Source organism: Suncus etruscus, chromosome 2 (genome assembly GCF_024139225.1).
Source record: "Suncus etruscus isolate mSunEtr1 chromosome 2, mSunEtr1.pri.cur, whole genome shotgun sequence".
In the NCBI taxonomy this organism is placed as follows: domain Eukaryota; kingdom Metazoa; phylum Chordata; class Mammalia; order Eulipotyphla; family Soricidae; genus Suncus; species Suncus etruscus.
This window is the reverse complement of record NC_064849.1, coordinates 70476934-70549022: the sequence shown is the minus strand read 5'-3', so window position 1 is coordinate 70549022 and position 72089 is coordinate 70476934. Positions and strand designations below refer to the sequence as shown.

The 72089-nt window shown below is 34.0% G+C and overlaps 4 protein-coding genes and 1 non-coding gene across 5 annotated transcripts; all 5 read left to right on the top strand.

Annotated features, from left to right (window-relative positions):
* Positions 1 to 10725: 10725 nt before the first annotated feature.
* Positions 10726 to 11664, top strand: LOC126001394 (olfactory receptor 4F21-like). The gene has a single exon (XM_049768653.1). It carries the CDS (start codon positions 10726 to 10728, stop codon positions 11662 to 11664), a length of 939 nt encoding a protein of 312 aa, XP_049624610.1.
* A 17057-nt stretch (positions 11665 to 28721) lies between these two features.
* Positions 28722 to 29669, top strand: LOC126001780 (olfactory receptor 4F6-like). Its single transcript, XM_049769013.1, has one exon. It carries the CDS (start codon positions 28725 to 28727, stop codon positions 29667 to 29669), a length of 945 nt encoding a protein of 314 aa, XP_049624970.1. The 5' UTR covers positions 28722 to 28724.
* A 13577-nt stretch (positions 29670 to 43246) lies between these two features.
* LOC126001396 (olfactory receptor 4F3/4F16/4F29-like) lies at positions 43247 to 44185 on the top strand. The gene has a single exon (XM_049768655.1). It carries the CDS (start codon positions 43247 to 43249, stop codon positions 44183 to 44185), a length of 939 nt encoding a protein of 312 aa, XP_049624612.1.
* A 16566-nt stretch (positions 44186 to 60751) lies between these two features.
* On the top strand, positions 60752 to 61696 carry LOC126001448 (olfactory receptor 4F3/4F16/4F29-like). Its single transcript, XM_049768718.1, has one exon. The coding sequence runs from the start codon at positions 60758 to 60760 to the stop codon at positions 61694 to 61696; it is 939 nt and encodes a 312-aa protein (XP_049624675.1). The 5' UTR covers positions 60752 to 60757.
* Positions 61697 to 68228: 6532 nt separating this feature from the next.
* LOC126002280 (U6 spliceosomal RNA) lies at positions 68229 to 68332 on the top strand. Its single transcript, XR_007493034.1, has one exon. It is a non-coding gene; the product is annotated as a U6 spliceosomal RNA (small nuclear RNA).
* Positions 68333 to 72089: the final 3757 nt, after the last annotated feature.

Sequence of the window (72089 nt, the reverse complement as noted above, 5' to 3'; positions counted from 1 at the left end):
TGTCCTCCCTACACCTCCGTTTTTGTCCTACCTCCCATTTCCTCTTCCCTCACCCCCAGGGCGGCTAGAATATGTGGTCCCCTCTGTATCCAACCCACTACCTAAGAGTACACATCTTTTACATGAAAAAAGGTGAACTCAGACCTCTCTTTATTTTCATACACAAAGGTAAAATAAAAATGGATGAATAACTTTGATATAAGAACTGAAACCATAAGATATATAAAGGAAAATGTAGGCAGAACACTCCATGACATTAAAGCTAAAGTCATCTTCAAGGGTGAAACACCACTGGCCCAGCAAGTGGAAACAAAAATAAATAAATGAGATTACATTATTATCTTTATTTATATTATTCTCTACATCTTCATTCACTGCTTATCTACTGAAATTATTCTCTGTGAAGATAGTTAATGGACCTGAAATGCCTGGGCAAGGTCTAGGATTGAATTGGAGAAATTTCTAGCTCCAGCCTTCCAAAGTTCCTCAAGAAACCAAGTAGTGTGAATTACATCTAAGTGAGACAGAATCAATGAATGCCAGGTGCAGTTTGATGGACTGCCTAGTGAGGTTGTTGGTATTTTGTGTATAAGGTCTAAGAGGCTCACTACAGTTATTATAAATATTAGATTTACACAGCTATATTAGGGTGTCATATTTGGGGAAAAAGTGGTAGATTTCTTGAAACTTCTAATTCTTCTTTTCCCACTTCACATCCGTCATCCAGGGGATCCCCCCAATTTGGGCCGTTCTTAACATTCATCATATTCTACTAGGGGCACCATATGGGATGCCAGGTTTATCTGGAGAGGAAAAAGCAAATTTAAGAGTCCTGATATTTTGATGGACTTATTTCATCTTTGGGAACACATATATTACTTATTAAAACATATAAGGATATTGATATCTAATGATACTTCTAGTTCTCAAGGTCTAATTAACATGATGTCATTGGAGTAATGGACCAATGTAATATTACATAAGATAAATTTTCAAGTAAATTTTGGTGAGCTTCTTTGTAATTTGGAGATAACACATACTATATTTTAATGTGTTGCTACAATTTACTTTTTTATAATTTATAAGGCTGACAGTTTGAATTTTTTATATTAATAATTTTTATTTTGACCAAAGTGAATTACAAGTCATTCACAGTAGTATTTCAGATACATAGTGACATTGATTCAGGGGCATTCCCACCACCAATGACTAAAGTAAGGAAAAAAACTCAGCAGACAGTTTGGAAGGCATAAGTAGACTATACAAATTCTTCTGACTATGGCCTCTTCTGAAATTACTTATTTCCTGTGATTCCCAGACCTATTGGCTGTGCCCTTCATGGCCTTCCATTTACACATTTCTACCTTTGGCTTATTTTTGAACATTCTGGGTCATGGCTCAGAAGATAGCATGATATTGAGAAATGTTAGCCTATATGACTAGATGGTTCAGTGGTCTTCTACCACCTCACTATAAATGTTTCTAAGACACTGAAAATTCTCTGTGAACATTTATCTGGAGAGGAGAAAGCAAAACCTGGTTTACAAATTTTTATACACATATAAAAATACTGATAATGGTATTATTTCTTTTTTAGGAATTCAAATGCCACAGTCTTTAAACAGTGAGAGTAGCACCATTACACTCCTTTCCCAAAAGGAACTAAGTTATAAAGGCTGTGTGTTTGTTATATAATATCTGCTCTTACTATATGTTAGTGGTAAGGCCTTTCATTACTTTGGATACAGATAGATTAACTTTTCCTTCTTAGAAATGAATTTTTATTCTTTACATTACTTTGGTTTAAAGAAAATTAAGGAGATTTATTAGCTAGATGAACTAGTGAAGTCCATCAAAGAATTAGGTGATCATGTAACTAACTTGTGAAAGATGTTTTCCTCTGAATCTGGATATGGCAGAGTACCTTTTTGACAAGCACACATTGGGACACAGTGACAATGAGAGCTAAGCCTTATAATGACTTTCCATGGCTACTAGTGACCTCTGGGTCACTTGCATTGCATGAATGTTGGTGTTACCTTTAACTTTTTCTTTAAGTTTTTCTAAAAAATTTACTTCAAACTTTAATTTGCACTACTTCTTTTTTATTAATTTTTATTTTTAATTATGAGAACAAAGATGCAAAGAAAGAAGCCAAGATAAAGTTACAGTGGAAGGACGGACAATCACCCATAAACAGAATTCTCAGTAGTCCCATTGCTGATAACTTAATTTTGAACTTTCAGCCAAAGAACATTAAGAAAAATAAAACAGAACCCATGTACAATTACTTTGTCCCTCAAATCCCCAGACTGTAGTACATAATATTTCTTAGCAGCAGACAAAGAAATCTAAAGACATAAAACTTATGTAACTCCTTAAACATTGAAGGCAAAGTACTTTTTTACATTTCCATGCACATGCATATTAGTTTAAGTTAACCTTAAAAGTTTAAGCGGGTTGTTTTTCTTAAGGATTAGAGTCAAAGGAGCACAGTAAAACAGTGTTAAAGTGGCAATTATTGTTTTCATAGACCCACCAAAATATGAGGGACATGGAAAGGAAAAGCCTTGGCCTAAATACAAGGAGACCCTACCCCTGAAGTTTCCTGGCAAAAGACCAAATCTAGGCTCCAGGCACTAATTCTTTAAATACTTTAGTAGTTCTTATGTCCCCTCAAAGGAAGATTGAATAAAAGCATTGCTTTAGGATAGCAAAATAATATTATTTAAAATTTGAACTTGATTTTCAATAAGCTTATTAAACTTCAAAGATAGAATTTTCACATTTAATTTATCAGAGTTTACAATGCTTCAAATGTTGCATCAACTTTTTAATATTTTTATTAATTAATTTCGGGTTTGCGGAATCACATTCTGATACTTGAGAGCTACTCTTAGGTGTTGCTCAAAGGTCAACTGCTTGCAAGGCAGGAGTCTTAATGTAACATTTCTCTGGTCTGTGTCTTATTCACTCTTAAACTCTTTTTAGTGGAGTTAAATTTTATGATGTTATTCTTTGTGTATATCCATAATTCACAATATGTGGTTGTATAAAAATGAAGTATTATGATGATCTGGAGCCATAGTGCAGTGACTAAGGCATTTGCTACCATGCACAAGGTCAACCTGGGTTTGACTCCAGACATTCTTTATGGTTCTTAAGTCCACTAGATGTGATCTCTGAGCACAGGACCAGGAACTTTTGAGTACTACTGGGGAAGCCTCCCTCTCAAATGAAATATTATGTATATTGTTCTATTTGAACTGTACAAATATTGAGCACACTAAACTTCTTAGAGATGACCCAGAGAATTATATTTATTTTGAGTTGATACTTTTAGAGATATATTTCTAATTGATAATTATAGTATCTGCAAAGTGTCCTATAAAATATCTCAAGATATGAAACAAAATCTTTTCTTGTTTCCTTCTTCCTCTCTAGTGCCTTATTATGGGTTTTCAGTTCTTTGATTTCTCTGGTCAAGCCAAACAGTTCTCTAGGGGAAAAGTCCCATGATCTATGAACTCCTCTAAATTATCATGTTTTTGTTGTGTCACTAGGTCACTATTCTCTTGAACAGCAATTAGCTTTATTTTTTTCCTTATAGAAAGATTTTATATGTCACTTTGTGCTGGAGAACATAGAAAAATCCGATTGTTTGAAGATGCTATTCTCTTTAAACAGGTAAATGGAAAGATAAAAATAAATTTAATAATGCAAAATAACTTTAGTTTCAAACATGAATTTGTTTTTGGCACTGCAATAAAATAACCAGATCCTCAAATGAATGAGTTCTATCTAAAGTAAAGTAGGCCATGTAAAATAGGATAAGGAAGTGAATAATGTGGGAATATGATTGTGAATAATTTTCTTGACACATTGAACAAACTTTGGCTTGAAACTAAAATAATGTAAAAGAAAATAAAAGTCAACAATTTAAATTCAGTACATATTTTAATTAATCATTTTCTAGAACCTGAAAAGCAATTGTCACTCTGGTACTTGATAAACAGGCAAAAAAATGAATAATATGTGAAAAAAATTAAAAGTGCAATTATATTATATTGCCATTAATTTTTATTTTTAAAGGTGGGAATAAACTGATTGATTTATATGAAAAGGCAGCACATTTATTAGGAAACTGCCAGACTTATTTCAAAGTGACAGAGTTTCATATATAACTAAGTAGAAACATAAAAATAATGTAGAGATTGAAACATTCTCTCTCAAAAAAAAAAAAAACGCGAAAAGCAACTCCCAATGTAATGTTATTAAATATATAATACAAAATTAAAAAATGCATGAAACCTCATGGATATGAGAGTAGTTTTCTCAGTCTCCTATCTGGATTAGATTTAGTTTTATTTTTTTAAAAGAGTAAATAAAAGATTCAAGGAAGGTTGACTAAATGACAGAAAGGAGTGAGAACCAGAACTAAGAGTAACTATTGAGTTAAGTCTTGTAAATTGAAATTATTTGGTGCATTATGTATGCAAAGATTATTTAGAGAACACATATGTGTTGTTTATGTTCACAGTTAGACCAAATTAAAACAGAGCATACACTTAAAGAAAGCAGAATTCTACTTGATGTAAAAAGATTTGTGGCAAAATTTGAAAATAAGAATGCAAAGAGTTGAGGAAGAGTTCAAATCCAATGACTTTAGATTAAGAAGGAAATTTATATGGATCAAGGTTCAGATTAGTTATCTATAGTTATCTATCTGTAATATATAGTATATTATATACTTTATAGGGTAGCATAGTATATTATATAATATCATTGTATTGTATTGTATATCATAGTACACTATATACTAACTATATAGTATAGTATAGCATATTTTAGTATGTATCCATATTATACCTAGTATTAATCTAATTTTGGAATATGTTGTGTCCCAAAGGATACACATTGATCAATTTTGTGATACATCTGATCTCAAAGAGATAGATGTTGATCACAATTTTAAATGAGTTACAAGAATCATAAGGTAGTAGAACATAAAAAATAATAAATTACATTTTCAATAAGTACTACAAAAATAGTGATCTTATTTTCATTCATTAATTTTTATTGAAAAATTCAGTTAGTAGAAGGAGTCATCTGCTTTAATTCATTGCTTTAAACATAATACATAAATGACTTTGAAGATTGAAACCTCCTTCATAAAAGAGAAATGTCTATTTTAATATGTTTACAGAGCATACACTAGAACATAAAAGATGAAATTCTCTAGAAGTTTTATGCAAATGTCAAAGAGCACAGACAGCTACTTTTTAATACTTTTCGACTATGATTATGATGGGCTGTATTCCAAATATCCATTTTTACATATGATTTGTCAAATATTTTGTTCAGCGTATGCTCACTGCTCTTTATTTTTGACTTGGAAACTTTCTTTCAAAATTCTTACTAAGCAACAGGAACCTGCATTTATAGAGAATTACCATCGAGTGTAGTTTCTCTAAAATTGCTTGCAAGAACAACTAATTTGAACCATACTCACAAGCCATGCTCAATTAGCTATTAAAGGAAGACTATAATGAGAATTCAGGAAAGTTCTAAGAAGTAGATTTTTTTTGGACAGAAAGCTCTTGATATTACTAAGTTGGGTATGTAATTTTAACCTTCCCACCTTCTAATCCATTAATGGAGATGAATAGATAATATGTATTCTACATTTGACCTATGTATGTACTAATTATTTTTATTTGATAAAATTGACATATTCCATTTTCTCAGGGGAAGGCATGCTATTTTGATATATTTATAGACCATATTTTTGCTGAAGCAATATTTATTTATACTATGACATTATAGTATACTATCATTTAAAATTATATTTTGCATTAGACCTCTATGACTTATTTGTAGCTAACAAGTTTTTACCTTTAAACACTACAATCCTAATCACCCAGTCCCTCTATTTCTTTGTGGTTACTATGTTATTTTTGCTTTTTCCACTTTTAACAGGCTTGGAATTTTTAGATTATACATATAAATTGTATAAAGTATCTGACTTTATCTAATTTAGTTTACTGAGCATAATGTGTCTATAGTCCATTTGTTCTATTACACAGGACAAGGAATATCCTTTCTCATGACTGAATATTACACTATGTGTGTGGGTGTATTTAAAAATACTTTTATTCATTAATGGGTTGTTTCCATATTTTGGCTAGTATAAGCTGCGATAAACATGTGTGTGCATATATAGTGCTGGACTATTTTTTGTGTGTACACCCAAAACTGGAATTGTTGGATCAAACCAATGTCTAGTTTTAATTGTATGAAGAACCACCATCTAGTTTTTTATATAGTTGAGCCAATTTGTATTTCTACAACACATTTTAGATGCCTCTTTATCATAATCACCAGAACCTATTTTATCTATATTCTTAATGATCACTATTGCAGGCAAGGTGATTTTAGTTTGTATTTTCCTGACAGTGATACTGTACTTCTTTTCATGTGCTGGTGTCCATTTTAATGTTTTCTTTGGGAAAATATCTGCTCATTTTAATTTAAATTTCTTTAAAGTTAGGGGCTGGAGCAGTGGCGCAGGACATAGACGACTGCCTTGTGTGCACTAGTCTAGGACAAATCATTGTTTGATCCCCTGGAGTCCCATATGGTCCCTCCAAGCCAGGAACAATTTCTGAGCACCTAGCCAACAGTAACCCCTGAGCATCACGGATGTGGCCCAAAACCTAAAACCAAACCAAAACAAAAACAACAACAAAAAAACTTTAAAAATAAGTCATGTTTATTGTATATTTTCTCTCTATAAATTTTATTAAGACACTGTGACTTACAAAGTTGTTAATAATAGAGTTTCATATAACATTCAAATACTAGTAATACCTCTTCCTATCACCAATGTCCCCAGGTTCTTTCCACCATGAGCCTCACTCTTCCACAGACACATTTTTAAGTTTGACTATGTTGGTGTGGATATATATATATATATATATATATATATATATATATATATATATATATATATATATATATATATGTGTGTGTGTGTGTGTGTGTGTATTTATATATGTATAGATGTGTATCTCTATATGTATAGGTGTGTATCTCTATATGTATATTTATATACATATAGAGATAAACACACCACATCCTAAATACCTACTCTGCTTTCTTGGGGATCCTACCCTCTACCCCTATTACCTCCCAACTCTCTTCTCCTTTCTGTCTTTCTCATTTCTATAAATGACGGTTTGTGTAACTGAGGTAACAACTTGATGCTTTTCAATCCCTTGTCCTGTTATTCTCTATACTATAGATACATGTTATTTTATATATTAAACCCCTTGATACATAGCTTACAAATTTCTCTTTCACTCTGGAGGCTATTTTATTTTTTTAATTTTTTTTAATTTTTGTTTTATTGTGTTTTGCTGTGCTGTTGAGATTTATATTACTCATTAGTTGTTTTTATTTTTGTTTTTATAACTTTGAAATGTCCAAAAAATGTAACTGTCATTGTTGAACTTTCCTGACTTTTCTTTAAGGGGTTTATATGGTCAGATTTTATGTTTATACCTACGAGTAGTATGAAATAAGGATACAGTTGCTTTGTTCTGCAAGAGTTTCTCTAATTTTTCTTACATCATTTTTTTAAATGTTCTGTTGGATATACAGAATATCATACAGAAAAGGTAAGTGTTCTACCACTAAGCCATGCCCTGATTTTTGTTTTGAGCAGCACGACTTGTACTTGTGGGACTATGCAGTTCTGGTACATGTTAAGCATGTCTGCAAGTTCTTGGAGTCATTTTCTCAATTTGATACTAGCACAGTTTATTTAAAAAAAAAAACTATTCTTTTTCTTTGGAATTTGTGCTCCCATGTCAAATATTACTTGACTCTTAAGGCAGTGGCTGTGTGTGTGTGTGTGTGTGTGTGTGTGTGTGTGTGTGTGTGTGTGTGTGTGTGTGTGTTTGCTACATCCAGTGATGCTCAGGAATTACTCCTGGCTCTGCTCTCAGGAATTAACACTTGTACTCAGGGGACCATATGAGATACCATGAATCAAACCCAGGTCAGCCATCTGTAAAGCAATCACTCTCCTCATTGTCCTGTATTAAGACCCCTGTGCATTTTGAGAGCAAATACCTTTTACTTATTCATGTTTTATTTTAATTTGGGGGCCACACCCAGTGACACTCAAGGATTACTCCTAGCTATGCACTCAGAAATCAGCCCTAGCTTTGGGGGACCATATGGGATTCAGGGGATCAAACCTAGGTCTGTCCTAGGTCAGCTGCAGCAAATGCCCTATTGCTGTTAAATTTCCCAGCCACTATTCATGTTTTATTTTTTTTTTCATGTTTTATTTTTATGATTAAAAGTCTAAATTTTAGGTGCCAGAGTTAGGGTGTAGCAGTAGGGTATTTGCTTTGCATACGGCTGACCCAGGACGGAGCGCAGTCTGATTCCCCAGCATCACATATGGTCCCCCAATCCCTGAGCAATGTCTGAGTGCATAGCCAGAAATAACCCCTAAGCGTCACCGGGTGTGACCCCCAAAATAAAAAAGTATGAATTTTATAATCCATCACTATATAAAATTATAATGAATTATCAAATAACTTTTAGGTAAAGCATTTTACCCTGTTTTTTGACTCCACTCAGTATTTTTCAGGTGCGATTTTTGATTCTTAGGGGCTACTCATGTATAGAGCTCATTCCTGATGGTATGAGGGAAACCATATGCATTACCAAGGATCAAATCAAAGTCGATGGCATCCAAACCAATTGATTTAAACCTATACCATCTTTCAATTTCCTAGATAAGGAATTTTGATGCTCCCTGCTGGACACAACTAATTTATTTCCTTCCTTCCTTCCTTCCTTCCTTCCTTCCTTCCTTCCTTCCTTCCTTCCTTCCTTCCTTCCTTCCTTCCTTCCTTCCTTCCTTCCTTCCTTCCTCCCATCTTTCCTTCCTTCCTTCCTTCCTTCCTTCCTTCCTTCCTTCCTTCCTTCCTTCCTTCCTTCCTTCCTCCCATCTTTCCTTCCTTCCTTCCTTCCTTCCTTCCTTCCTTCCTTCCTTCCTTCCTTCCTTCCTTCCTTCCTTCCTTCCTTCCTTCCTTCCTTCCTTCCTCCCTCCCTTCTTTCCTCCCTCCATCCCTCTCTCCCTCCCTTCCTCCCTCCCTCCCTCCCTCTCTCCCTCCCTCCCTCCCTCCCTCCCTCCCTCCCTCCCTCCCTCCCTCCCTCCCTCCCTCCCTCCCTCCCTTCCTTCCTTCCTTCCTTCCTTCCTTCCTTCCTTCCTTCCTTCCTTCCTTCCTTCCTTCCTTCCTTCCTTCCTTCCTGTCCTCACAGATGCAAAGAAAGTGCTGTACTACCTGCAACATTACTAGGTCAATGTCAATGCCATCTTATGCTTCTTATTCATTCATTTTTCTGTGTTAAACACCATTATAGATAAGTTAAAGCAAAGTAAAATTAGCATGAATTGAACAGTAAAATATTGAATACTCTAAGAAATTAGTTTTATTAAAATTTCACAGGTTAAAAAACTAAGTAAAAAATTTAACCCTTGGATATTTCAAGGTACTTGCCTTGCATTTAGTTAATCCTTGTTTGATTCCTTGCATAATGTATGGTACCCAGAGAATTACAAATAATTTCTGAACAAAGAGAAAGTAGTAAGTCTTGAGCACTGCCAAATGTGGCCAAAACTGTTTCCTTTTAAAAGCATTAAATTTGTCTAATCTTATCTTACAGTGGGTGAATAATAATATAGATCTTAGCTTTATGAATCCAAAGTTTATTTTCTTTCCACTACACTATATAGTTGCTTTCTACTACGCCATATATAGAGGTTTGAACAAAATGCTCTTCACTGTTCTGTGATGTCCTTTATAGTTTAAAGTCCTTAGATTTAAAGTCCTAAAGACTCTATATATTGATCCTCAAATTATCATTGGTGAAGGACTAGACTTTCTCCTACTAGTATATGGTTTGATACTTAAAAATGCTAATTCGTTTTTATTTGATGTAAAATTAATAGAAATGTTTCTAATATTGATCAATTTATCTGTGAAAAAACTGATAACGGAGTTCATGGATCCATACCACTATTTCAACTATGTTTTTATTATTCCAGTGAAACAAAATATGTATATCATAGTCATTGCCTTTAAAAGGCTTATAGCTTTAGTAAGTTAGAACTACATTCTATATTTACAATTCAAAGTATAAAAGACAATAAAAGAAATGATGGTAATGGAAAACAAGACTTTAATGATATGGTTAAAATAATATAACTTGATTAAAATATGTTCCAGAAATAGAATTGAAAATTATTTGTTTACCAGAGTAAATCTTGAAGGTTTGGCAGTAGATGGAATATTTGAAAAAATAATGAGTAGTTTGGTGTAACTAATGAAAGGTGATGGAGTAAAAAGAATTTGGAGTTTACTTCTTAATACTCCCAGTTAACAATCATATCTTCTCTGGAATAAAGTAGAGGAGATTAATAAAGATTTAACTTGGTGGTAGAGAAGAACTTTCACATGACAGCTACCAATTTTTATGTGTGATTACATTTCAAAGGCTATGGTATTATTAGGTTAGCTTTAATACTAAAGTAAAATAGGTTGAATCAATTTATTCTATTTTAAGTTATTTCCATTAATATAACTACCATAATTTACGTTTATCTTATTTCTTCATTTAGGTAGCAAAGATTACAAACCAATGATGTATGGAAAAAATTACTCTGTGGTGTCAGAATTTATATTCCTGGGACTCACCAGTTCTTGGGAGATCCAACTTCTTATCTTTGTGTTTACATCTATAATTTATATGGGAAGCATGATGGGAAACTCCTTTATTATAATCACTGTGATTTTTGACTCTCATTTACACTCTCCTATGTACTTCCTGTTGGCTAACCTCTCCTTTATTGACATGGGAGTTTCTTCTGTGTCTTCTCCTAAGTTGATTTATGACCTTTTCAGAAAACGTAAAGTCATCTCTTTTAGTGGCTGTATTACTCAAATATTCTTCATCCATGTCATTGGGGGTGTGGAGATGGTGCTGCTCATAGCCATGGCCTTTGACAGATATGTAGCTATATGTAAACCTCTCCACTATCTGACCATCATGAATCCAAGAATGTGCATTTTCTTTTTAGTGACTGCCTGGATAATAGGCCTTATCCATTCCCTGGTACAACTGGCCTTTGTGATAAACTTGCCCTTCTGTGGTCCTAATGTGATGGACAGCTTTTACTGTGATCTTCCTCGGTTTATCAAGCTTGCCTGTACAGACACATCTCAACTAGAGTTCTTGGTCACAGCCAACAGTGGATTCATCTCTGTGGGCTCCTTCATCATACTAATCATTTCATATATTATCATTATTCTCACTGTTCAAAAGCATTCTGCAACTGGATCATCTAAGGCTTTATCTACGCTATCAGCTCACATCACAGTGGTAGTCTTGTTCTTTGGTCCTCTGATATTTTTCTATACCTGGCCATCTCCTTCCACTCATCTAGATAAGTTTCTGGCCATCTTTGATGCAGTTCTCACTCCTTTACTAAATCCTATCATTTATACACTTAGAAATCAAGAGATGAAGGTGGCAATGAAAAGAGTATGTAGACAAATAATAAATTATAGAAAGATATCTTAGGTGATGCCTGTGTTGTCTGAGTTGCTGCTGATAAAAGATATTTATTGTTGAAGATCAAGTTCAGAGACAAGCCTTTCTTTGTCCTGCCTTAACTTGATTACATACATTGATATTGATTTATTTTGAGGACATCTCTTTTGAAAAGAGAGATTATTATATAAAATTGATTATGATAAAAGATTATAATAATATTGAACTTTCATTCCTAAGGAATAATATGTATATGAATAATAATTAGAGTACACATTATAGAATTACATTTTATATTGATTAAATATAAACTTTGATAGGCAAATTCTATTACTTCCAGAGTAAATATTAAGTAAGCATTTTTACTAGCCTAACTGCTGCTATGCCAAGAATTCTTGAAATTTTGTAATTGAGAATGACTAATCACATTTTTTTTTTGTTTTTTCGGCCATACTCAGTGACACTCAGGGGTTACTCCTGGCTATGTGCTCAGAACTCGCTCTTGGCTTAGAGGACCATATTGGATGCTGGGGGATCAAACCATGGTCCGTCCTAGGCTAGCATGGGCAAGGCAGACACTTCTCTCCTTGTGCCACCACTCCAGCCCCTAATCACATATGATTATCTTAGCAACTAACAAAATTGATGAACTTTTACAATATAATTCTCACAAGCTACATATATCCTACTCACATCTTTTAAAGTCCAATAGAGGAAAGTGAGTATATTCAGTAATTTTCTTTAATGCTATAGATAGTCTAGAAAGTCAATAGAGATTTAGGAAGAAGACACAATACATAATCCATATTCAATGTTTCTATATTCACTATTTTTAAACTAACTAAAGATCCAGTATACTACATGTAAAATAGCCTTCAATAGGCTAAATTGGCTAATAGGCTAATAGGACTAAAATTGGTTAACTATTTATATATATAATTTATTTGTTTATTTTTAAATTTTATTTTCTGTTATTTTTTTTTTGGTTGGTTGGTTTTTTTTGGGGGGGCCACCTGGCGGCACTCAGGAGTTACTTTTGGCTCTGTGCTCAGAAATCATTCCTGGCTTGAGAAAGCATTTGGAATGCTGAGGGATTATCAAACCCACATTTCTCCTGGGTCAGCCTTGTACAAGGCAAATGCCCTACCACTTTGCTACCATTTGACCCTAAATTTTATTTTCTTGAAACTATTGTGATCTATAAAGTTCTTCATAGTTGAATTTCAGATATACAGTGAAGTAGGGCTGTTCTCACCACCAGTGTTGACTCCCTCCATCAATGTTCCCAGAGTGCATCTTATAACACCACACATTGCCCTTTTGTCTACCATATAACAGGCTCTGTTAATTTTAAATTGTTAAAGTTTAGGTCTCTTGATTCTATTGTTGATTTTGGCTTGGATTTTTATTTCTGTCTTTTTTTTCTCTACCAATGCGCCTGAGATCACTTGACCCCAGGCACAAATCCTTTCTTTTTTTCTACCTTCTTAATTTTATAAAAATAAAAATATATGATAAAAGAAAGTTATCTGCATCCAAGCTTCTATGAAAAATGCGGGAGTCCCTATTTAAAAGATAAAAAAGAAAAGAAGAAGAAATAAAAAAGGGAGTGGCACTATTTTGCATAGGTGCTGGCATAAATTGGGGAAAATAGAAATGAAAAATAATTGGTCTAAAAAACAGGAAGTTCCAACCCATGAAGCAGCCTGCTATAAAGCCAACTACAGGCTCTGGCTATACTAACCCCACACTGTTTTTTCAATGTCCCAGTAAAAGTTCTCAATAACAGTTGTCACAGTCAGATCCTATGTATAAGTCAGAAACATCTGCTTTTATCTCACTGTTAGGTGGTAATGCAGGGAAACCTGCCCTGAAAGCAAGTTGTTGCCATTTCCAAGCCATCAGGATATCATAAAAAACCTACTCAGAGCAGCATTAGGGCCTTCCTGGTAGAAGTTTGATTCCTGGTGCTGGTGCAGAAAACTGTGCTGGTTCCAAAACTGGGATTCAAGGTTTGAGGATGAACAGTCAAGGTACGATCAAGTCATTGTGACAAAATCTTTGGGGTGAAAAGCTTTCCTGCAATATCAGATGTAGGAGTTCCTATCACTATTCGTTAAGCACTTATTTCTATATGTAAGATTTCCTCATTTTAATGTGCCTATGCAGAAAGGAGCAATGTCACATGATACTAGTGGTGCATATGAGGCTAAAAATAACAAGCTAAACAATACCTATAACCTTGGTAAGAACCCAAGAGAAACTTAACTACAAGTATTTCTTCCTATACAAATCCAAAAAAGGGATGTGAAAAACTACATCTACATAAGAAAATACACAATAAGAATTATAGCTATTAAGGAAATAAATCTAAAGAAATTATATGAAGGAAATATACATATCCTCTTTAAAAATTTTGAAATAACCTGGGGGGGGGAGGGCAGTTTGTGGTAAAATCTGGAGCAAAGCTTCAGCCTGCGATGTGGCTTGTGGAGTCTGAGAAAAAGGCTCCAGTAGTCATGAATCAGGAAATGTCCTCAAGCTGAAGATCTCCCCAAAGCAAATTGGGTAGTGAACAAAGGCAGATGGGAGTAAAGGGACTGCTGAAAACAAATCAACAGCAGCATTGGCAACTTTTTTTCTGGGGCAAGGCAAAGTGGGCTGGGAAGCTGTCTTTTTGCTTTGGGAGCTGGTTAGCAGCTGGATGGAGTGGGGGAGAACATTCCAGTTCCTGAGTAGTAAGGAACTGAGGGTAAAAGGGGTTAAATAAGGAGAAATAACAGATCAGGTGTGAAAGTGAAAGAATAGAAAAGGATTTGTAAGTGGTAGAAAAGGGAGGGGGTGATAAGGAAGAGTTATATGTAACATAGGGAAGGACTATATACAACATAGACAGTATGTACATTACAGATGAACATTAGATAGACACAGAGGTGGCCAATACATATACTTGTGCACACACATAGACTGACAATGAAGATTGATTCATAGGTTGCAGCTAAAAAACTGACCCAGGTAGATCAGGTCAGAACACCTAAAGAATATAAAACTGCAAGTCAAATGGAAAGGGTTTCCATTTCCTAGGCAAATCACCATTGGTAAGGGTAAATTTTACTGAAGAAAGGATTTTTGGGTTAGATTGTGCATAAAGCATTTCTAAAACAACAATAATTTTTAAGTCTATAGTACTGAGCAACATGGTAATGAGCACTGTAAAAGGAGTCTGCAGCATGAAGTATCATCTAATGGGTCTTGAGCATCCAAGTTCCTTTCCTGGAAGCAAATTGAAATCAAGGGTTGTACTTTTTATGACTTTATTACAAACATGTTTGTAATCATGGTACTTAAATAAAAATATTATAAAAATTGATTTTCTGTTCCTATGTTAGTAAATCACGTTTAAGCTGTCTCAGAGCCCAGATGGAGTCTAATGAATTCTTCAAATCTTTAAAGAGGAACTATACAAATCCTTTTTAGGATCCTTCATAAAATTGGAGAAATAGGAGCACTCCCAAATAGTTATTATAAAGTAACATCGCCCTGATACCAAAACTGGACAGAGATGCTGCAAAAAAGAAGACTACAAATCAATATCCCTGATGAACACAAATTCAAAGATTCTCAACAAAATCCTGGCAAATAGGATCCAATGCCTTATCAAGAAGGTCATACACTACAACCAAGTATGTTTCATCCCAGGCAATGCAAGTATGGTTTAACATATGTAAATAAATCAATATAATACACAATATCAACAAAAACACATGAAAACACAAGAAAAACACATAGATCATATCAATAGATGCAGAGAAAGCATTTGATACTTTCCAACACCCATTCTTGATAAAAAAAAATCATCAAAATGGGAATGGAAACAACTTTTCTCAATATAGTCAAGGCCATCAACCACAAGCAAATATTATTCTCAATCAAGATAAACTAAAAGCCTTTCCTCTAAAATATAGTACAAAACTAGGCTTCTTTCTTTCACCACTCCTAGTAAACATAGTGCTGGAAGCTCTTGCCATAGCAATTAGGCAAGAGAAAGATAACAAGGGCATCCAGAAAGAAAAAGAACATATTAATCTCTCATTGCTTGCAAATGACATACTATGTTTAGAAATCCCTAAAGACTCTAACAACAAGCTTCTAGAAATAATAGATTCATATAGCAAAGTGGCAAGCTACAAAATTAACATGCAAAAATTAATGGCCTTCTTGTACATTATAATGATAGATAAGAAATGAACATTAAAAACAGTCTCATTCACATTAGTGCCACACAAACTCAAATGCAGTGCCTTCTTGTACATCAATAATGATAGATAAGAAATGAACATTAAAAAACAATCTCATTCACATTAGTGCCACACAAACTCAAATGCAGTGGAGTCAACTTAACTAAAGATGTGGAAGACCTATACAAAGAAATCTACAAAATCCTGCTTCAAGAAATAAGAGGACACAAGGAAATGGATACATGTAGCCTGCTCATGAATTGGAAGGATTAATATTATTAAAATGGCAATATTCCCCAAAGCATTGTGCAGATTTAATGCAATTCCTTAGGGATATCCATGACATTTTTCAAAGAAGTGGATTAACACCCCTGAAACTCATTTGGAACAATAAACACCCACAATTAGCTAGATCATCCCTGAGAAAAGGGAAAGAAATCACTTTCCCCATTTTAAATTGTATTACAAAGCAGTAGTCATTAAAACAGCATGGTATTAGAATAAAGACAGATCCTCAGACCAATGGAATAGGCTTGAGTAAAAAGAGAATGTTCCCCAGACATACCAATCAATTAATCTTTGATAAAGGGGCAAGAAATGCAAAATGGAACAAGAAAAGTCTCTTTATAAGTGATGTTGGGACAACTGGTCAGCCACATGCAAAGAAGCAAACTCGTATAACACCACGCACAAAGGTCAAATTCAAATGAATTAAATACCTTGATATCATACCCTTGAGAAGAATGTGTATTCCACTTTTTGAGGATTTAAGTCCCTGTATAGATCCATCAGTCTATTTTTTCTCGTTTCTCCTTTAGGACTCATTTCTTTGCTAGTGCTCTGCCTGGTGGATCTGTCTAGTGGAGATAATAGCATGTTGGAATCTCCCACAACTATCACTTACTTTCCATGTATTTCTGTAAGTCTGTGAGCAGAAAACTTACTTATATTGCTGGCTCTATATATTGTGCACAAATCTTGATAAGAATTTGCACTTCTTGGTCTATATTTCTCCTGATCAACAAGTTTACTTTTCATCTTTGTCTCGAAATACATATATACTCTAGTATAAGCCAACCACCCTAATTTTACCCTAAAAGCTGAGAAAACATAGTGACTCGAATATAAGCTAAGGTGGAAAATGCAGCAGCCACTGGTAAATTTCAAAAACAAAAGTTTCTGTTTGCAATGGGGCTTAGAACAAAACAATAAGGTCTATACAGATAAAACACAATTTAACCAGCAATATAGTGACGGATGAAAATAGGGTCAAGAGATTAGCCTAGGTTGGGAGAAAGTAAGTAAAATTTTTGGAGGTACCATATTTATTCGAGTATGAAGTGTACCCGGTATAACGTGTGCCCCTAATTTTTGATTAAAAATCTATATAAAATTTTGTTTCACACCAAGCATTGAAATTGACAAAGTTGTTGAACGTGTGCAGACATGATAAAAATTATTTATTGACAATGTAAACTGGTATAAACACAATACTGAAATAAAATGACCAGTAACAATATTTATTTAAAATGCTTCAAAGTCAGATTCATCATCAGATACACTAAAGAGTTGTTCCCATTCTTCTCGAGCTAATATTTCATCAGTGTCCCAGTTGGCAGGAACATCTATTTCTCCAGTTTCTTCACTTCTGAGTCCGAATTCCACAGCAGGTCGACTTTTGTGCCTGTCTTCCAAAAACTCTTGATGATCATTTTTTTTGGTATGTCTTCCCATGATGTTTGAACCCAGGCTGTCATGAGAGATAGGCCAGGTTTCTTGAGGTTTTCTTTTTTTTCACCCTCACTTCCAGTGTGCGGCTGCACCCTGCAAAGGCGTAGTGCGAACTCACAATTCGCCTGCCTCTCCTAGGACCGGCCACTGCCACCCCACCCAGCCTCGTTTATAATGCACACCCAAAGTTTGATTTCTTCTTTTGGTAGAAAATTGTGTGCATTATACTCAATAAATACGGTAACACAAAAGGTTGCGAATGTGGGATTCCCCTGCCCCAACTTCTTATTTATCCCACCTGAATGATCAGAACCGCCCATATGTGGAATGGACGAGAAGAGGAGTCTAATTGTGTGGAGAGAGGGGAGAAGATTTACCTGCATTTCTTACTCTGGACTGTACGTGCCTTTTGATGACAGAGTTTAATCCATTGGCATTTAAGGAAACTATTGACATAAAGGGATATTGTGCCATTATATTGTGTACTATTGTTGTTACAATTGAAAATTGTTACAATTAGGAATTTAATTTATGTAATTGATCTTTGAGTAGTTCGTTTAGGATAAGTTGATTAGCACAAATATTGCAAATACTTTTTGGTCCAAGAATGTTTTTAATCCTCCCTCACATGTAAAAACGAGTTTTTCTTGATAGTGGACTCTAGCTTAAAAGTTTATTTCATTCCGTAGTTTGAATATGCCATTCTACTCTTTTCTTGCCTAGATAATTTCAAATGGAAGATCTGATTTAATTCTTATGTTCTGTCCTTAACACTTGAGGTTTTTCTTCTCCCTTACTGCTTTAAAGAGTCTATATTTCTCTCTATTTTTTTCCATTTGTATAACTATATGATTTGGTGTTGTTCTATTAGGGTCTCTTGTTTGACACCCATTTTGTTCCTTTCTTTTTTCCTCCCCTTCTGATATTCCAATAAATTGGAGATTATTTCTTTAGTCTTTGTTCACTAAGTATCTTACACTTTTTCCCAATGTTTTTGTCTCTCCTTTCTTTTTGATTTTTTTTAATCACTGCTGGCTTGTAATTTATGTTCAGGTTCATCTATGTAATTTTCCATCTGTATAATCCTGCTACTATGCCTTGTTAACATGTTTTTTAGTTTTTTCAGTTCTATTGTATGGATTTACTCATCTTCTGAAAGAGTTTTTTTTTTTTTTTTACTTGTTCATCTTTAGATTTCTTAATTTGGCAGACTAGTGATTCCTTGAGTTCTGTTGTTAAAACATTAAGTGTTGGTTTTAGTTAAAAATCTACAAGGTTTAGGCCTTTTGATAGACTTGAAAATTTGCCTGGATTTCTCTCCATATCTGCAACTACAAGTGTCTTTCTTAATTTCCCTATTGTTCTTTGCATTTGGTGGATTCGAATGCTGGATTTTCAGGTTAAGAAAGTAACCTACTGAATTTATACTATAAAGGGTGGCTAGAGGTTTATATTCTATAGAGGTTATTTTCCTAAACAAGCAAAGTTTCTCTTTCTTTCTTTCTTTCTTTCTTTCTTTCTTTCTTTCTTTCTTTCTTTCTTTCTTTCTTTCTTTCTTTCTTTCTTTCTTTCTTTCTTTCTTTCTTTCTTTCTTTCTTTCTTTCTTTCTTTCTTTCTTTCTTTCTTTCTTTCTTTCTTTCTTTCTTTCTTGCTTTCTTGCTTTCTTGCTTTCTTGCTTTCTTGCTTTCTTGCTTTCTTGCTTTCTTGCTTTCTTGCTTTCTTGATTTCTTTCTTGCTTTCTTGCTTTCTTGCTTTCTTGCTTTCTTGCTTTCTTGCTTTTCTTTCACCACACCTGGCAGCGCTCAGGGGTTAGTCCTGTCTCTATGCTCAGAAATCGCTCCTGGCAGGCTCAGGGGACCATATGGAATGTCGGGATTCGAACCACCAACCTTCTGCATGAAAGGCAAACGCCTTACCTCCATACTATCTCTCCAGCCCCTCTTCCTTCCTTCCTTCCTTCCTTCCTTCCTTCCTTCCTTCCTTCCTTCCTTCCTTCCTTCCTTCCTTCCTTCCTTCCTTCCTTCCTTCCTTCCTCTCTCTCTCTTTCTCTTTCTCTCTTTCTTTCTTTCTTTCTTTCTTTCTTTCTTTCTTTCTTTCTTTCTTTCTTTCTTTCTTTCTTTCTTTCTTTCTTTCTTTCTTTCTTTCTTTCTTTCTTTCTTTCTTTCTTTCTTTCTTTCTTTCTTTCTTTCTTTCTTTCTTTCTTTCTTTCTTTCTTTCTTTCTTTCTTTCTTTCTTTCTTGCTTTCTTGCTTTCTTTCTTTCTTTCTTTCTTTCTTTCTTTCTTTCTTTCTTTCTTTCTTTCTTTCTTTCTTTCTTTCTTTCTTTCTTTCTTTCTTTCTTTCTTTCTTTCTTTCTTTCTTTCTTTCTTTCTTTCTTCTTTCTTTCTTTCTTTCTTTCTTTCTTTCTTTCTTTCTTTCTTTCTTTCTTTCTTTCTTTCTTTCTTTCTTCTTTCTTTCTTTCTTTCTTTCTTTCTTTCTTTTCTTTCTTTCTTTCTTTCTTTCTTTCTTTCTTTCTTTCTTTCTTTCTTTCTTTCTTTCTTTCTTTCTTTCTTTCTTTCTTTCTTTCTTTCTTTCTTTCTTTCTTTCTTTCTTTCTTTCTTTCTTTCTTTCTTTCTTTCTTCTTTCTTGCCACACCGGGTGATGCTCAGAGATTACTCCTGGATATGCACTCAGAAATCACTCCTGGCTTTGGGGACCATATGGGACGCCGGGGGATCAAACAGAAGTCTATCCTACTGCTTGCGCAATCATGGCAAACACTCTACTGCTTGCGCTACCACTCCAACCCCACAAGCAAGGTTTTCTAAGTATAATAAAAATAAAAAAACTAGTTAATTTATTTGTTCAAATGTGTTTTGAGCTGTACATTTTATAGAAGAAAGCAGCTCTAAGTCCAATCTGCCTCGAACTATATGATATAAATTAAAATGTCTTCACACAGTTGTGCTAGCATCCACATTATTTGGGAAAAGGATGGTTGATGGGAGGAACCATAGGGTCCCTGTCTCTATCCAGACACAGACCTGAAATGGGGTGTGGGAGGCAGGTGATCAGGACTGGAGGGGAAACTGGGAAGAGGCATTTTCTTTATTTTAAAATGATTTGTAGTCTATATTGTTAATTATATTGGTAATATCAGGGAATACATTTTCTGCTATAGTAAGAAACATTACTTAAAATATTTAATAATTTAAAATGTTGAATCACTGTAAAATACAAAAGTCCAGAGTTGTTTATGATTGAGTCTCAGTCATTAATGTTCCAATATTCATCCCTTCATCAGCATACATTTCTGCCACTAAAATACTCAATTTCATTTCAACCTCCTATCCCCAGCCTCCCTCATGGAGGATTTTCTTTTCTCTCTCTCTTCCACTTTTCCTTTTAGGTAATATTCTTTAAAATACTGTACTGAAAGGGTATCATGCATATTACTCTACATATTTTCAGTCCCTAGTTCTTTTATAATGTGGTCATTTATAACTATATTTGTCATAGTTATCCCTTTTTTGCTTTAATTGCATTTCTCCCTTTATTATGGCAAACTTCCTACCATGATTAGTCTTCCTTGTTCTTGTTTCCATTGTCTTCAATTATTACTGCCATGCTATTTTTATATTAAAATAAATGCCATCATTCTATGCCTGACCCTCTCCTTTGACTAATTTCACTCAGCATAGTATTCTTCATATCCATCCATGTATAAGAAAATTCATGACTTTATTTTTCTTAGCAATTGCATAGTATTTCATTAAATAGATGTAACATAGTTTATTTTTATTCAGTAATTTGTTTTGGGGTTGGAAAAATTCAAATTGTTTCTAGATCCTATCTATTGTGAATAGTGCTGAAATAAACATAGAAGTGCAGATGCCATTTATGCATTGTATTTTTAGACCCTACCCCCTGACTATATTTATAAAAATAGTATTGCTAGGTGGAATGGAAGTTCAATTTTTAGTTTTTTGATATTGTTTTCCAAAAAGCTGAATCAGTCAGCATTCTCAAGAGATATAATATAATCAGTGTGAGGCAGACAACAAATTTTTTTGCCACACACATGATTTCTCATGCCTCTGCATTTCAGAAACCTTTCCAGGTCGTGTTTAGAGATGTTGGAGTGCTTATGGGGCTCGAATTTGGGTTGACTTCTTGTAAGACAAACACCATGTTTCCTGTACTGGAGAGTCTAACTTAATTTTTTGATTTATTTTTTTTTGATTATGTGAATTTAGATTTGGACATATAAAAATGCCTCTGAGCTAATAATTCTATGATCTTTTTCTTAAAAAAGAGTACATTTAAAATAGTATGTTTAAAATAATAGAAATTCAGTTAACATATTTTGGAATGTGAGGTAATGTTCATGAGAGTACTTGTTAATCTCCATAAACAAATTCTTATGGAAAATCCTTATATTTAAAGATTTTATAAAAACACCACTAATTAGCTTTTGGATCACACTTGGTGATGCTCAGGAATTACTACTTGCTCTGCTTAGGGGTCATGCCTTGCAGGTTTGAGGATTGAACCTGCGATACTTATTAAACTATTGCTCTAGCCCTATAAATGAACCATTAATTAAGCTATCCCAAGAAAGAAAAATACTTTGCATATATACAATGAAAGTAAAAGATTTATTAATTACCGAAACACAGTCACATATAAAGCTTTTATGTTTAGTTTTATAACCTTATCTATAAATAAAAACAGTCTGATAGACCAAGGAATCAGAAGTGGAGATGGATACAGACATTGAGTTTTGAATACCTTTTTGTTTTATTTTGTTTGTTTGTATTTTAGTCACACCTAGTGGTTCTAAGGACTTACTTTTGGCTCTGAGCTTAGGGATCTCTACTGGTGGTACTATTTGGGATTTTGGTGATTGAACATGAGTTGGCATGCAAGGCAAGTATTTTACCCTCTGGGCTATTGCTCCATCACATAAAGACCCTTTATACTTACAGTGAATACAAAGGTATTCTTACACAAATAAGTGTAAACACATTCAACAACAAACAATGTAACACACAATCTTATCTTAGAGCATGGGTCTTGTGTAGGGAGCCCCTTAGGATAGGCAAAATACTTAGCTAAAATGAAGGGCCTTGTGACAGGCACAGGACTTTGCTAAAAGCAGGCAACTTAAATGGTAACTATTTAAGATTTTTTTTTTTTTTGGTTTTTGGGCCACACCCGGCGGTGCTCAGGGGTTACTCCTGGCTGTCTGCTCAGAAATAGCTCCTGGCAGGTACGGGGGACCATATGGGACACCGGGATTCGAACCAACCACCTTTGGTCCTGGATCGGCTGCTTGCAAGGCAAACGCCGCTGTGCTATCTCTCCGGGCCCACTATTTAAGATTTAAGGGCAACAAACACAGAGCCATAATAAAAGCAGATAGCCTCGATAATTAAATGTAGACATTTAAGGTCACCTTATTTGTATATTCTACCTGCCAGAGATAGGTTCCATTATCAGTAAATTCTGACCTGATAGAGACATCTCATTATCTGCGCATTCCATCTCACTTGATTAATGGACCCTGTTATTTGAATATCTGGCCTGTCCGATAGATAGGAGCGGAACTATGCCCACAAAAAGTATATAAGCTAGGCCTTGAGTTTCAATAAGTTGGAATTGGAATTCGAATTCCCACCCTTGTCTGTCTCCGTGTCTGTCTTTGTCTGTCTTTGTGATTGCGGGATCTCCCTCCAAGAAAGAATAACCTCATCTTAATTGGTATCCCTGCAGGCAGGGGCACCCACAGTCTTGTCCTAGTTTGAAAGGAGTGGAATGGATGATACAATAAAGTACCACAATATGGATAAGTTAAACTAAGAAAATAATGTTTCATAGTTCTGGAAGCTAGAAGCTCAAAATTAAATTGTGAGCAGGGTTTGTTCCTTTTTAGAATTCTTAGGGAATGGTTAGTTAGAGATTCATTCCTTTCTCTTTCCTTGTCTTGTCTTTTATAAATTTGGGGGTGGTGACACTTGTCTGTGTTGAAGGTTTTACTCCTGGCTGTTCACTCAGAGATTAACCCTGGAGAGGTTCAGGGGACCATATGGGTTTCTTGGGATTGAGTTGGGGTAAGCAACATGCAAGGCAAGCCCTTCTGGCTCTGCTCTCAGGAATTATTCCTGGCAGATCTTGGGTAACCACTTGAGATTCTGGGGATTGAATCTGGGCCAGCCACAGAGAAAGCAAGGTCCCTATTTGCTGTACAATCTCTCTAGTCTTGTCTCCTAAATTTTAATAAAAATTATTTACATAAAATTATTGAGAAGATACTCTGTGCTTAGTATCATTTTATCTTTTACTAAAATAAATTATTAATGGAAATCATTCTTTTATAATGTCAGTATTTTATTGATTGTATTATCCGCACATTTTCTTTGTAGTTTGCTTAGACTTGTACTTGATCAAGCTGAAAAAATATGATGTAATCAAAATGTACTGTAAAAATGGAAGCTTCAGGAAAAAATAGAGCTTTTTAAAAATTTTTATTCAAAGGTGAAAGAGGCATGGCTGCCTCTTGCTAAAGTTCTGTGCAATGTTTCTTCTGCTGAATATTCTCTAGGTTCCCCACTCTTGTTCCTCCTCTTCATTCATCTGAGTTATCTTGTCCACACAACAAGAAAAAAAGCACAGCATATTATTCTCTTCTAAGTCATTTTTTAATGTGAGATTCAAGAATTTTGACCTTACCAAGACAACATTAGATATGTGTAAACTGCTTGAAATTTGCAGTGCAATTTAAATAATTTGACTTATTATATTTATTATCTTTAGGGATTCTGCTATATTTTAAACTGCCAATGGTTAATTTTGAATTAAAAGAAAAATTGTCAAAGGTGATTCTCTTAAAACATCCTGTCCAAGTTTGGTTTCCTCTCTAAAGACTCATTATAAGATATTTCTTTCATTTGTTCTTATCAAACCAATTAGATAGTAGGGACTATTCCCCTGACCACAAAAGCCAGTTAGTATATCCAGGTCTCTGCAATAAAAATACTTAATTACTAAGATCTTCAAGTTTCCTGAAAATGTTGTGGGCTGGGAACAGGTAGGTGTTAAGATGAAAATTTAGAATAACAGGAAAGAAATGGACTTAATCCACTATTTCATAAAAGCAGTGTTAGTAGCAAATTCTCCATTTACAGATATCAAATGCATTATTGGTTGTGGTTAGACAGGCTACTATGCTGGTGAAAAAGAACTTATCATATTTGTAATATAAAAGGAGCAAAAGACTATGGAAAAAAGTCAATTTGAATTTTACATGGTGTTAGCAATGTGTCTAGGTAACACAATTTGATGTCTTTGTCAAAGGAAAAAGACTTGGAGGTTCAAATGATGACTTGGGAAAGGATTTGTTTTTATCGCCATAATCTTTTGTTATAATACATAGCATGTATAGACAAGATAACCTATTATGTTTTATTTCTATATATACAAAAATGTTGAAAAAGGAAGACGTACTAGAAAGTAGCTCCTAACAGAATTTCTTAGGATTAAAACCAAATAATGAGCACAAAATTTTCAAAATGATTGATTTGTAAATTGTCTTCCTGTGAATACTCCTTATCCTATAAGTATGTCTGTATATACCTTTACTATAATTTTTGTCTGTGATGTAGAGAAACAACTTAAATGGTATTAAATTAAGTAAAATTAAATATTATCCTATGGTTTGTTTGCTGGACATACAATTGCTCTCTCTCTCTCTAGTTCTCTCTCTCTCTTTCACTCCCTCCTCAATCTAGTTTGGGCTAGATATAGGTCATATAGATCTAAGTAAGGCTCAGAGAAAATAAATTTAGTAATTTCAATGTATAAAAATCATTATTAAGAGGTCAAATATTAAGTATAGAAAAGAATGTGATGATTCTTGATAATATCTATATTTTACTTTTGAAGATCAAAAGGTAAGTGGACATAGACTTAAAGTAACAAGGTTTGGTTAAAAGCAGAGAATTTTTGAGCTGTTAATTGACTAAATATTGTAATTGCAGAAAAAGATAATTATTTGGGGCCGGCGAGGTGGCGCTAGAGGTAAGGTGTCTGCCTTGCAAGTGCTAGCCAAGGATCAGGACCACGGTTCTATCCCCCTGGGTCCCATATGGTCCCCCCAAGCAAGGGGCAATTTCTGAGCGCTTAGCCAGGAATAACCCCTGAGCATCAAATGGGTGTGGCCCAAAAAACAAAAAACAAACAAAAAATAATTATTTAATACATCTGATGTAGATAGACCACTGATATTTATGTATATAGGGCTAGTAATTTACTTTATGTTCATACTGATTTATTTTTTATGAATTTTAGTAGTAGTAATTATATTTTCTTTAACTATATACTTTTAATTAGATATAAATAACTTATAGAAAGTAAACCAATTTATGTCTATTTACATGTTGGTGTTTAGAGAATAAATGTAACTCTAATGAGCTTTAGTTAGAGAAGTACAAAGAAAAGTTCTGGAGAACAAATGATCCAAAGTTTGTTATTTTGAGGAGGTGTAGTTTATTCAGAAAGAAAAAAAAGATCAATAATCATACTTACAGGCATATTTGGATGCCTTGAAACTTGTGTCTTTGCGAATAAGCCATAATGTCTTTGTAGCAGAGATATAAACCATCCATCAATCCATCCATGTGTGCATTTAGTCTTCCAACAAATACTAAATTTGATGCAGAAGTAATAATTTGATGCACATATGGAAAAACCTGGGAGAATAGAATAAATTAAAATCAGAGTTTTCCCTAGAGAAAATTACAGTTTAATACAGGATTTCTCAATCTTTATACTTTGGACATTTGTGACTAGGTGATTTATTGTTGTGGGGTTATACTGTGAACCTGTGCATTGTTTAAAGTTTAGTATTATTTCTGGTTTCTACTAGCTAAATTTTAGTAAAAAGCTTGTGTTCCTCATGGCACTTCCCTCTGTTTCTCTATTGGTTCCAGTTGTGACTATTTCTGGACTTTGACAAATGTTTTCTGTGGGGAAGTAGGCCATCTCAGGTGATGAACACTGGTTTAATAAAAAAGAATTTTAAAACAAAATTTCCTTGCAAATAAAGGAATATATATATATATATATAAACATATATATGTTGTCAGTATATTTTGGATTTATTCTGTCTGCATCTCACTACTAAAATCATTTCTAAAATACTCTTGCAAGGGAAGAGCAAGACCTCCAGTAGGAGATCTTTTATTCTGTATATTATTCAATATAATTCATGGTAGACATTTTTATTACAGTGATTTTTTGTTATTCTATATAAATTATTTAGGCAGTTAATGAAACTTTACCATTTCTCCAACATGTAGTTTCTGTTTCATAGCTTTCAAGAATATTTAATAAAAACACTATTTATTGAAAAAGTACTTCTTAAGTATTGAGCTTAAAAATTAATATAGTGTATAGTTAGAATGGGAAGAAATAAAATAAATGGAATTTGTAATAAACTCAGTAAAATGATTTGGTTTTGATCTGTGTTTTTATTCTAATGTAAAATATTTATATAACTTTAACTTGACACTTCTACATTAACAAATTTTTAGGTATAGGCATTTAAGAATTTATATAAAAAACTGGTAATAATCAAAATAAATAATATTTCTTTAAATCCAATCAGGTATGAGGCATTTATAGCGATCTGTTTATATAGCAGATAATGTAGTTTCTATATTTTCACATTGTCTTTGCTTACACATTTTATTTATGTACTCTCTGGACATACTCTTTGTAAAGTTCTAGGTAGAAAAAATTCTTTAGGATAATTCATAGAACAGAATTAGTGGAAAAGATAGAATTGGTAAAATTCTTAAATAGAGGTTTAAGAATGATAGTATGTTAATTCAGTAAATGCACACTGACTTCTAACACCCTTTCAAATCTTAACAGGGTCAATGCACATAACAAAGAGAGTGCCTTCCTGTATACATTTTTGTATATTGTCTAAAGCATTCCTTATTAAGAATTATTAATACTGATTTAAATATTATTTTACCTGCTTTTTGTAAAATGTCAATATTGCCAAATATATAAGTGAGACAGTTTTGTCTTTTGGAAACCTGTCGGGCTGATAAAATGGATTTTGGATTTTTCTGGCAAGAAGACAAATTAATCTTCCTGTTGCTCTACCATGCTACTTATTTACATTCTTGATTGGTTGTTCCATTTTATTTCCCAGAGATATAAGACTTCTACATCTTCTATCATATTTCTTCTACATCATCATCTTCATTCTTACCATTTCTGTCCTACAAACCCTGTAAGTCTGACCTGTTACTGAACTTCAGCTTCTCTGACCTGCTGAGGTTTGAATATTCTAAGCAAACTCATACCTCGGAACCTCTATTTAACTCTTGTCTGTGCCTCTATATTTTTTACACCTAATACCATCATTATTTGCTCAAATAATCAATTTTATAATTGTGTTCTTCATTTGCAGTAATCTACTTTTTGCTTAATTTCTCTGCATTGTAAAATCTTCATCTTATATCCTCTACAATCAGGGGTCTCAAACTCAATTTACCTGCGGGCCGCAGGAGGCAAAGTCGGGGTGATACTTTAGTGCAAAGTCAGTAGTAAGCCTTGAACATTGGGGGGTGTGACCCAAACAACTAAAACAAAACAAAACAAAAAAAGATTCCTCTAGGGCAGGGCTACAAAATGTTGTACGAAGGGCCGTTTGCAGCCCGTGGGCCTGGAGTTTGAGACCTCTGCGGGGTTACATCCTTTCAACTCTTTGATTTTTGGCATTTTGTTTTCTGCCAAATGTACAAATGTGATTGGTTATTACTCTTCCATAAAGAGGACACTTGACACTGATTACACTTATATAGAAATTTAACACCAAATGTCCTTCATTTCATCAGGTTTACTCCTTCATGTTGAGAAGACCAAATGACAACTCAGCTATCGTCCTGTGTAACTACAGCATTAGTGTGCAAAAAGATGTTGGTTTTTTGTGAAATACTTAGGTAATATTTGAGTTCTTAAATTAGATACATTCCTATAGAGGGCAGTACAATTATGTTACAGTGCTAATTTGGATGGTTTTGTGTTCTTCCTCTAGGTAACAGGACAGGGATCTACCAAATGAACAAATGAATGGAGCCAACCACTCTGTGGTGTCTGAGTTTGTGTTGCTGGGTCTTTCTAATTCCTGGGAAATCCAACTTATTCTTTTTTTATTTTCTTGTATTTTTTATGTGTCTAGCATGGTGGGAAACTTCCTTATAGTGGTTACTGTGACCTTTGATCCTCACTTACACTCTCCCATGTATTTTCTTTTGGCCAATCTCTCTATCATTGACCTGATATTTTGCTCCATTGCAGCACCCAAGATGATTTGGGATCTTTTCAGAAAGCAAAAAGTAATCTCTTTTGGGGGTTGTATAGCTCAGATTTTTTTCAGTCATGCTGTTGGAGGCAGTGAGATGGTATTGCTTATAGCCATGGCTTTTGACAGATATGTGGCCATATGTAAGCCTCTCCACTATTTGACCATCATGAATCAACGGGTGTGCTCTTTGATTTTAGTAGTTGCCTGGACAATTGGTCTCATTCACTCATTGGCACAATTGGTTTTTGTGATAAACTTGCCTTTCTGTGGCCCTAATGTATTGGACAGCTTTTACTGTGACATACCCAGGCTAATCAAACTTGCTTGCACAGAAACCTATAAAGTAGAGCTTATAGTCACCGCTAATAGTGGGTTTATTTCCTTGGGTGCTTTCTTTCTGCTTATTCTTTCTTATGTCTTTATTTTGGTGACTGTTCAGAAACATTCCTCAAGAAGTTCATCCAAGGCTCTTTCAACTCTGGCAGCTCATATTATTGTGGTAGTTTTATTTTTCGGTCCGCTGATTTTTTTCTATGTATGCCCTTCTCCTTCAACACATCTGGATAAATTTTTAGCTATATTTGATGCAGTTTTAACTCCATTTCTAAATCCACTCATCTATACACTTAGGAACACAGAAATGAAGATGGCAATAAGGAGAGTGTTCAGAAAATTTATAGGTTTGGGGAAAAAAGGGCTTTATTGAAACATGGAGTTTCCAAGTAATGATAAATCAATCCTTGACAGTTTCATGATTCACATGAAGGGGACCATATTTTTGTTCATATTTTTTAGACAAAACTTTTGGTCCTCTGCGTCTTTTTTTTAATGGACTCCGTGTTAGTTTTTATCAATTAGTAAAAACAGTCTGCTCTTTTAATCTTGAAGAAGTGTCCTAAAGTAGAGACAAACTTTTTGATCTGCTTTGTCCCAGCTCTTGGTTCTTTTTCAAAACTTTGCTATTGTCTAGTTTTCATTTTTAATGGCTTTTATCAGTTGAGAGTGTGCCAAAACCTATCAATGTCGCAAAGGGGAATAACTCAGTGAGCACCTACAATCAGGACTGGAACCTGTCATGACTGTCCCCCTCCAGCAGCCTTTAAAGTAAGCAAATTGTACTGTTGAGCCATAGGCATAAACCCTCTGGTTACTAGCCTGGTGCTCTAGTGTCTTAGCTTATTCATCTGTGGGTTTTTACTCAGGGATTTGAAACAATTTTTGAGGGGACAGTTAAAATTTTGTCAAAGTAAATGGGTTCTAAACAAGCAACATCCCCTAACTCCCTTGTACCCCCAAAACAATTTCAAAATCAACCTAATAATTTACTTGAGGTGTTATGGTAGTCCTTGACCCTGGGCAAGTATAGAAACAATTTAAGAAGTCCTTTATAGCAGCAAAATTTCAGCTCTAGATTAGTGAATAAACTTTAGTTCAGAGATGTCTGTGAATGCTACCAAAGGATAAAACAAGCAGGGCGATGGGAATCTCTGTTCAAGTAAGCCCTCCATAGATCCTAACGATCCTAACGAGCAGAAATGGAGAAGCTCACCCCTCAATTTAAATTCCAGAAGAAGAAAACAACGCAAGTGTGTGTTGACTTCTGCTGTCCAGGCAGTGCGCAGAGTGGTCAACCAATTCCTGTCCTGTAATCCAGGGACACACGTGCCCTTAGCCAGCAGAGGCAGGACAGTAAGGGTAATCAGTCTCCAAGGAAGCAGCAGCAGAGAACTGGAGGCCACACCACGCCTGGCTACAGGATCCCGAGTGCTGTGAGAGGAGAGAGATGGAGATGGTGCAGGTTGGCTAGTTTTGCAAGGAAGTTGCTCCTGCTGGCCTTAGAATTCAGAGAAGACTTAGAAGACTGCTGCTCAAGCCAACCTCTTGAAAAACAGAGAGCTATTGGGACTGTCTCGCACTAGGTCCAATGCCTGGCAGTTTGTCCATTGCCTCGTCTAGGCCCTGCAACAGGTGAATCCTAGAACCAGCACTCCAAAAGCCATTTCTGCGTGCACCACTGTCCCACGTGGGGCCTTCACTGGTTTTCCAAGCTAAAGGATTCGGAAACTGTTATTGGGTATAGGTCTTTAAATCTCCGCTTATCTAATGTGGATTGTTCTTTCAGGGACAAGTAGAGAGATTTAAGTTCCCTCCTAATTGGGAAAGATTTTTGCAGAGCTGGAGGTGCAGTAGGATTAATAGCACAGTTGTGTTGCGAACTCTCCCACTTAGTTCCTAGTGCTGTTCTCTGCTGAACAGTTTCTCAGAGGTTCATGGCTCTACCCTCTTTCTCAAGCCCTCATGTTTTTAGAACAGCAGGAGAGTTCAGGATTCTCTAACATTAGCTACTCCAACAGGAACTGAGTACCTTTTTCCTGTTGAGCAGAATATTCTAGCATTTTAGTATTCATTAACCATCACCACCCACTGTGGTGAAGTTTGGTTTGACTTATTCTCACGGAATGGGGTGGCATTCTTGCCCTTAAAGAAAGAATGGTTTTTATTTTAAAATATAGCAATACAATTATATTATCCCTTACTCTGCAGTTACCAAATAACAGTGCCAAGAATACTTTTCACTTACGGAAATATGTTGTAAAAGGTTTCTTCCTCTCAGGAAAATCATACTATTATTTTCAAGCCAACTGACTATAATTGGTATACTAAAACCATGCTGAATCACACCCTGCTATGTGGATTTGAGGACATTTGATGTATGGGACTAGACCAGGGTTAGCCATTAGCAAGTTAAACACCCTACACACACTCTACTCACTTTCATTTGTTATGTAACTCTTAGGTTATGGAAAGTAGCAATAATCTTTAGGACTAATAATTAATTACACTTTCTTGCTCCATATTTATTTCTGTATTTTGAAGAATGTTCTCAACTTGATTTCAATTAAGTATTAATAAATGTTGGCAAACTATATCTGTAAAAGGAAAGATTGTATTTAGTTTTATATTTGAGGCTCTACATCTTTTCTTACAATGTTAAATATGGCTGTTGTAGTATTGGAATAGCCTTAGATCACTGAAGAAGTGGTCATTACTAAGTTCCAGTAAAAATGTATTTACAGAAACAAGTCAGGTGTATGGTTTTGCAGCATTTATATTTGCTTATTGTCCCAAACATTACAATCTGCCTTGAAATGACTCCAAAATAAAGCACTGTTCAAAGTTTTCTTCTAAAATGTAAAGATTTTCATTGCACCAGCACTACCTCACTAATTTTCAGTGCTTTCCTAGATGAAATCTTCTCTCTAAATTTTAGTTTATTTAAAGGTTCCAAACTCACAGGTTTATGGTTGTGATGTTATTTTAATAGGATTTATCGGGGCCGGAGAGATAGCATGGAGGTAAGGCATTTGCCTTTCGTGCAGAAGGACGGTGGTTCGAATCCCGGTATTCCATAAGGTCCCCTGTGCCTGCCAGGAGTGATTTCTGAGCATAGGGCCAGGAGTAACTCCTGAGCACTGCCGGGTGTGACCCAAAAACCAAAAAAAAAAAAAAAAAAAAAAAAGAATTTATCAATTTATTTACTTATTTATTTGGTCACATCCAGCAATTTTCATGGGTAACTCCAAATTTGGCACTAAGGAATTACTCTTGGCAGTGCTAGGGGGACCATGGAATGGAGAGGGTGCCACTAATTTAACGCAGGTGGGCTGCAAGCAAGACAAACATCTATGCACTGTATGATCACTCTGGCCCCACATAAATTTACATATTAACCAGAATTTTTTTTGAACTTTAGCCATTTGCCTAAAATCTATGTTTTATTTGTTTTCTTTTTTATTATTTTAAAAAAACTTTATTTACTGATGGACTGATTGGTCTTTAGGCCTCGTCCAGCAGTGCTCAGGGGTTACTCTTGGCTCTACACTTAGAAATCACCCCTGGTAGGCCAGGGGACCATGTGGGTTGCGGGAATTGAACCTGGTTCCTCCTGGATCAGCTGCATGCAAGGCAAATGCCCCACCATTGTGCTATCTCTCCAGCCCCATGAAGTCTCTATGTCTTAAAATAAAACTTGTCTTATTTTCTAGCACACATTAGATATTTCTTATATTTTCTTCTATAATGTACATAAACATAGATATCTTCTGATGTAACTTTAATTGTGTCATCTTTTGGGGGGAGGTTAAACCTGGCAGCGATCAGGGGTTATTCCTTGCTCTATTCTCAGAAATAGCTCCTGGCAGGCTCAGGGGACCATATAGAATGCTGGGATTCAAACCACCGTCCTTCTGCATGCAAGGCAAATGCCTTACCAACATGAAATCTCTCCAGCCCCAATTGTGTCATCTTCATTGTTTTGTGTCATCTTCCAAGTGAAGACTTAATAGTTTACTTTCTTCTTCAGTTCATTGATTTAAAAAAGTGACAGATACTTTCAGACAACATACTATGTGTTAGACATTGCTGTTAGCTTTTTTTGTATTAATTAGTTTAATCATCACAATCTTTGGATACATGCTATTTTTACTCTGTTTTAGAGATTGGGAAATAGAGGCAGAGAGATTCAATAACCTGCCTAAGAGTAATGGTAGATTTGAGTTTAAATTAAAGTAATCTGATTATAGAAGCTAAATTGTTAATATTTATGATTTTATCCTTTCATAAAATTGGTTTAAGCAAAATATTTTGGTTAGTTTCTGTGTTACAACTGCTGTACTCAGGAATTAACTGGCTTCCTGCTTGAGAATTGCTCCAGTGATATTTGGGAGGCTGTATGGTACCAGGGATTCAACCTAGATCTCTTGCATAAAACATATTTTTCTACCTTTAAGCAGCTTTTCTGATCCTGTTCTGCTGCTAATTTTGTAAGATCTCCGGAGAGCTCTAGCTTACCTTTCTTCATTTAGGGCCAATTTGTCTAATTCTTTTTCAGCCACATATATTTATATTTGTTCCTTCTTACCTAAAGCAATTATAAATATTTTATGAACACAGTAGAATTTGTTATATACATGGTTAAACTAATATATAATAAGTAGTTATAATGTAAAGTACTTTTAGATAGATTAATAAATTTTAGAGGTAATAAAACAAGATTGAAAAATTGATCTATTTTGAAATAATATATATAAGCCACAATATTTATAGTGCTATTTCTCCCAGGGTATATAGGTGGTTTTTAAAATTATTTTCATGTACTTATTTACAATAAATACATTTTATAACAAAATTGTGATAATCCAATAATTTAATAAAATGTCTACTAATTAAAAATATTTTAAACTAGTGTTTTTCAAATATTTTTGAGTTAAATAATGACAGACTTAAATATTTATTGAAGTACTAAATACTGTTAATTTTGCTTTTCACGCATTATTTCAACACCACACCCATCACCAGAGTGCTCACTTCTGAACATTGAAGTTCCTTCATATGAAAGCTTGGTTTTTATGGACAAATTTCAATTACTGTCCATTTGTTGTTCCCTTACTTTGTTTCTTTATATTTATTATCTGAGATATTTTTATTAAAGAACATTAATCATGGAGGTGGTGACAACTACACAAATATAGATGAATGAAGCTGAAATTTACTATCCTTATGCTGTAAATGCAAAGTTTTGTGAATGCAACTGGATGATTTGTTTATGCTTGATGCAACAAAATTCTACCTCTTAGGAATTTGTGACTTGACAATTCTCTATAAAATAACTCATCTATAACATCTCCTGCTCTCCTTCAAACTCAACTTGAGTAGTATAGAAAACTATTTTAAAGTGAAAATGATATGAAACAAGTTGATAATATCTCTGTTTATCTCTGATATCAAAGTCAAAATCTTGATTTATAGAGACTTAACCTAGGGATTTACAGGATATTTAAAGCTTCGAATCAACAGAAGAACACACTCAAGACAAATTACTATGGAAAAACCTTTTCAATATTCTTATAGACCTGTTTCTAGTAAATGAGGTAATGCATTGGCAGAAAGACAGGCTTCTCTACCTCAGCTTAGTCATGCCATGGTCTTGCAAGTCCTTTTCCTAGGATTGTTGGGGCTTCAAGCTAGGGGTAAGACTATAGGTCCCTAGTACATATTGCATCAGCCAGGTTTAAACTGGTTGGCTGAAGTGGTAAAGATGGGGCTCAGGTGCCCACTGATACTTGTGACCTTCGGTGCAATTCAGGTTTATTTCCCGTAGGTCCCTGGGTGTTATTAGTTTATCCTGTCCTGGCACATGCCTTGAAGTTCCTGGAACTGTCTGCCTTTCTGTAGCTAGTCCCTTCTGTCACATATCTGAGGCCTGTAAAGGCTGTGGTTATATTATGGCAAAGCTAGGTTACAAAAGCAAAACAAGAAGTTAATTCTAAACTTACATATCATTCTAACATTAAATTAAATTGTTTAACTGGTTATTGCTTCTTTTAAATAATTATCTATAAATATAGGATCCTATAGGAAATTGTATATATGTGCTCCAGTTTAATTGAGGTATTTTTGATACATGTTATAAATAAGTACTGCATTACATAAAGTGATAATTTAGTACTTGTGTGTAAGTCAACACATGGGTACACAACACTAATATAATGGTACAACACTGTTATTTTAATAGGTGTAGACAAATTTAGGGCAAAATCTTATGACAGTTTTCTTTTACTATGACTCCAAAGCACAAGCTAACAAAGATAAAATAGTCAAATGGGACTACAACAAACAAAATAAAGCTACACACAGCAAAATAAATGATTAACAAAATGATCCAACAATTAATAGAATGGGTGAAATTATGGAATGGTGAATTTTAAAATCATATATGTGAGAGAATTAATATCCAAAATAAAAACTCATACATCTGAAAGATTATGGAACTAAAATTCTCTGTACAACTTGAAAATAAAAGCATGATTTATACACATTAATAAAAATTTGAGGAAGAAACCGGAGCCATAGTACAGTAGGTAGGACTACCTTAAATGCAGCCAACTTAGTTTGATTCCTGGCAACATATGTTCATGATAGCCTTCCGGGAGTGATCCCTGAGCACAAAGTCAGGACTAAGCCTGAGCATGGCTGTGTTCCAAAAAAAAAAAAAAAAAGAAAGAAAGAAATTGAAGGTTTTTTAGAAGAGTTTCATCTAATTTTTTTTATCTACTGTACTCTGTATTTCTATAGATAAATAGAAGAGTCACTGCATCTTATAAAAATCTGAAGTCTCTGTTTACACACTTGCGTTTTGTTCTTTTGAATGTTGTTACATTGAATTATTTGATATTGTGTGGCATGCATTTTTCCTGGTTGCTTATGGAGGGCTGGAGAAAATCTTTTATGTTACCTTTAAAATAATAGTTTGAGTCTGGAGCAATAGCACAGAGGATAGGGCATTGCCTTGCACGTGGCTGACCTGGGTTCCATTCCTGGCATCCCATATTGTCCCCTAAACATGCCAGGAGAAATTCCTAAGTGCAGAGCCAGGAGTAATCCCTGAGTGCAGCTGTATATGGCCCCAATCCCCCAAATATTGTTAATATAAAAATAATTCTTGTCATATACAAGAACTTTTACAATAGGACAACCGTACAAACAAGCAAATTAAAAACAAACTAAAAACAACTTGAACTGACATTTCTTTTAAGATGACATATAAATGGTCAACAGGCACACCATTGATTTTGAAAATGCAAGTCAAAGCCATAGGTGTGTCATTTCACACCTATCAAAATGACTTGAGATAAGTGTTAGTGAAGATGTGTAGAATAGGAAAAACATGTACACAGTTGGAAAGAATCAAAATTAATATTGTCACTATGAAAAACAGTCTGGAAATACCTCAGAAAGTTAAAATTTGAGCTATCACTTGACTTAGCAATCACACTTCTGGATGCATACCTGAAGGAAACTAAGGCACTCTGTATTATTAATAATATGTAAGAAATGAATACAATCATGAATTAAGAAAACAAGTGACATATAACACAATAGAGCACTTTTCAGTCATAAAAAAAAATAATGCCTCTTACAGCACTATTCCTGGGCTGTGATGAGGTTATGCTAGGTTTTGAAGAAAGAAAATCTCATATATTCTCTATTACATATAGATTTTTAAAAAGCTGAACTTAGCAGAGAGTAGAGTGATATTTGTCAGGGGCTAAGGGATGGGGTAATAGGGAGATGTTAATTAAAAGGCATAAACTTCTATCTATAGATGTCTAAACTCTAAGAATCTAGTGTAGAGTATGTTGACAATATTAACAATATTATATGAAATTTAAGAGACATTAAATCTAAAATCTTAATATTGTATAAACAAAGAAGGCAATTAGAGAGATAATGAAGCTGTGATAATTTTTCCTCAATGTGTACATGTATCAAGTCATCACATTTTGCTTTCTAAATTTGTAAAAAAATTATAGCATGATTGCTGAGCTTAATTAATTACACTCAATAGGCTATTAGGATTTGGGATTATTTGTTCCACAGAATAGAAATTATGTTCAAAAATTCTGAGTTAGAAAAGAATATTTTACTCTTATATAATCAAAATAATAGTGAGATGAATAATGTTCTCTGAGATAATTGTTGGTTGGACTTTATTTACATATAATGTTGAAAGAATGTACACCAAACATATTGCCTCCCAAGTTTTGTAGTTTTGTTTTGCCTGGTTTTGGAACTATATTTAGTGCTTGGTACTTAGTCCACATTTCACACTCTGGTTTCACTCTTGGTGGACTTCAAGATCTTCATTGTCAGGGATTGAACATGGGTACACTGTATAAAAGGCAAGCTCTTTATCTGCTGTACTAGTTCCCAAATCCCAAGAACTTATAGTTTTCACATAATTTTAAATTTTAATTTCTTTTAGAGTTTTCAACTTATTAATTTTTTCCGTTGGTTCAGATTTTTGTATTAATAGAGTAAATGTAAATTATTTTTATTGATTTATATTATGTCTATTAGTTTTATTATTAAAATATTACATTTTATTGTTTTTATCTTTAGTATGTTTTAAGCACAAGAAAATTATATTTGGGCATTATTATTATCAATTATTATTATTATTATTATTATTATTATTATTATTATTAGTTTTTGGGCCACAGCTGTTGGTATTCATGGATTACTCTTGGCTCTGTACTCAGAAACTATTCTGGCAGGATCTGGGAATCATACAGGATGCTAGGGATTGAACCAAGGTCAGCTGTGTGCAAGGCAAACACTGCCCTTCCTGCTGTGCTCTTGCTCCAACCCCTTGGGTCTTATTTTTAATTAAGTTATTTTACTGTATTTCTAAATTGTATCTTTGTATTTACAGTTTTTATGTGAAATATACACATACATGAATATACATTAAATTTCTTTTCTTTTGATAATCACAAATATTTATTATTTTTCTTTTTTAATGAAATTTTATTTAAACACCGTGGTTACAAACATGATTCTCTGCACTCTATTAACTCTTTATTTTACCAGGAGAAACATTTTTAAAACGATATCTTCCAATTTCATGTCCACCCTTTGTCTTTACTCCTAATCTTTTTCCAATTTAGATATTCACATCCCTCTCAGTTATTTGTATGTACTTAGGAGATATAATTTAAGATTTTTAAGCTTACAACCACATTTTAAGGAAAGTTTTAAAATAAAAAATGAACTATTATATACATTTTACCTAAATACTAAAATAATTTTTAAAAAGAAGCTAAAAATAAAAATATAGAAAAACAGAAAATAAATATTTTCATTGGAGATCCCCAAATCATTAAATAAAGTGTAAAAACGTTTTATTTTTATAAGAAAATTTTGTAACTTTTTGTTGTTGTTGTTTTTGGACCATACCTGGTGACACTCAAGGGTTACTATGGGCTACACACTAGCTGGGAATCAAACCTAGGTCGTCTTGGGTCAGCAAGGCAAGTACCCTACCGCTGTGCTATCGCTCCAGACCCTGTAATTTAATTTTTATATGAAATCCTCTTATCTCCCTCAGAATTCAGAGTCAGTCCCCATGCTTCAATGATGTCAGTCTGGGAATCCCAGAACGATGATATATCATTTAGTCACTACTTATTTTCTTTTTATAGTTAATTAGTTGCTTCTTTCAAAGTGGCAGTATTTTATATAGCTTTCTGGTTTAGCAAAAGATAAGTAGAAGGCTGTAGGCAGACCTTATGAACAGGAGATTAGTTTTGGAACTAATCTGACCTTCTTACCATGCTGCCATAGATTTTTTGATAGAATAAGTAGGTGGTGTTGGTGGTGGTGGTGATGAGGGGAGGAAAACCTCAGATTTCCATGCTGCCAGAGATGAAGAATGATCAGAAGAAGAAATTAGAAGGAAAATGGCAGGGCAATTCTGTATACAAAGGCAATACAGTAAAGTTGATTTTAGTGGAAAGCAAGATTTGAGAATCAAGGAGATAGAATAAGTTGTCCTAACTGTACAAATACTGAGCTTGCTTTTAAGATCTCTGGTTAGTATCTTTTTTTTTTAATATATGTCAGTTTATCTTTGGTTTCACTTTCTGCCCAATATATAATTTAGTTGAAAAGTTTAAATGACCTTTAGCTCCTAAACATCTCCTTCTCTTTTGATTTGTTGTCTATTGATTATGCCAATATATGTGATCCTCCACCCCAAAACTTAAGTTTTTAATTCTCAGAGTTCCTGAAATATGTTACAAATATATTCCAGGTAATTTTTATTTAAATTCTTGATGGCTGCCCACAAGATTATCGTAGTGACTTAAAACAATCTTTGAAATGTTTGTAGGGTTTTACCATTCCACAAAATTTCAAGGCATAGCTTATTGCCTTATTTTCTAATATTGTTCCCCAAAAATTCTCTTCTACTCTGTTCTTGACATTGTTATTTTTTATCTTTAATTGAATCACTGTGAATTACAAAATTACAAATATATTCATGATGGAGCCTCTGGTGTGAAGTAGCTATTTCTGCTTTTGCTTTCTCTCTACTATTACTATTTATTACCTCCATCGAATCTTGGTTCTCATTTACTATTTGATTTCAGGTGTTTTCTTTAATGATATCAATGATATTTCAGTCCTCTCAATATATGACTTTTTTAGTCTTTTTCTTTTTGATAATTTTGTAACATATAAAAGTGAGTACTGATATATGTCTTTGATACTTTTACCCCATTTCTTGTTATTATAATAATATTATTATTATAGAAAGCTATTATGTATAATATATTACAAGTTGTTATTATACATAATGATATAATAATAATATGTAATTATCATAATATTATATATAATTATTATATATTATACTTACAGTTTGTTATACACAAGAAGGGTCTTTTATATAATAAGTTATTTAAGCACCATGGTTACAGAATTATTGATAGTTGGGTTTCAGTCTTAGAATGTATTTTACTCTTTACCAGTGCAACTTTCCTGCCTCCAATATCCCCATTTCCTTCCTACTACCCCACCCACCCCCACCTCTCTCTGGGGCAGGCATTATGCTTCTCTCTCTCTCTCTCTCTCTCTCTCTCTCTCTCTCTCTTTGACACTGTGGTTTATACTATTGTTAATGAAGGGGTGCCATACGTGTCACTTTATCTTCTTTCAGCACTCAGTTCATGTCCAGAGTAATCAGTTCTAACTATGATTGTCATAGTAGAACTTTCTCTACTCTAACTGCACTCACCAAACCACACTCACTCTAACTGCACTCTTTGTGGCAAGCTTCCTACCATGGACTCGTCCACTTGACCCTCATCTCTATTGTCTCTGGAAATTATTACTATACTGTCTTTTATTTTACAAGAAGGGTTTTTTTTAAGTCAGAGAGCATGTGAAAATGATAGTGAAAGTATCATAAAGTCTGTGCGTTTGTTCTTTTATGTTATGTATATACCTCCCTGTTTAATTTTCTTCTAATGAATTATATTCTGCACTTGAAGCAAATATTTCTTGCCTCAAATTTTGGATAAATTACAAGTTTTCTAGTAATTAATTGGGGCTTTCTTATTTATTCCTTATTATGTATTTAATTAATCAATGGCCTTTGACTTTGTGGAATATTTTATTAGCATAAAACCTTGGTGTGTTTTGGATATTACCCATTCTAAATAGTAAACACCTCTCTTTCTTTACCTTGTATTTGCTTAAAATCTTGGCTACTCCACTAGTGTGTACAAATCATTGGTATGTCTTAAAAGGCTATATTTATAGAATGAAATATTCTGGGTAATATATAATTATATTTACAGTTTAGTTATTATATTATGTGGTTATGTTTATAAAATTATGTTGGGCTGATATCATGTCTTGATAAAGATAAATTTCTTCATGTTTATGGTTTATAAATGAATGTTTTAGATTCTGAACAAATAACTATATTTGATTCGTGTAGACAAATAGCACAAGATATAGTAAGAAAAACCTCGTTTTTTTGGAAGGGGACATACAAAATCAAAAGGTTTAAGGTTGGCTTTGCACTTAGGGATCACTCCTGGTGGGGCTCATGGGACCTTATGTGGTGATGGTCACCTGCATGCAAGACAAGTATCCTACTTGATGTATTATGGCTCTTGCCTCATATCTGACCCTTTGTTTTTGAGTATGTTTAACTTATATCAACTGATAAAAGAACTAGAAAGACTAATGTAGCAGCCCATAATTAGGGTTAGGCATTGTTAGACTTGACATCGTATGTTGGAAACCCCTGTGATTCTGTTCCTGAAACACTTGGCAGATGGAATCCCATACAGCAACCAACTGTTCTAGGGATTCTCCTTGAGGCAAAAATTTTGAAGACACAGCTCTCTAGGTGGGGAAGGACAGCACAAAGAGGGGCTGGCTCCATTTTCCCATGTTTAGTAAGTAATCTCGGGCTTGACTCCAGGCCATCCCTCCTTTCTCACAGAGAGTTCCAGTGAAGGGAGATTACCTATTAACTGTACAGGTCACTTTTATTGCTCACTGAGTTGCTCCAGAGATATTTCTAAGCACCAATGTTTATGTTTATCTTCTCCCTGCTCTTCCCCCCTAATTATCCTCTGCTTTGTCCTTGTCCCTGCCACCCTGCACTATAATAGTTCCTCTTGCCCTAGATAATCATTTTTAGAATGGAATAAACTGGCTTTGGTCATTAGCCTGGGACCCTTTTTTTCCCCTTGTCATTGGCTTTGGAGAACATCATTGGTCCTGAATGAACTGGGAGAATGGAAATTGACCCTCTCTGGCCAACTGTGTCAACACAATTATACCCAGATACTTTGGAGATTTGGACCAAAAAATGAGATGATAAGACTGGAATGAGAGCCATAGAAATAGTACAGCAGATAGGGTGCTTGACTTGCATGTGGATGACCTGAGTTCAATTCTTGGCATCACATACAGTTCCTGGGGCATTGATCTCTGAACCCTTTAGCATAGGGTAAGTAGAACACTATCATTGTGTGTTCCCTGGCACTCTCCCCAAAAGAAATTAAAGAAGGGACAGAAGAAGAGCAATAGTTACAATGTGACATTAATATGATTTTCTTTGTCTTCATTAATGTAGTCTCCAATAGTTTTAATTGGGTTCCTAAAACTTCAGAGCTTATGTAGAAAGTGAAAAGATAAGCCAAATTGGTCTCTTGAATTTTTTGGCTTTCCATTCCAATGCTCTCCTATCTGAACATCTGGCCATGTCATGGCTGCTGACCATCCTATTAGTTACTCCATTTATATTTTTTATAATGGAAGTATTATATGCCAATAATGTACTGTCAATGTCTTTTCTAATCTTACTATGTGTCATTTTTAAAGTTTATTCTTTGATGTATATTAGGTTTTCTTATGTTCATTCTAGACTTTTGTAAATCAGGCAAACTTGTTTAAGAGTGGCCTGAAAGGATAAATTATGTGTTTGGTATGCAATAAATTTAAATAATTAAATTTGAATGTCTGGAGAACTGTTCTATGAGTAATTTAAAAATAGAATGTGGGAGTTTGGGGAAAATTTGACTTCTTTATTTTCTATTTGTGGTTTCAATTCTACATGCCCTGCCTCCCAATATTTACTATGCATATCTATTATGCTTTTATATTTGTTTCCTTCTCTTATGAATATATAGATAAATGGTACTTAAGACCATGTAATAGGAAATCACATATTGAAACTTAACTACTTTAGGTAACAAGTAAATAACAGATTTAATTATAGGGCCCTATGAAAGAATTGAGGGATATATGGCCTTTACAGTGTGAGTGTTTTTTAATATTTATCATAAGATAAATATTTAACAATTTAATTTTAGTTATTTTTATTTTCTTTTATATGGAAACATTACAGCTGATAAATCAATGGATGGAGCAAACAATTCTGTGGTGTCAGAATTTGTCTTCCTGGGACTCACCAATTCCTGGGAGATCCAACTACTTATCTTTGTGTTGTCATCCATGTTTTATGTAGCTAGCATGATGGGAAACTCCCTTATCATGATCACTGTGACTTCTGACTCTCATTTACACTCTCCTATGTACTTCCTGTTAGCTAATCTCTCCTTCATTGACCTGGGAGTTTCTTCTGTCACTTCTCCTAAAATGATTTATGACCTTTTCAGAAAGCATAAAGTCATCTCCTTTAGAGGCTGCATTACTCAAATATTCTTCATCCACGTCATTGGGGCTGTGGAGATGGTGCTGCTCATAGCCATGGCCTTTGACAGATATGTTGCCATATGTAAACCTCTCCATTATCTGACCATCATGAGTCCAAGAATGTGCATCTTCTTTTTAGTGACTGCCTGGATAATAGGCCTTATCCATTCCCTGGTACAACTGGCCTTTGTGGTAAACTTGCCTTTCTGTGGTCCTAATGTTTTGGACAGTTTTTACTGTGACCTTCCTCGATTCATCAAACTTGCCTGCACAGACACCTACCGACTCGAGTTTATGGTCACAGCAAACAGTGGGTTTATTTCACTGGGATCATTCTGCATATTGATAATCTCCTACATTTTTATCCTAATCACTGTTCAGAAACACTCATCAGGTGGCTCATCTAAGGCTTTCTCTACTTTGTCAACTCATATCATGGTGGTGGTCTTGTTCTTTGGTCCTTGCATCTTTGTTTATACCTGGCCTCACCCCACTTCACATCTAGACAAATTTCTTGCTCTTTTTGATGCAGTTCTCACTCCTTTCTTAAATTCAGTCATCTATACATTCAGGAACAAAGACATGAAAGTGGCAATGAAGAAAGTGTGCAGCCAACTTATTACTTATAGAAGGATTTCTTAAATGACAGTTTTATGAAATTTCCTTACTGACTTGGAGTAATGCTAAATTTTTATTATTTTAGTACCAGATTTCTCATGTTTCTTACTAGTAGTATTTAGGTCTCCTAAAGTAGGATAGTGTGGGTATTTAAAAATATTAATACATTGTGTTTCTAACTATGCAAATAATGTGTAGTAAAACTATTTTCTAGAGAAGGCAATTGCTTGTTTAATTGCCTTTAATTGACTAATTTGCCATGATCTCTACTTCAAAGCTTGAGTGTCTTCATTGCCATATAATGGTGACCTTGTTGACATAGATTAAATAGATACGAGATGGAAATATATGCACCTAAATTTATTAATTTATCACAATATGTAGTTAGTAGCTTCAATTTCTCCTAGACCTTACTCATTCATTTAATAAAGGAAAATTTTTGGAAAATTAAATGATGGTTACAGTGTTAATAAGAGCAACAGGGAATTATCTGGGTTATCATCTTCACTAATAAAATATTTAGCAATATTCTATTTTTTGCTCTGTGCTGTTTTTCTTCTAAGATATTCCTGATATCATGAGCAGAAAATAGTATTCTTACACTAGGACACAGTTTGACAGTGAAGTGCCGTCTGGTGACCAAGGCTTACCTACCTTTTGAAGCTTATATTATTTTTTAGGCTGAATAACTCTGTGTTTTGGAAGTTGTTTTCTTCTTCCCATTTATACCTATTCACTTTCTTCCTTTTCCTTTTACATAGACTATTTTCTCTTAATTTTTATAGTTTTATTAAATAATAAATTTCATTTTGGGAAGTGTTTTGTGCATAATGCCATTCCTTTCTATAGGAAAGACGATTCACATCAATAGATTTTAGAAATTTTAATTCATAACCATTTCAATGGAGAACAATGATGGTTCCTTCCTACAGACATAATATAAATGACTCAGAATCTTATTTATACTTTCATCATACATCTTATCTAGTTATCAATAATTTTGTTATATCTGGTTCTTAGATACTCAATAATCACCTTTTTTAAAAATCTTTGTCCTATAGTTTATTATTATTATTATCAATATTATTTGGGTGATACATGGCTATGCTAAGGGCTTACTTCTGGCTCTACATTTAGAAATTGCTCCTGGCAGTGCTCAGGTGATTTTATGAGGAGCCAAAGATCAAACCTGGGTCAACTATGTGCAAGGTAAATATCCTGCCCATAGTATTATCATTCTGGTCCCCCATTCATTATTTTTTTAGTCTTTTGCTGGACATTATATATACATTCATAGAGAGCAATATATATATATTTGCTAAATATATATGTGAAATAGCAAAAATATATATGTGAAAATAACAATATATATTTGCTAGATATATATGTGAGCCAGAAGGTAGCATTTGCAGTTAGCCTCCCTAGAATTTGTTTGGTTTCTTTCTTTAAACGAGGTGTCATTTGATTACAAGTGTGTATATCTATTAGTATAGTTTCACACCTCTTCATATATACATCACCTTATCACTGCACCACTAAAGGCACTATTAACCCATTGGACTTCCTTACTGCTTCATCATCCTACTCTTTCTCTCTAGAAATTCTATAGTCAGATTCAAGAGTTCCATTTACTTTGCACATTATTGCAAAGTTATTGAAAGTTATTGCAGTTATAACATGTTATTGCTTGTTATTGTGCTTTGTTTATTTTTTTGTATGTCATGTGTTATAATTTAACCTGATATTTCATCCATGCTACATTTAGTTCATTTGGTACATTTTTCTCCTTATAGTTGAGTAATATTCCACCATGTACACTACATCCTCTAATTGCAAAAGATATTTTTTTCATTGGATTTTCTTTTTTCTTTTTTCTTGTTTTTTTTGGGTCGCACCCGGCAGCGCTCAGAGGTTACTCGTGGCTCCATGCTCAGAAATCACTCCTGGCAGGCTCGGATGCCATATGGACTTGAACTAATGACCTTCTGCATGGAAAGAAAACGCCTTACCTCCATGCTATCTCTCCGGCCCCTTTTCTTTTTCTTTTTGTTTTTTCGGTGCACACTCGTTTGATGCTCAGGGGTTACCCCTGGCTAAGCGCTCAGAAACTGCCTCTGGCTTGGGGGGATCATATAGGATGCCGGGGGATCGAACCGCACTCGCGATCTTTCCTTGGCTAGCGCTTGCAAGGCAGGCACCTTACCTCTAGTGCCACCTCGCTGGCTCCTCATTGGATTTTCTTAATTCATTGATTCATATTCTAAAAATCTAGAGGGGCAACCAGAATTGTCCTTGTTTATTTAGAAAAATGCCTGCTCCTCTTCTTCTCTTTATCCTGTCTGCCAAGATGTACAAGATAAATTCTATGACTGTATAGTTTTTAAAGATTTTTCTGATCACTGAATATAACTTTGTTAAAGGGCATAATTTTCACTTTGAGGAGATAACTGCCATTAAGACATTTACTCCATTGCCATTCCAACTCTGCTGTCTTCTGGTAACATATCTCTCTAACTGTAATCTGATTGAAAGATAGCATCTAGATTCTGCCTCTGGCCACTGCTGCTTGGTTTTAGTTCTGATTCAAGTAATTACTTCCTGTTGCAGTTGAACAGTGCAAATCATTGACCAAAATGAGCCGAATCTGGTTATTCTCCCACTATGTAGTGAATAAAAAGAAAGAAAGCCTCAATTCCTTTAGAAGCTGTGATGGTTAGACACTGCATGCAATCATAGTTTTCTGCTGGCAAATCTGGAATAACGAAAGAAAAAAGTTATATAAGAGAATAAAATTTTACAACAGTGTTCAAGTTCTTGATTACAAAGGGGGGGAACTTTGTCTTCGTTCTTACCTTCCCTTTACTCCATTTGTTTACTAATAATTGATTTGATAAATTAATTCTAATTTAATTTCTGTTTTTTAAAATCTAAGTTTTTTTTTAAAACCTAAGCATATCAATAACTACACAACTTACTCTTTATTTGGTGGGGGGAGTCCAAAAAACATTGGTTCAAGGTTCACTCCTGGCTCAGGAATCATTCTTGATTCTGTTCAGGGAACAGTATTTGGTGCAGGGGAATGAACCTGGGTCGAGTACATGCAAGGCAATTATATTACCTGCTCTATTGTCTCTTGTGCCCATATACCTCTTATTCTAAGGAGTTTGTTTTTAAGTTACTTTGGGTATGAATTATGCTATTTTATTATTTAAGAAAACCTTTTTTCTTCAGATTAAAAAGAAAATATGCTCAGTAAGATTTATGTGGAGATTGCAGATAAAAATAAGTAAAAAATTGAAAATACCTCTAATATCACTACAAGGAGATAATTATTAATAACCTGGAATATATATTTTTCTATGCCTAAATATAAATGTATATTTACAAAATTAGAGTTTAATGGTCTTTACATTTTATCCTGACTTATATTCTTGATCTTTCTTATGTGAAATATTTTAATACAAAATTATTTTAACTAATTACATTGCATTAATTAGCATAAATTTATTTGCTATCCATATATTGTCAATTAGTTATTTTGTCTTTATTTTTTTATTTAATGTTTTTTTTTTTTGGTTTTTCGGGCCACACCCATTTGATGCTCAGGGGTTACTCCTGGCTAAGCGCTCAGAAATTGCCCCTGGCTTGGGGGGATCATATGGGACAAAGGGAGATCAAACCATGGTCCTTCCTTGGCTAGTGCTTGCAAGGTAGACACCTTACCTCTAGCGCCACCTCGCCAGCCCCATTTTGTCTTTATTTTTAATCATAAGATTTTTGCATACAACTGAATTTCTGATTACTTTCTTATAGTATATTTGGAATTAATAGGATAAATTAATATGATAAATTGGGCTGGAAAAATAGTTCAGAGGTAGTACTTTGGCATCCCAAATGGTTCCCTAAGTCTCACCAGGAGTGATCTCTGAGCATAGAACTAGGAGTAAGAACTAAACACTGTCAGGCTAGATCCTAAACAAACTAAAAATCATTGTGAATTTAAAAGAATAAAAAGATAAAAATCTTTTGCTTATATCTTTTCAGTTTGTTATTAATTTGAACATTTTAAATGTCATTTGTCAAATGAAAAATACTTTAAAATAACACCTTTTTTAGGTTGTTGAACCACACCCAGTGACACTCAGGGGTTACTATTAGCTATGCCCTACCTCCATTCTATCATTTTGTCCAGAGGGAAGATTATTTTCCAATCTAAATTTATCAGATTAAAAAATTTTAATAATTGAATCACCTCGAGATGCACAGTTACAAAGCTGTTCATGACTGAGTTTCAATCATACAATGTTTCAATGCCCATCCCTTCAGCAGTACATACTTTCCTGCCACCAGTGTCCCAAGTTTCTACCCAACACCCCCAGACTACCTCTGTTGGTGACTTTCTCATTCTCTTCCTCCTTCTCCTCTTCTTCTCTTCTTTTTCCTTCCTCTTTATTTTTGTCCTCCTCCTCCTGATCCTCCTCTCTCTTTCCCTTTTATTGACTGTGGTTTGCAGTATTGTTACCAACAGGATATCAATTTACTTCATTAAACAACCAATCAATAATCAATTAAAAGCCCAGTTCTTGTCTAGAATGATGATTTTCAATTATCTTTCTATAATGGTCAATTCTCTGCCCTAACTGCACTCCCCTACTCTTTGTTCCATGTCTTCTACCTTGGACTAATCCTTCTGGTTCTTGTCTCAACTGTCTGATGATATTATTACCATACTATCTATTTCTTTTATATCCCACAAATGAGTGTGATCATTCTATGTATATCCCTTTCCCTCTGGCTCATTTTACATAGAATAACACTAACTTTCAATATCCATTCAGTATAAGCAAATTTCATGACTTCAATTTTCCTAACAATTGTTAGAAGCTAGAAGAGCCCCTGCAGCCTCACACTTCTTCAAGTAAATGAATCTCAGCAGAGCATGTAGAAAATGCCACATTGCAAGCATGACAATGTGGAATCAACATGCTTAGAGAATAAAGATGGTAGTTCTGATCACCTAAAAAGTATAAGCCACCTATTTAGCCTCTCAGATAAGGACTTTAAAGAAAAATATGGAGGATTCCCATAGAACTCAAAGAAATCATGGAACGAGCCAAACAAATCACAAATAATCAAGAGGATATGAAAGTAGAAATGAGAAAACTCAGGCCCAGAGAGATAGCACAGCGGTGTTTGCCTTGCAAGCAGCTGATCCAGAACCAAAGGTGGTTGGTTTGAATCCTGGTGTCCCATATGATCCCCCGTGCCTGCCAGGAGCTATTTCTGAGCAGACAGCCAGGAGTAACCCCTGAGCAATGCCGGGTGTGGCCCAAAAACAAAACAAAACAAAACAAACAAACAAACAAAAAAGAAATGAGAAAACTCCAAATTGAAATAACAGAACTAAAAAACTTGGTAGGTGAAATGAAAACCTCACTAAAAGCCTCTTCAACAGAGTAACAGAAGCCGAGGACAGAACCAGTGAGCTGGAAGATAAGATGCATAACAATTCCATACCACAGAAGAGATTGGAAAGTTCCTTAAAACAAATAATTGAACAATAAAATAAATTCCTTAAAGAATGAAAACAGATAAAAATAAAAGTTTTGATAAACTCATCAGAAACAGCATAAAAATTATTGAAGTCTCAGAGACTCAGGAAGAAAATCCGCATGAAGAATAAACAATCAAGGACAACATTGCTGAGACTCTCCCAAGGCAAAAGAGTGCATTCAACCAAATCCTGCGTGTCCAAAGAGTACCAGCTAAAAGAGATTCTAAAAAAAGCTACCCAATACACACTCCAGTCACAATGATAAATCCTACAGATAGAGATAGAATAAGCAGCAAGATCAAAAATGGAAATTATATTCAAAGGAACATTCTTAAGATTTAAAGAAGACTGTCACAAGAAACACTCAGGGCCAGAAGGCAGTGGTGGGACAGAGTGACAAATCTCAATGAAATGAATGCTACTCTGAGAGTACTTCATACAGCCAGACTCAGGTGTGAAGGAAGGATATACAACTTCACATATAAACACCAGCTTAGTAACTTTATAGACTCAAAACAAGCTCTTAAAGATGAACTGAAAAAAGAGGTCACTAATTTCCATGACAATTATCTCTCTCAACTTCAATGGAGTAAATACATTAAGAAGCACTGAGTGGTAAATGTGCATAAAATAAAATGGAATTCAAGGTTTTGCTGCCTACAAGAAACATATCTGAATAGTTAGAACAAACATATACTCAAATTCAAAGGTTGGAGGACAACCATTCAAGCAAACAATTCAAATAAAAAGGCTATGGTGACCATACTAACATCAGATGACACAGATTTTAAACAATAAATTTGTAAGAGACAGAGATGGACATTTCTTAATAATTAGGTATATCCACAGGAATAAATCACATTCCTAAACATATACACACTTTTTTATTAAGATATTTTTTTTTTTTTTTGGTTTATGGGTCACACTCGGCAGTGCTCAGGGGTTATTCCTGCTCTATGCTCAGAAATCGCTCTTGGCAGGCTCAGAGGACCATATGGGATGCCGGAATTTGAACTACCAACCTTCTGTATGCAAGGCAAACGCTTTACCTCCATGCTATCTCTCCGGCCCCACATATACACACTTTTAAACACACCATTTGAGGGATCAACTTAAAACAATTGTTGACAAATTTGAAGGAAATCAATAACAACACAATAATAATGGGAGACTTCAACACAACTTTGTCAATCCTTGATAGGTCAACCAGGCTAAAACCGAATAAGACTATACTGGTTCTGATGAAAAAATGGAATAATAAAGTGGCTTACTATATATATATATATATATATATATATATATGGCACTCTATCTTCAGAATACTTAATATCCATTCTTCTTCAATGCACATGTTTCATTCTCCATGATAGACCACATGCTGACCGATAAAATATACCTACATAAAATAAAGAGGATAGAAATAGTACAAACTGTCTTCTTAGATCATAATGCACTGAAATTAAAAGTGAATTACAGACATAGAGGAAAAACTTTAACACCTGGAAATTAAACAGCTGAAAACTGAACAATCAGTGGGTTAAAGACTAAATCAAAGAAGAAATCAAAAGATTTGTGGAAAAATATAAGAATAAAGAGAAATTATAAAAGTTTGTGGTATACAGCAAAAATGACATCAAGAAAAAATTATAGCTTTGCAAACATTCCTGAAATTCATTTGTAAAATAAATGCTCATGATTGACTAAAGCAATACTTAGGAAAAAAATTGGTGGAATCATTTTCCCCAACTTTAAATTTTACTACAAAGCAATAGTCATTAAAACAGCATGGTATTGGAATAAGGATAGACCCTCAGACAATGAAATATATTTGAGTATTCAGAGTTTGGACAGTAGACACACAGTTAATTAATATTTTAAAAAGGAATATGAAACACAAATTTGAGAAAGGAAAGTCTTTTTAACAAGTAGTGTTAAGACAACTGGTCAGCCACATGCAAAAAACCAACTTTGATCCTCATCTAACACCATGCACAAAGGTCAAATCTAATGGATTAAGACCTGGAACCATAAGGTATATAGAAGAAAACATAGGTAAAACACTCCATGCCATAGAGACTAAAGGCATCTTCTAGGAAGAAATACCATTGTCCAAACAAGTGGAAGCAGAGATAAAAACTGGCACTACATTAAACTGAGAAGCTTCTTCACTTCAAAGGAAATAGTGACTAGGACACAAAGGCCACCTACAGAATAGAAGAAACTATTCACCCAATACCCATTTGATAAGGGGATAATATCTAAGATATAAAAGGTACTGACAGAACTTAACAAGGAAATAAATCTAACCCCATCAAAAATGGAAGAAGAAATAAACAGACATTTCTTCAAAGAAGAAAAGCAAATGACCAAAAGGCACATGAAAAAAATGCTCGGGGCCAGAGAGTTAGCACAGCGATAGGGCATTTACCCTACTTGCAGAAGGACTATGGTTCGAATCCCAGCATCCCATATGGTCCCCGGAGCCTGCGGGGGTGATTTCTGAGCATAGAGCGAGGAGTAGCACCTGAGCACCACCGGGTGTGACCCAAAAACCAAAAAAAAAAAAAAAAAAAGCCAAAACAAAACAAAACAAAAAAACTCCACATATCACTAATCATTAGAGAACTATAAATATAAACAATGAGCTATCTTCATCTCACACCACAGAAACTGGAACAGATCACAAAACAGTCAACCAATGTTGGTGGGGTTGTGGGGAAAAAGGAACTCTCATTCACTGTTTGTGAGAATGCTGTCTAGTCCAGCCCTTATGGAAAACAATATGGACATTCCTCAGAAAACTGAAAATTGACCTCCACTTTGCTGCAGCAGTACTAATACTAGGGTTATACCATAGGGACACAATATAAATATATATAAATATATCCCACAACAAATGAGTGGCTAAAGAATCTGTGGTACATCTTCACAATACAATACTATGCAGATTCTAGGAAACATGGAGTTATGACATTTCCCTATATATAAATGGACAGACAAACTGTCATTCTGAGTGAAATGAGTCAGCGGGAGATAAACACAAAATAGTCTCACTTATTTGTGGGATTTAAGAAAAATAAAAGACAGTATTGTATTAATACCTGGACACAATGTAATTGTGGGCCAGATATGATATGAAGCTTACCATAGAGAATGGGAGCACAGTTAGAGAAATAACTGCACTAATATCTACCATGACAATGATAGTGAGAGAGAGAACTAGAATGACTGTCCTGAAGACAGGCAGGTGGTGGTGGGGTTAGGAAATGGGAAACATTGGTGATGGGAAAGTTGCACTAGTGAAGGGCTCTGTACATTTGATGACTGAACCCATCTATGAACATAATAACCATGGTGCTTAAATAGAGAAATTACATAAAAATATCTGTGAAAGCATTGAGGATCATTCATATAGTTGACGCAACATGAAGTAGTTTCGACCTTTTGTTTTTACATGCTGTGCATCTTTAGGTCCCGCCTAGGACAGATCATTCTGTAACTTTCCATCTGACTGACTTCACTCAGCATCTCTCTGTCTATCTCTGTCTCTCTTTCTCTCATTTCCTCTAGTAATTTTAAACTCATAAGATTTCTACTTTTTATCCAAGGTGTTTGAATCTACCATTTACATTCTTAATTGTGTTATTTTTTTAGTTGAATCATTTACCCCACCACCATACATTCAGTGATCTTTCTTTTTATCATGAATTTTTATTTTTATTTTCTTCTTAAATTTTGCTAGTTTACTTTTGCATTTCGTTACAAATTCTCTTTCAATTTATACCTTCTAAATTTTATTTCAGGAAGACACATAAACAAATATAATTTTATAGTTTATTGCTATATTATATAACATTCTATTAAGTGTTTATATTTGTGTCATTTTCCTTTTTTCTTCCATTTTTTACATATCAAATCTTGCTTTAAAATGGAAATTATCATGTAATAATGCTATTAATAACCATCGATATTACTAGGTTTGGAAAAGATTATCAACAATTACCTACTAAGGTAAAAGGAAAGTAGTTGAGTTTTGGAATGTGTTTTATAGATACCTCCCACCTAGTAGCACATTTTTCCCTTGTGATCCTGACTTTTATCAGAGTCATCAGAGTTTTGAAGGTTTCAGTAGAATGGGCTTTTTTCTCAAGCACACAGCACAGAAGAAAAGAAAACCCAGAGAAACTATGTAATGGCCAAAGAGTCACGATGGTTTACTATTGATAAAATAGTCTACCATTCTTGGGTATTTGTTGCAGTTAATTTTTAAAGGATTTAGATAAAGGGCAGAGTCATAGCTATTCATTAGTACCTTAAGTCTTCACCCTAGAGAGGATATTCTAATATTGAAATGAATATCAGGTCTTTTATTTATAGTGAATACTATTTGGTCTTATATAAGTATAGCTACCCCAGCTTTTTTCTTTCTATATTAGCTTATATATTTGTGTCCAACCATTCACTCTGAAAATATATTTTCTATGGGTTTAATGTTTTTTTCTGTAGGCAGCAGATAGATGATTTTTTTTTCCTAATCCATCCAACTACTCTGTGCCTTTTTGTAGAGAGTTAATCTATGAAAATGAAAGAGAGTATAGGGCTTTGTTTCCATTTTTTTGAGTGGGTATATATAATCTAGTTTTTTTTTTATCCAAGAATGTATTTGTTTTTTTATAGGTAGCCTTTCAGTAATTCTTGCAGGATTGGCTTAGTTGTCACAAATGCTGCAATTTCTTGGTTGTCTGCAAAGGTTCTTATCTCTTCCTCAAGTCTCAAGTTTAAATGGTAGTTTAGTAAGGTTGAGTTGGAGTCCCCGCCACCCAAAGCCCCAGGCCCCTTCTCAGTGGTGCTCAGGGGTTACTCCTGACTACATTCAGAAATTACCTCTGAATGCTGGGGGTGGGAATGGCAGCCATATGGTATGCCAGGATATTGAACTGGAGTAGGCCATGTACCCACTACCCAGTACCGTGTGCTGGTTAAGTGAAAGTAAGGCAAGACAAGACATAGTACTAGAGAGATACTATCTCTCTGGTCCCAAAGCTGGAAGTATTTTTCACTCGTGATTTTTACTATTTCCTAGCTTTTAAGATACCATATAGAATATCTATGATTCTTTTGTTCCCTTGTATTTGAGGACTCTCTGCTCTTTCTGCTTTAAATAGTCAGCCTTTTACCATTTTAATTATTATTTGTCTTTGTGCTTTTCTCCCCATTTTTTAATTTCTTCCATCAGCCCTTTTTTCCCTTTTTGTTTTTCCTCTCCTTCTGGTATTCCTATAGTTTGAGGAGTATTCCTCTTGATAATATTTATCATGAATCTTATGTTCTTTTCCATTTATTTACTTCTTTCTTTTATCTCTTCACTATGTGTGATGGCTAATATTTTGTCTTCACAAAAATACTTAATGTAAATACAAAAATTGAAAATATGAAGACTAATACATGGAGACAAAATTGACACACAAAATAAAACTATTATATTCATGGCTAGTATTTTTGTCACTTATACACTCCTTGTTGAATTTTGTTGTTTTGCTATTGTATTGTTTTTTAACTCCTTCAATTGCACTTTTTATGGAATTTTGGTATTTTAGGTCTGTTGATCACTCAGGTGGTTGAACTTTTCCAATGATTAGGTTAGAAAATTTTCTTCAATGGAGCACTTAAATAAATTCTTTATTACTGAGTCTTGAGGCTTTATTTTAGCTCTCTGATTTGCTGGGTCTATCATAGACTCTGATTTTCTATGTTCCTTTCTGCTAGAGAAGTTATATTCCTTTGTTTCATATTCTTTTTAGAGATTTTTGGGTGCTATGATTTGAGTTTCAAATCTCCAATTATCTGAGATTTGACTTTTCTGACTATATTTCAGCAAAATGTTACTCTTCATAATTTGTTCATCTAACCACCTCTGTGCCTATAAAATGCTCTTCCAGTGCCCATAAAGTGAATGCTTAATAATCTGTTTTTTTGCATATAAGAGTATTATGGAGGTATTTGAGTCAAGGTATCAAAACAAGTACTCTAGAGTTGGTGAAATTTGAGGGGTGATAATATCATGGACACATATACATCATCGTAATTTTGAGTTTGAGCACCAATCGATGTAGGCTTCCTTCATCCAGGGGACTGAGGCAGAGCTCATAAATTGTGCAGGGACAACAGGGCAGAAAAATGGTCAGAACATATTATTTGTTTTTAAGAGGATAGGGGATTATTGTTTTGTTTGGAATCTTAGCCCTGAAAACAAAATTTATTTATGTAATTGAGGTTGATTTATAGTTTTATTTGTGCTGTCACACTTGTCTGAAATTAGATTTAAAATTACCTATATTATATGAATATGCTTGGAAGCAATGACTTTTTTGTAAGTTAGAGAAGTTAAATTTTCTTTAAGTTTTTCATTTGTTTTTCAAGGCAGCTAACTTTACTACAGTTAAGGAAGTTTTCTGTAGGAGAAAGGGAAGGAAAAATTCACAGCGTTCTAAGTTTATTGTAGCCTCGCCTTTATTATCAATGCAACTTGGTTTAAAAACAATTTGTCTCAGATTGTGTGGCAATAACAAACTTACTTCACAGAATGGTTGTAAGTATTTAGCTTAGCTATATAATTGTCAACTTTGAACTTAACTATTCACATTTCCTTATGTAGTCTGTACTTTTTTTTACTGAATGCTATACAATTTTATCTCCATGTAATAGTCTTTATATCTTTAATATTTTGCCTACATTAAGTTTTTTGTGATTATCATTATATAAAATGAAGATTTAAAATATTAAATGACACTCTTTAAACATTGCTGTCAAGTTAGTCATCAGAAATGATTTAAAGTAGTTCTTAAAATAACAAATTATTCTTACTATAAGAAAATGAAATCTCTAATTTTAACTAACAACCTCACTGATTGGCTACACTGGGAAAACCAGAAGGACTAAAGTGTAATTCCCCAAACCAAATGATTTCAGGTTGGCAATTCCCTATCTCTGTAACATTACTTGGTCACTACCCTCTGGGGCTGCAATTAGCTGTTGTTTTCTATTTAGCAGTTTTATATAGCTATTTGTATTTATTAGTAATGATCCAGCAGATCGTCTGGTTGATTTTGGGGACAATATCTCTACAATTCTTTAATGATACCTTTTTTTTAGGTCCCTTGGCAAAACAGGTATGTGGGAGCAAAAAAAATTCAATCTAATTGACTATAGTAATGTAAAAGTAGCTTTCCTTAACTGATTGTGATGTCATCGTTCTATGTAAGAAGTTGCTGTTGACACTAGAGAATGAAATAGGTATCAGAATCTAAGGGTACGAACACAAAAATGTGTATATCTGTAGTGTATATATGAGAATAAAGATGTATATGAATATTAGAGAAGACTCAGTATTTTTCTTATGACTCCTCATCTTTTTTTTTTCAAGTTTCTCGGTTTCCATTTATTTATTTTTGTTTCCTTGTGCCTTTCTTTATATACCTATGGGTTATGGTTAGTCTAGCTATCTGGTTGGTATATCATAGAAACCATTAATGCCTTTTTACATTTTGCCTTAACAATTTATTTCTGTGTGCTTTCTATTTCTAATCTTTGCAACTCTTTCCTATTGATTTCTCTTTTAAATTTAGAGGTAGGTGTTACCAAGTATTTTTGGTATTAAATACCAAATATTTGCAAGTTATTTGAAAACTTTGCCTACTCTTTTATGGGCACTTGTTATTAATTCATTGTTTGACAACTTTACCACATTATTTTATTATTCATTTACTTAATGAATACATTTATTATATAACTATATGCTTCTGATACAGCAATCAAATATCATTTGCAAAGTAGAAAATTCATGTAAACTGGTATTTCAGTTTTTCAGTATTTCTTCCTCAATCATCTACTTTCTTCAATGCCAAAAAATTATCTTTAGTCCCCTGTTTCTCCTCATACACTATTGTACTCTTGAAGTTCCTCATGTAGTTATTCTTTGGTATATAACAGATATAATTTATTGTGTTATATACTATATACTGAATTAATGAATGAATTTAATAATTTATTTCTCATAAATGTCCTACAGGAAGATATTATCTCTAAATTAGTGATGGAAAATTAGAAGCTCAGAGAGGCACAAGTAATCTGTTGTACTCTTCTATTAAGTGAGTGATGATACCTGGATTAAAAGAAACCTATCTAACTTCAAAGTCTGATATAATGTATGAAAAAAAAGTCTATAGTTTTTTTTTATTTTTAGGGCTGAAGATGAAACTTTGAAATTGATTTCTGAACTTGAAAATGTGGGAATACAACTGTATGATAATTTCATCTTATTAAAGAACGAATCTTTTGAAATAATTCTATGGTGATCTTCAAGTAGCAGAGCGGACTACATGTTGCTTCCAGTCTCCTGGGATGGTAAAACTTGCTAGGGAAATTTTATGTGCTTGTTCATCATTATGCTCTACCATTTTTGCTTAATTTTTGATAAAACTCCTAAAAATCATAACTATATATTTCTAAGGTGAATTGTAATTATGTATCATTGTATAATACAAAAATATTTTCCCATTTATTATTGTAATGTATCATTTTTCACAACAGCTCTTTGAGTCATATAGGGCAGGTAATGGAAGCATTTGGCTCCCTTAATTTCAATCCCATGTCAAAATCAAGAGCAACACTAAATCAGTGATTTGAAGGTGAGAGACTTATTGATATACTCTTTTTGATTCTTAGAAATAAAGTCTATTTTATTTCATACTAATTAAACTTGTTGAACAGTTTCTACTTTCTTTTGATTAAAAATTTGTCTTCTTTGTTTCTCCCATATTTTAACACTTCAAATATTTTTCTTTCTCCTGTCTCTCTGCTTTATTTCCCACATTGTATGTTATTGATTCAGACTAGCAGAATGAAGCAGAGTGCTGACTATAGATTTAGAGATAAAATGCTATCTAACCCTCACCACTATATATATATATATATATATATATATATGATATATATATATATATAAAATATATAAAATAAAGTTTCAGATGCATTCACACTGTAAATGTTGGTTATGGTAGCTATGTTTAAAAATTGAGATAACACTGTATTTACAACATTGCAAAAGTTTCAAGTATATTGACCTTCTATCTTGATAGTTGCAATTCCATGCCAAATTTGCCACCAAAAGTTTACTTACCAAACATCATCCAAATGGCTCCTTATACCTACTATGCTTAGCCCACTATCATCCTCACTGATAATCAACATACTATTGTCAGAATCTAAAGATTCACTTTTGTTTTATTCATTTATTTAATGTTCACAAGAACAAAATTACACGGCATTTGTTGTTTTTTTTTTTTTTTCATTTTATGTATTCTCTTTAATTGTTCCTCTCAAGAACCATTCACATTGCTGCAAATGATGATACTTATCTTTTTAACCTTAGATTTTAAAAGAGAATTTTCCCCATTTGCATGTTAAAACCAATAAACTAGATGGCTGGGAAAGTAGAAAAGAATAACAAAGGATCTTTGACCTGAGACCACACTACAGGTTAGAGTAGTTCATTTCTCTCTCTTCCACCTCTCTATCTCCCCATCCCCAATAGGGATCCCACCCAGTATGGCTTGTCTTGTTAGAGTAATATTGAGGTCAAAAGTGGCGGTGCTGGCGTGAGGTTTGTGGTGTTGGGACTTGAGCTTAGTGTCTAGCACATAAAAAACATATTTCAAACTCCTCTTGAGTTATCTAACTCTCTGTCCTCTTAATCTAACCTTTAATTAAAAACTGTATTGGGGCTGGAGAGAGAGAGAGGTAGTACAGCGGTAAGATAGGGCATTTGTCTTGCTCATGGCTGACATGATTTTGATCCTTGGATTCCCATATGATTCCCAAAGCACCACCAGTAATAAATCCTGAGTAAAGAATAAGAGTAACCCATTTAGCATTAATGGGTGGGACCCAAGAACGAAGAAAGCCAAACCAAACTCAAAGTAACTGTGTATTAACTTTTCATAAGTACTTGCCTTTATGAACTATATATACATAAATAATAGTTGATATTAATAAGCACTTTCATTTTATATACTTTTAAGTGTTTCCCACATATCATACATTTTCTCCATTCTTCTCATTAATGCCTGGGTCCAAGTCAATATATGTATTTTTGGGGAACTAACTTTTCCTATCTATTTTTTACTGACAGTTATTTTATAAACTTGAATGCCTATAAAAAAAACTTTCTCCCTCAAAAATCTAGTAAAATATTTATTTTGCTAGTCAACTTGTATACCACATTGTATTACATTTATTATATGTGAAACTTCTGTTTCTTAAACTGTTTTTTTTTGGTCATTTAACTTAAAGAAATTAGCAAAATTAGTATGAAGGCAAATATTCAGAATCTTAATTAACTTTTGAGGTAATTCAATTTAAAAGGATGTCTAAAGGATGGACATAGAAACACCAGCTTGGGCTTTCTTTTTCAACAGTAGTTATAAAGCTATTTTATCTGTGTATTATTAGAAAAATACAAAGAAGCAGTATAAAGTAATAATGGTTAAGCATTACCCTAATATTTATTAATATTGTATTAGCTAAATAATGTTCAGTTGAATGTACATTTTATGTACTATTACAGTTAGGTTGCTTTATGTTTGTATAAATAATGAAAACTTTGGGGGCAGGAATGTAGTTCTAGTGGTAGGGTACATATGTAAGATCCTGAGTTGTATAATCTGTTAATTATAGTGAATATAGAATGTTATAGAGGGGGTACTAATAAGTATAATTTATGTTGAAACTCTTACTGTGGTATTAGGCTGATATTTTTATATATTTGAGGAAATAATATTAATAACTAAAATATGTATTTAATTAATAATGGCAACATAGAAATATCAGTAATTTAATGCTATCTCTATAATCATAATTTCCTTTTCGTTTTCCCAGTTCTCATAATTTCAGTGGCACAGTAATTTAATGCTATCTCTATAATCATAATTTCCTTTTCGTTTTCCCAGTTCTCATAATTTCAGTGGCACTCTGTGACTGTATCCATGGATGGAGGGAATCACTCAATTGTATCTGAGATTGTATTTCTGGGACTAACTCATTCCTGGGAAATCCAGGTTTTTCTCCTTGTGTTCTCTTCTGTGCTCTATGTAGCAAGCATGACTGGAAATATCCTCATTGTGTTTTCTGTGACTACTGATCCTCATTTACATTCCCCTATGTATTTCTTTCTGGCCACTCTCTCCTTTATTGATTTAGGAGCCTGCTCCACTGCTTCCCCCAAGATGATTTATGATCTTTTCAAAAAGCATAAAGTCATCTCATTTGGAGGTTGTATTGCTCAGATCTTCTTCATTCATGCCATTGGGGGTGTGGAAATGGTGCTGCTAATAGCCATGGCCTTTGACAGATATATTGCCATATGCAAACCTCTTCACTATATGACCATCATGAACCAACGCATGTGCATTTTCTTTCTGACTGCTGCTGTGACCCTTGGTGTCAGCCACTCACTGTTCCAACTAGCTTTTATTATTAATTTACCTTTTTGTGGTCCTAATGTATTAGACAGCTTTTACTGTGACCTTCCTAGGCTCCTCAGGCTGGCTTGTACAGATACTTACAAATTGCAGTTCATGGTCACTGCAAACAGTGGGTTCATCTGTGTTGGTTCTTTCCTCATCCTCCTCATTTCCTATGTTATCATTTTGCGTACTGTTTGTAAACATCCTTCAGGTGGCTCATCCAAGGCTCTTTCTACCTTGTCAGCACACATCTCTGTTGTCTTCTTGTTCTTTGGTCCAACCATATTTGTCTATACATGGCCCCACCCAGATTCACAGTTGGACAAATTTCTTGCGATTTTTGATTCTGTTCTCACTCCATTTTTAAATCCAGTCATCTATACATTCAGGAATAAAGAGATGAAGGCAGCAATGAAGCGAATATTCAAGAAATTTGTGGTTTACAGAAAAATTTCATAAATGATATGTTAAAACGTTTTACTAACCCTGGTGTAGCTCTGGGATTCTATCTTTAATACCACAGATTGAAGAAATTTGAGCCTCCATCTATTCATATATTCATCTGTGAATTATAAGATCTACAGCATAACTGAAGACAATATATTCCTTTTTTTAAATGTATTTCAGAAATGTTATGTAGTATTTTGTGAACAGGTTTTACTGACAGAACTTGATATTTATTATTAATTATTTTTATTTTTGAAATTAAAAATTTTATTTTAATTTATAGTATCTATTGTTAAGATAAAATGTTACATATATTTATGTGTTGACATATTCTGGAATCTGAAAATGCCACTTTTTTAGTTTTTAATTATTATGTTTTATTTAAATTACTATTCTGTCAACAAATTTGTTTTTTTTATTTTAACTAATTGATTTTTATTGTCTTGTTGCACTTGGTAGCTTAAATGATATGCTGACTAGAAGTGGTGCCTTGATTCTTTGGATTGTTTCTGCCCTTATGAGAAAACATTTATTCTTTCATGAAGTGTGATGTTGGTAACAGGTTTCTCATGTCCTTTTTTGTTGTTTTTGCTTTTTGGGCCACACCTGGTGATGCTCAGGCGTTACTCCTGACTATGTGCTCAGAAATCACTCCTGCCTTGGGGGATCATATGGGACACCAAGGGATCAAACCATGGTCCATCCTGGGTTAGCACATGCAAGGCAAATACCCTACTGCTTGCACCACTGCTCTGGCCCCTCTCATGTTCTTTTTCAGAGCAGAAGTTTTTTTCCAGTTTAGTTTGTTGAAATTAAAAAAATATATAAAAAATAAGTAATGGATTTTGTAAAATTCTTTCTTGTTTTAATAATAGGGCAATGCTAGAGTGTGCTAAAATTTCTTCAAGAGTTTTATTAAATTTATATGATTTCTTAAGTTCTTGGTAGAACTTACCATAGTATCTAGCAAAATTTAAGTATTGAACAATAACTTAATTACAATTTTTTATTTATCAAGAAAATGTCATAATTTTATTATAAAATTGTCAGAGTAAGTTGTAAATTAGAAAGATGTGAAAATAACAAAAATAATTGATAGTGGAAATTTATAGTCAACTATAGACTATGCTCATGGTAATGCAGAAATCACTTTCATAAAAATTAAAAGACAAAATTTAAATAATCACAATAATATTTTGAGGACTGTTCCTACTAGTAGTACTCAGGGATTACTCCTAGACTATAATAAAGTATTCCTCTTAGTATTCTAGGAACCATCTGTGGTTCCATGGATGAAACCCCTTTTAGCTGCATACAAGAAAAGTGACCTATCTGAAATACTATCACTCCAGTCTAATTCTTAATGGATACACAAAATAAAAATCTGTGAGTTGTAAAATCAGTTTCAAAGTATATATGTGAGAAAGTTAAAAATGTACAACTGTACATAATCAAACTTACATTGTTATTAGCTTAAGTATATTGTTATGACTAAAACAGTACACATGCCTCATAATAAACAAAATAAAGATTAGATAAAAATAATGTGAAAGGAACAAAAGCATACTAATACAAAGAGAAATATGCTGAGTTAAATATCAGCAAAATGCTGCAAGATTTGAAACTCTGAGGTGCTTTTCATGATACCATTTCATTGGCAAAACAAAAGAAAAAAAAACAAATGGTAATTCACCAAGTTAAAATGTATTTTCATGACTAAAGTTTTATGGGCTAAAACTAATAGACACCAAACTAAATGGAGAAAATATTAGCACTCAGCATATCAGATCAAGAATTAATATCAAAGATACATAAAGATCCCACAAAGATTAACCAAAAATTTCTTCAAAACCCTATCAAAGAATAGGGAGAGGAAATAAGCATTTATCTGCATAAAACAGATAAATGACCAATAGGCACATGAAAAACATTTACTCATCATCACTTATCAGAGAAATCCAGATCAAGGTGATGGAAATGTCTGGTTTAACTCCTTTAGTGAAAAATATGAAGGCTTTTCAGAAAAGAAAAGGTAGAGCTGTCATGACTCAACAACTCCATTTTTCAACATCTATAGCCAGGATACAAGAGCATTCATTCAAAAGGACACATGCACACCATTATTCATTATAGCAGTCATTACAATATCTAGGATATATAATCAAACTCTGTTTATCAACTTAAGTAGACAATAAAAACTGAGATATAGTCACAGTATAATATTATTCAGCTGCAAGGAATGATGGTATCATGTAATTTTCTGCAACTTTGTTTGAATTAAAGGATGGGTGAAGATGCTAAATGAAGTGATTCAGAAGAAAAACAAAAAAGGGATGATTTCACTTATCTGTGGTATATAGAAGAATATAGGAGGAAGGAATGGAGAGTATTGAAAGGGTAGGGAGCCCATATGACCATTGACCCTAGATTATAGAAATGAGAAGAAATCGGAAGAAAAGAAACTCAGGGAACATAGTAAGAAGAATGAAGAATTATTAGAGAGAGTTTAGGGGTATCAGGCACATCAGTGGTGCAGAGGTGATATATGTATATCTAAACCACAGAGCCAATAATAACTAAGTATTACATCTAAACTACAACAAAACTTAAACATTGTCTGTTTGTATCAGTGTCCATTTGAATAGAAATATCGCTAAACTCTTAAATAAATACATACTGCCAATAGCACTATGCAAAATTTGAAAAAAAATTGCCTATTATGGCCAGCTGGAATGATTAGACAGTGTATAGATGCTTACCTCACATACCACCAACCTGGGTTTGATCCCCACCATATTATGGGGTCTTCTGAGACCTTTCAGGAATAAGTACAGAGTACAGAACCAGAAATAACCTCTAAGCATAGCCAGGTGTGAACTCAAACAAAAGTGTGTTTTAAGGCATCAGACTGGAGCAAGGGAGGAAACCTGTATTGATGGAAGTTGACAGTGTTGATGGAATTGTGCTGGAATATTGCACACCTGAAACTCAGTTATGAATAAGTGTATAAATCATGCCTTAATACTTAAATATTTTTAAACATTTTAACCTTTTTTCCTCAAAATTATTTATTTATTTACTTAGTTTTGTGGTCACACCCATCAGTGCTCAGGGGTTACTCCTGGCTTTGAGCTCAGAAATCACTCCTGCTAGGCATGGGGGACCATTCATCCTGGATTGGCTGTGTGCCAGCTAAATGCCCTAGTACTGTGTTATCTCCTTCGTTCCCTAAATATCTATATTTAACACCATGATTACGAACATGTTTGTAGTTGAGTTTTAGTTATAAAAAAAGAAAACCCCTCTTCACCAGTGCAAAGAACATTCCCACCACCAATGCTCCCCAATTCCCTCCTCCACTAACCCCTTCCTGTATTTGAGACAAGAATTCTATTTCTATTACTCTCTACCATAGTTATGATAGTTGTCAGTGTAGTTATTTCTCTAACTGGACTCACTACTCTTTGTGATATTCATCATATCAAGGGCTGGTCCTTCCAGTCTTCATCTCTATTGTCTCTATGTATTATTACAACCATGTCTTTTATTTTTCTTAAAATCCATATACAAGTGAGACTATTCTGTGTCTATCTCCCTCTGACTTATTTCACTCAGCATAATAATGTCCATGTCCATCCAGTTATAGGAAAATTTCATGATTTCATTTTATTCTGATGGCTACATAGTATTCCATTGAGTAAATGTACCAGTTTCTTTAGCCACTCATTTGTGTCTGGCATCTGGGTTTTTTCCAGATTCTGGCTATTGTAAAAAGAGCTGCAATGAATATAGGTGCACATAGGCATTTTTGTGTTGGATTTTTTGTTCCTAGGGTATATCCCTAGGAGTGGTAGAGTTGGATCATATGGGAGCACAATTTCCAGATTTTTAGGAATCTCCATATTGTTTTTCATAAAGTTTGGACTAAATGGCATTCCACTAGCAGTGAATGAGAGTTCCTTTTTCCCCATATCCCTGCCAGGATTGATTGTTCTTATTTTCTGTGATTTGTGCCAGTTTCTGTGGCATTAGATGGTACTTCATTGTTGTGTTGATTTACATGTCCCTGATGATTAGCAATGTGGAGCATTTTTATATGATATTTGAGTATTTGAATTTTCTCTTTGATAATTGTTTATTTCTTTGCCCATTTTTTGATGGGGTTAGAAATTATTTTCTTGTTAAGTTCTGTCAGTACCTTTGTATACCTTAGATATCAACCCCATATCTGATGAGTATTGGGTGAATAGTTTCTCCCATTCTGTGGGTGGCTTTTGTATCCTAGTCATGATTTACTTTGAGGTATAGAATCTTCTCAGTTCAATACAGTCCCATCTGTTTAACTCTGCTTCCACTTGTTTGGAGAATGCTGTTTCCTCCTTAAAGATGTCTTTAATCTCAATGCCATGGAGTGTTTTACCTACATGTGATTCTATATACCTTATGTTTTAGGGTCTGATATGAAGGTATTTAATCCATTTGGATTTAACCTTTGTGCATAATATTAGAAGAAGTTCCAAGTTTGCTTTTCTGCATGTGGCTGACCAGTTGTCCCAACACCACTTGTTGAGGAGGCTTTCCTTGCTTCATTTTTTTATTTCTTGCCCCTTTATCAAATATTAACTGGTTATATGTCTGGGGAACATTCCCTGAATATTCAAGTCAATTACACTGATGAGGATCTGTCCTTATTCCAATACTATATTGTTTTAATGACTACTGCTTTGTAGTACAATTTAAAGTTGGGGAAATTGATGCCTCCCATCTTCTTTGTCCTGAGAGAAAGATTACAGAGAGGACAGATTTGTTCTTAGTCATTTGGAGAGAGGGGGATCAGTGTCACACTTGAAAGATCAAGACTTACTTCTGGGTATGCCCTGGGATCATTTCTAACATTGCCTGGCATACCATACTTACATAGTGCTAGAAACAAATCTTACCTACTGAACTTTTTTTTCTGTACTTTTCTTATTCATCTTAATTTTTTTCATTTTATTTCTATGTTTTTTACTTTTCCTATTTTACATTCTGTGTATTAGTGATATACAATATCTTCTGTGTTTGACTTATCTCATTTGGCATATATTTAAACCATATTATGTTAAGAATTGGATGTTTATCTATTTTTATGCCTGAATATTATTTCATGTTTGTATATCTATATTTTACATCTTTTAGAGTTCAGGAATTTAGAGTAAAAAATGTGTAAGATATGGATATTTTTGGAAAGCTGTTTTCCAGAGACTCCAGCAGAAAGGTACCATATTTTCTGGTGTATAAGACGACATTTGAAACAAAAAAAAGTTAACCAAAAATCATCAACAGATGAATGGCTAAAGAAACTGTGGTACATATACACAATGGAATATTATGCAGCTGTCAGGAGAGATGAAGTCATGGAATTTACCTATACATGGATGTACATGGAATCTATTATGCTGAGTGAAATTAAGTCAGAGAGAGAGAAAAACGCAGAATGGTCTCACTCATCTATGGGTTTTAAGAAAAATGAAATACATTCTTGCAATAATAATTTTCAGACACAAAAGAGAGAAGAACTAGAAGTTACAGCTCACCTCATGAAGCTCACCACAAATAGTGATGAGTTTAGTTAGAAAAATAACTACATTTTGAACTATCCTAATAATGAGAATATATGAGGGAAATACAAAACCTGTCTAGAGTACAGGCGGGGGTTGGGTGGGGAGGGGGGATATTTGGGGCATTGGTGATGGGAATGTTTCACTGGTGATGGTGGTGTTCTTTACATGACTGAAATCCAAACACAATCATGTATGTAATAAAGTTGTTTAAATAAAACATATATTAAAAAATAAAGAAAATTGGGGTCATCTTATACGCTGAGTATATCCTGAAAAGTGTTTCAATATGCTGCTAAATGAAAATTGTCTGAATATTGCCACAAAACGAATTTTTCAACTCGATCCTGCACCAATCACTGCAAGGCTGCTCTGACCTCCTCTCTAACTCAGCCAATCCAAACAGGCTTTTTATGCATGCAAATTAGATAATTTTCTGGACCCGAATCTACACTGTAAAAAGCTTGCTCAGATTGGCCAGAGTCAGAGAGAAAGTCTATTACAGTATAACCTTTGAACCTTTGCTTGTTGTGATGGGCTCACTGTGGTACATACAGTTGCAGCACAGGAACATTCTGTCTGATGCAGCAAATATAGGCCTAAAGCTACATTTTAACTGCAAAATTAGGGGGTCGTCTTATATGCCCAGACGTCTTATACGCTGGAAAATACGGTAGCTTTTCTGTTTGTAAAGGTGGGGGAGGTGTCTAATTCCTGCTGTGGGCTCTCTCTAACTAATGAACCCCACCATAACATGTAGGGAAAAAAATCACACTACAAGTGTGATAATGGGGAAACCTCGTAGACAAACAGCATGCACAGAGAATGAAGATGATAGCTCTGATGACCCAAAAAATACCAACCACCTGATTAATCTCTCAAATAAAAAGTTTAGAATAGAAATATGGAGGATCCTCATAGAAATCAAAGAAAACATAGCTCACGTGCTTGCTTCGGCAGCACATATACTAAAATTGGAACAATACAGAGATTAGCATGGCCCCTGTGCAAGGATGACATGCAGATTCATGAAGAAAACATAGCTCAGGCTGAACAGAACACAAAAATAGAAATTAAAAAACTCCAAACTGAAATAACAGATCTGAAAAATACAGTAGCTAAACTGAAAACCTCAATAGAAAGCCTCTCTAACAGGGTAATAGTAGCCGAGGACAGAATCAGTGAACTGGAAAATGAAATGCAGAACAATACCATACAGTAGAAGAGATTAGAAAAGAACCTTAAGGCAAATTATCAAACAATGGAAAAAGTACTCAAAGAATGTGAACAGATAAAAATAAAAGTCTTTGATAAACTCAATAGAAACAACATAAGCATCAAAAAGGCCCAGAAATAAGATATCCAGAAAGAATCAACAGTTAAAGACATCATCACAGAGAATCTCTGAGAGCTAAAGACTGCATGCAAACAAATCCTGCATGCCCGAAGAGTACCAGCTAAAAGAGATCCGAAGAAAAACACCCCAAGACACATCCTAATCACAACAATGAACCCCACAGATAGAGATAGAATACTGAAAGCAGCAAGATCAAAAAAGGAAATTGCATTCAAAGGAGCATACTTAAGATTTACAGCAGATATGTCACAAGAAACCCTCAAGGCGAGAAGATAGTAGTGGAATATTATGACAAGAATGATTGAAATGGATAATTCATCTAGAATACTGCACCCAGCCTGACTCACGTTCAGGTTTGATGAAAGGATGGATACATGGCTTCACAGATAAGCAATAGTTCAGATACAAAATCAGCCTTAAAAAAAAAGCTGAAAGATCTACTTTAAGACAAAGTCTGTCAGACCAACAAACACACCAAACTTGTACACAAAGATAACATTAAATCCTATGACAATCATCTCCCTCAAAGTCAATGGACTAAATGCACCAGTTGAGACACAGAGTGGCTAAATGAATCAAAAGATAAAGCCAACCTTCTTCTGTCTACAAGAAACACACCTGAATAGTCAGAACAAACATAAACTCAAAGTCAAAGGCTGGAGGAAAATTGTCCAAGCAAACAGTATCCTTAAAAAAGCCAGAGTGGCTATATTAATATCAGATGACACCAACTTTAGACTCAGAAAAGTTGTAAGGGACAAAGATGGACACTTTGTATTAATCAACTGATATGTGTAGCAGGAAGAAATCACACTATTAATATGTGGATATTTTAAAATTTAAAAAAATTTAAAATTGAACCACTATGAGATAGTTATAAAATTGTTCATGATTGAGTTTCAGTCATAAATGCCCAGCACCCATCTCTGCACCAATGCACACTTCCCACCACGACTGTCTTCAGTTTACCTTCTGCCCTCTCCCCTGACCTCTTGTCTACTGCCTCTATGAAAGACCTCTCTCTTTCTCTCTGTCTTCTGTTATTCCCTATTAGACACTGTGGTTTTCAATGTTGCTACTGAAGGGATATCATGTATTTCACTTTACCTTCTTTCAGCACCAAGCTCTTGTCCAGAGTGATCATTTCCATCTATCATTATTGTAGTTATCTCTTCTCTGCCCTTACTGAATTTTCCCACTCTTTCTGGCAAGTTTTCTACCACGAACCAAATCTTTTGGCCTCATGTCTACTGTCTTTGATATTATTACCATATTGTATTTAACTTTTGGGGGGTAATAAATTGACATATTTATAAATTTTTTATTTTTATATTTTAATTTATTTTATTTTTAAAGTTTTACTCTATATTGGCTATTGTGAATAATTCTATATAAACAAGAGAGTATAGGTATGTTATTCAACCTTGTATTTTTAGTTCTTGTGTTTCCGTAGAAACTCCATAAACATTTGTGGACCTCTTTTGATGTAGCTTTAAATTATGTAAAATTAAGAAAGGTAAATTTTTTGAAAATTTGAAATCATAGACTTAAGTTAAAAAATATTTATTACATTATGTTTAAATAATGATAAAAATAATATATTTCCTTTTAATATAAGGCTTTTCATTTTATACTCAAGCTATTTGAGATTTATTGAGGCTTTAAAATTGTTTATTCTTTGCATCAATATTTAATTTTATTTTAAAATTAAAATATTTTAATTTACAAAGCTGTTCCTAAAATAAATGTAGGCTTATGATGCTCTAACACCAATCCCACCATCAATGTCAATTTTCCTCCTCCCTATTCCCAGGTTCTCTCCTATCCTAGCCTGCTACCTTTACAGACACATTTATAAGCTTGGGTCTTATGTTTAGATTGTGACTCTGTGGTTTAGTTATTATATATAACTCACCTCTACACCACATTTGTCCCTTAGTATATCATTATTTATTAACATTTTTGTAGATAAACAGTTCATAAATATTTCTCACTGGTCTCTACTTTCAATTTTTTGGCTACATATTTTTTTCATCTTATTGATTTCTTCCACCACACATTAGTCAGAAATTTTTCAAAGTTTAAGTACTGTACTTTGGATTTATGAAAATGATTGTTAGTAGCTTTACATACAGTAGAGTTAGTTTGAAAAGTATAAAATTATTGATGCAAATTTTTCTTTTTTGTATTTTCATTGAATAATTGTTTGCTTTCCTTTTATTCAAGGCTATATTTTGACTTTATGGCCAAAAACAAATCTTAGTATCAGAAGAAAATGGTAATTTACAAAAGAGATGTCACCCCCAAGTGACCCATTAACCTCTTTTCCACTTAGTTATCCTGGGAAAATCAACATAATTCTAAGAAAACAATTCCCATAATAGACTATTTCTGTCTGGCAATACTAAATCTCTGAAGTTCCACTTGGTCACTACCCAAGCACAATTAGTGTTAATTAACTGCCTCGACAATAGCAACTCTTTGTGTAACTCTCGCACAGGAGAGAATTATGATGAAATAGACGTAAACTTTCTGAAGTGTTCTGTCTCCCAGAAGACACACTTGTTTTATACCCTGAGGCAGAGGACACAACTTCTATGCTCATTGTGTTTTGATTTTGAAAATATGAACTGCAATAATAAGATTTACTCTGTCACTAGTAGATGAATGTAGTATCTCTAGAGAAGGTTCACTATATTGGAGGTTTTATTCTGTCAGTTGTTCACCATGTTGTGAATTTATATATGCTAATAGTACAAAAATTATAATTTAATACATTTTTATAAAATAATATCACTTACTGGAGATATAGAATTATTCATATATACCATCTTAGGAAGTCATATTACCTAATTAAAAACCCTCTTATAAGTAAGTATAAATTTATTCTCATGAAGTTTTTCTTAAACTTTTATAATTTCATTTTACCAGTGTGAATCAAAGGGTACCATACTTTATCTGCTCATTTTTCCATTTAACATATATTTGAAATTTCATCTAGTGTAGAAACTTTATTGCAATATTTTTTTCTTCCATTGTAATTTATTTGTTGAAATATTGGATACACTAACAATTTTCTGCCATGTCAATTTGCTGATTGAAACCCATATGCAAGTTTAGAAAAATTCAAAGTCATAGAACAGTCACTATATAAAGTTAGTATGGAATCATAAAGAACCTGGATAAACAAAACCATACTTAAAACAAGAAACTGAGAAACATCTCATTACTTAACATGAAGTCAGACACACAGTCATAATAATAAAACCTATAAGGTATAAAAATAAAAGCAGACTATTAGATCAATGAGTTTGAATATAATATCCAATGAATATCCATATTAAAGTATATGGGCAACTAATTTTGACAAAAGAGCCAAGAAAATGAAATGGAATAAAGATAGCCTTTTCAACAAATGGTGTTGGGGTAGTTGGATACCCACGTGTAA

Coding starts and splice junctions, on each gene's coding strand:
- LOC126001394 (XM_049768653.1), top strand. CDS start 10,726: ATGTATGGAAAAAATTACTCTGTGGTGTCAGAATTTATATTCCTGGGA.
- LOC126001780 (XM_049769013.1), top strand. CDS start 28,725: ATGAATGGAGCCAACCACTCTGTGGTGTCTGAGTTTGTGTTGCTGGGT.
- LOC126001396 (XM_049768655.1), top strand. CDS start 43,247: ATGGATGGAGCAAACAATTCTGTGGTGTCAGAATTTGTCTTCCTGGGA.
- LOC126001448 (XM_049768718.1), top strand. CDS start 60,758: ATGGATGGAGGGAATCACTCAATTGTATCTGAGATTGTATTTCTGGGA.